The 72,089-nt window shown below is 40.0% G+C and overlaps 1 protein-coding gene across 1 annotated transcript; it reads left to right on the top strand.

The window, feature by feature from the left end:
• Positions 1-13,725: 13,725 nt before the first annotated feature.
• Positions 13,726-54,285, top strand: tox3 (TOX high mobility group box family member 3). The gene is made up of 7 exons (XM_069690403.1): positions 13,726-14,570; positions 37,156-37,221; positions 44,142-44,393; positions 50,728-50,991; positions 51,110-51,340; positions 51,512-51,592; positions 51,822-54,285. Exons 1-7 carry the CDS (start codon positions 14,469-14,471, stop codon positions 52,692-52,694), a joined length of 1,869 nt encoding a protein of 622 aa, XP_069546504.1. The 5' UTR covers positions 13,726-14,468; the 3' UTR covers positions 52,695-54,285.
• Positions 54,286-72,089: the final 17,804 nt, after the last annotated feature.

Here is a 72,089-nt window from a genome sequence, read left to right as displayed (position 1 = left end):
CATGGGTGAAAATTCCTGCAGTGAGAATGCCAATTGCATTATGTTGCATGACAAAACTGCACATTTTAGAGTGGCCTTTTATTGTGACTCAAGAACAATGGGAGCCAAAAACAAAAGTGATGCTTTTATACTTTTGAGTGTGTTGTTGAGTGAATGTTAAACACTAAACTATAAACGTGACTTAAAATATGTAGAAAGAAAAACATCAAAAATTGTACTTAAATTTCCATGAAATTAACTGGTATCTTCAAATTTCAACATACTAGTACATTATTGATAGAAGTGTCCTGCAGGTTCAGGCCTGATAGCGCTATTATTTGTATGCAATGGGCAATATGTAGATTTAGATTTGTGTCTCAGGGCAAACAACCCTCAAGCAGCGCAGTATTTCATTTCATGCTGGGCATTCAGTTGCAGTGGGGCATAAATATTCATGAGGATTCCTCCAAACCCTTGATATAAACATAAGAATATGACCAGTGACAAGCAGTGGAGAATGGTCACACTGGATCAAATAGAATAACCTGTCTTTGATGCTGTGAAGGTATCAGCATTATTACTCTGATTAGAGGACATTTTTGAGACAGAAAAGGACTTGTTAAGACGTTTCTCCCTCTGTGGCTCTTCCTTTAAAATCTGTTTTGCCATAAGCAATGTGGAGTTCAAATGTGCTGGGATGATCAGAGTCTATGGTACCCACACCAAACCGATAATGATCTGAGAATAATATCAATTAGCTTGGCTTTTAGAAGTCTGTACATTTTGTATTTCTAAATAGAAATCCCACAATATCCTTTTTTCCTATTCAAGTTGCCACAATCATGGCCATGAACTAAAGCTAATGGGAAATGGCCTCGCATGCAGCAGACAGACAAGAGTCAATAACCATAGCAGGTCTGTGAGGTTTAACACAAGCACAGCAGAGCTTTGACCTAAATTCTAACGTCATCATGCCAACATATAAACAAAAAGACAATACAATGCTAGCATGCTGATGCTTAGCAGTTGTAATGTTTAGTATTTTTATTTTAGCATGCTTGAATTTTCTACAACATGGATATTTTACTAAATCCTATTGAAAGCCATCCAACATTTTGTCAAGGAATTACACCAGAAGCCAAAATGTCAATGCTCGTAGCACGAGTGGTAACATCAGAGGATCAACAGTAGAACCTGTCAGTGTGGACCAAACTGACAGACCGACATTCACATCCCTCGATCCCTGTTGAAATCTCTTTTTATTTCCAGGGAAGTGTCATTACCAGCTAATTTCATCCATATTGGATGATTGTGGGCCTCACAAACTTAAACACAATGCCAACATTCAATACCAGTGCAGGAAGTGGTATCCCTATATGGGTCATGGTTGTGCATTTTATTTGTTGTCTTTTTTAATTTTGGTAGTCAATCAATCCCTTTGTCTTGGTTTGCTTCACATCCTGACCTTGTGTGTTTTCCGCTTGTGTGATTATTTTCCCCGTCCTGATTAGTTTCAGCTATCCCTCGCAGTCCTCCTCTCCCTGGTGTATTTAATCTGTGGAACTCCCTTTCTCAGTGTCAGTTCATCGCTTTTCTGTTCCTTCGTTTTTGGACCCCCATGCTGACTCCATGACTGTTCCTGTTTGTGTTTTTACGCTCAGCCCCAGCTGACTGTATATTTTTGTTTGTCTGTTTTGCATACTTCTGAAATTGTGAGTTAAACTTGCGTTTGCTTGAACCTCCTGCTTCTGGTGTCGTGAGTTTGGGTCCTCAGCCTTGTGTGAATACCGAACAATATGTAACAAGGTGGAGAGAGTCATGTGAATGAATATCGTGTGGAGCCTGGTACTATTGTTGTATCAGCGTGCAGCTCATGTGAGTGAATATTTTGCTAACCCTTAACAGCGCTCTATGTTGCGCAAAGCGAACACTGGCAGAGGCTGTGAAAAAAACAAAAACATTGCCATTGAACATATTGCAAGGTGTCTGCAAAATCACCCAATGACAAGGCTCTTGTACAGTGATAGGGTTTGTGAGTCATCATTTTGATCTAATCACCTTTGCTGCATGCCATGTCCTTCTCTGTCTCACCACTCATCTGCTTTCACCTTTCTACTGTCTGCTATCAAAAAAGTGGAAAAACAACTTCCTAAAGCCTGTTTAATATGACAAAGTGCCATGCTGCCGCACAGTATAAGACAACCTTTGATATATTTGATCCCCCAAGTCAGGTTTATAATTAGAAATAGCAGCGCAAAGATCACAGATATCAATGTGTTTTATTGTTAGGCTGCTAATGGTGGTACTGTCATGTGAGGGAAAGAAATATATCATGATTTACAAACGGAATGCATTAATAATTATGTGATTATATTTTTATTATGAAAGTATAATTTCACAAACATGTGGCTTTTCTTTTGAATATTTTCTGTTAATGACTTCATCACATGCATGTTTAAACATGATAGTTTTTAGAAAACAAATGCGCATTATGAGAATTCTACCAACTAAAAAGGTCATCTGCGAGCACGTGCACACAAGAGCAGCAGAGATGCAAATACTGCATGTGCCCAGGGTGTGTCCAAAAATGTAATGGATTCATTTTATTGGTACTTAAAACAGGACTTTGTATTTGTACTATTGATACTTTGCAGAAGTTATAGTGCCCCAGAATCAGCGAATGGTGCAATAGCATGTCCATTTCTAGTGCAGCAACTGTGTGCCTCGATTTATTTTGATGAAATGACTTTGGTTCTTTAAAAAAATTCTGGAGCTTGCAATATGATGAGCAAAATTCAGTTCACGAATCTGAGACTATTAAATCACACTGCATGCATTAACATACCTGTAGTTTTTTTTCCCCCCTCTCCCTACCTTCATACTGTTTTGACACTCACACTTTGCTGAGAATAGGTTATAATCTTTGTGACAGTTTGCCTTTTCACTTTATGACAAGGTTACAATTACCCTGTGAACACTGTAATTCACATGTGAAGCAAAACAAAGAACTGCTTCTTCTACTCTAAGCCTAGGAGGCAAACAAAAAGATCTGAGCCCTTGACACGTTACAGAATAACAGATTGCATTCTGCAAATAAGAGCCCAGAACTATTAATCATCATGCAGTGGACGTTCATTACAAAAAAAACTCATTACATTGGACCATTTAGAATACATGCAGCGTTATGGGATACATTTATAACATTTTTCATGAGCAAACCTTTCTGGAGTAACAGATGTTCTGTCAAAACACACAGTAATTAACATTTTTGTGGCGTGTTCTCTGAATTGAAGTAAATATTTCAAAAGACAGCGACAAAATATGGAGGTTTACATCAACATGTTTTTATTGAAGCCATTAAGTTAGAGTTATTATTTTACCACATAAGACAAATAAAACCAAACAATTTGCAATGAGAATCTACATTACAGCCCACATCGGCATATCAGTGACGAACATATATTTAACTGCGAATAACTAAAAGTGCCAGTTCAGTCAAATCATAAAAACTAAAGAATATTTCATCTAATTTTGCAACTTTTTGCCGCTGAGATGTCACCCCAGTTCAACATAAGTACATTTCAAACTACATTTTAAAAACTTACCAGCAATATTTCTTAGAAAAAAAAAATTCAGGAAACTCATCTATGTGCTGTTTTGGCTTAGCCATTTAGGCCCTTGTGCAGCTTTCCATCAGCAAGTACGTAAATTGAAGCACAGACTTTCACGCGAAATATAGACAAAAATATAGGAAAAAGACTTCAAAATTAGAACTAAAACATTATTTTTTCCATCATACAGTAAATAGATGTGTGTAAATGTGGTCACTGTGTAGTTTTGTCTGTATTCTAATTAGGTATTTCTTTTTAAGTCATGTAGTGCAATGTTTTAAAGCCTTTCTCATTAACTGAGTCAGCATGTCAGGATGTCTTGTGTTTATGTCGCTCTTTTTGCTTCTTTTGCAGTACTGATATGGATACATCTAACACATATTAAATATAAAACTCATAAAAACCTGAGGAAATCTGGAATTATTAAAAGAAAACTGAAGCATATAATGTAATTACTCCCCGGGTTTAAGGGAACGTCAATCAAGGGCATATCTTGGAATCGCTTAATGGGATATTGAAATATCCTCTTCCAGCATGTGGCACAGAAGGCAAGTGCTAATTAGTATGAATGACGAGTGCTAAGATGACTAATGCTGCTGAGGACAGGTTTTAATTGAGAATAATATAATGAAGTGTCCTGCAGATTTGTCAGTATGTAGTCCTTGCTCCTTATTGGTCCACACAGGCCTCCGAACTGTAATAAAATAGCTAGCAGCATGTCTAGCAATGAAAAGTGTTTTCTTTTTCTTCTGCAGACATTTCTTCTTCTTATTTTTTTCAGAATGCAGTCCATATCATTTCATTTTGTGTGCAACTGAACACACTGTATTTTCCTATTTCATGTACGAATGTTTCAATATAACTGCATGAATGTTAAGTACGTAGGGAGGAAGTACAATTTTACTGATAATGTTTTCTCTGAATACCTGTCAGGTAACAGCATTACAAATATTCATATACAAATCTAAGAGATATGATTCAGCAGTGAGTAACAGAAAATCCAGCAGGAATAAAATGAAACTAGTTTACCTTTAATACTGTATTTCAACTTTACTGATTGGTTTAATATATGGGCAATGGGCCTTAGTACCAAAGTGTGCAGCGGTTTCCCCACCATTATAAGGCTTAGGTGCAGCACCCAAGCATTTTTTAACACTATATAAGAACAATTTATGTAAAAGTTATTGTGAAAAACCAACTAAATGACTTTTCCCAGATGTAATGGTTGTATTGGTTCCCCAGTTAATGCAAGTTTTGTTTTTAAGCTTTTTGGGTGGTATTTATTAACTGCTCTAGCTTTTACAACTTTTTTGAAAGTTTTTCACAGAAATGGTGACTGATCAAAAATGAAGTTGAAATTACATATTCTAATAAAAATTTTTTTTTAAAAAACAACCTTTGCTTGAGGGAGTTCTTCAAAGTTCACCATCAAATATATGCACCCAAGTTTTCTACAAATTCAGGGGTTGGAAATTTTCAATGCCTGCTGTGTCAATTTGATTGTTTTACTTTTTAAGGCAAAATAATACATTTATGTAATTTCTGTTAAATGCTCCACTATGTTCACCAGCCAGTAGCTACACTTTGTCAGCAGGGCACTTGTGGTAAAATAAAGGTCTAAGATCCAACACAATCCATACGATCTTTATTATAAATCAGCGGCTACCATATAACAGAATAACAAAAGCAACTGATGGGCAAATGTCTGTTTCAACTTCTCAAATTAGTGATCAATGCAGTGATCATATACAGCATTAGTAGGTTATGGGTTGGCAACTGCCCTCTATTGAACCTAAACAATCTGCTGAAGGAAGTTAAAATGCTCTATTAAACTGAGGAGAACTAGAATTGGTGATTTTAAACCTCAGAGGATTTGTCACATTCACTTTACATATTATCATTTTATACATTTTTAGTATAAAGTATTTATAGGTGCAGCTTTCAATACTGGGTTACACATATACAAACTGAATATCCGTGGGATGATTTGGCCAATAGAACTGACCTGAACTAGCTTTGCTTCATTCCTGTGAATTAATACAGAATATTATTCAGCTTTGCACCATCTAAAATTGTTTTGTAAGTGAATGTTGTCAGCCATGAAAAATACAAAATAAAACGTTCTCATAACTAGATGGTGTATTGAAGTCAGACCTTATCTTGGAGAAAAACTCTCTTTCTAAAAAACAGAGCTCCTCTTCATGACCATGTCGTAGCTATTATCATCACTTAAGAACTCTATCTGAGAGGGCAACAGAGGGATAAAGCTGATGTGTAATGACTTCAGGCCGAAAACCCATTTTCTACAAAGAGACATGTTCTCTGACCTACTAAACAGATTATCACTGCTGTAACACCATTGATTAGCTTTTATTGCTTTTTCTCCCTTTCGGACTCACAGCCTTTTAAGATTTTTAATAAAAATGCGGATAGTAACTGAAGAGCATAATTATTATCATATTTTATATGGGACATGTATTCAGAGAAGTAATGAAAGTTGTAAGTGAGTTTTATATTGATTTGCTGTGAGGTTTAGAGTGTGTTATCCCCTCGTGTTCAGTGTCTAGCTGCAGGCCACTGTCTATCTCTGAGAGGGTGTCAGACTTGAATTTGTCTGCAATGAATGTGCGTGTGGTTTTAAGTCTTGGTGGAGTGGCTGCTCAGTAACACCCAACAGAAACGACCGTGCAGTTTTGCAATCATTTTACTCTTCTAACGGCATGCATGATGTTTTGTCTGAATTGAATAAAAACGCCCTCTGCCTTGGCTGTGTCATACTTCTTGTACTCTTGTTAAAAATACTTTTTGATATTCCTCATGACATTAGAAATGTTGTCAAGGAGAGGTTAATTAATTAACCCTGATTGACTGAATAGCAACAGGAAATGAATTTGCACGACCACTCCGTTGCAGAAAAAGCATATGGATTTCACGTGCAAAAACCTGTGGTCACTACCAAAATTTATGCTGCTTCTATCTCTTAATATCTAACACATTAACTGCCTTCAGCCTCAACTGACAAACAAATTCATGCTCTCAAACTAACGGTTCAGCTTCGGTACAATGACCACTTCATACACCACCCGACCCTTTAGTCAACATTTCAACTACTTCCACTGCTTTGATGTTGTATTATTTGACTGACTGCATCTTTTTCTTCATTCAGAGTGCTTGGACTTTAATCTTCAGCTCCTTTCAAATCTTTTACTCAATTGACCCGTCCATTTCACTAACACTTATTGTAAATGAAGACTTCAACTTCAGGCAATGCTTACAATTACATTGATGTTAAATTTTTAGGCATTTCCATTTCTCTGCTAGTTCAATTTGTTTTGCTAATTGTATTCCAACTGTCACTTCCACTTCTTTCAGGATTCTAACAAATTTCTAAACAATAATTTTCAATAATTTTGCTATATTCTAACGATAAAGTAACTATAAAGACAACATGATATAACATAATCTACTGTTTATCTACTAATCTCTCCCTATATGTTTTTTTTTTTTGTGTTATTGCCGCAGTTCATGTCACTGATGACCTTTTTTAGTCGTCATTTGCACATTTTCTCCATGGGTAATGGTGATAGTAATCACAATAACTCACATGAAAAGTACCTCAGCCTGACTTCAAACAGTATTTAAAATGACAAAAGTGAGATAGCAAATGTGTTTTTGTAACACTTAATATAACAGTCCTCAGTGGAACTTCAGTGACAAACATCAGACATCGGTGATTTGTGAAGGTGTCGCACATTGACGGAATCACACACTTAATATGAAGGGGGTTGTGCAATAGACAAAGATCATTAGGTTAATTAATTATTTTGCATTTATTACTCTTTTGTATCTCCATATAATTACTCTGAACCGCTTTAATTGAATCTGAGCAGGAGCCAGCAGAAGATAATTTGTTTTCATGTTACCAAATGGTTCCAGTGTTGCCAGGCTGAGAGGAAATGACATATAGTAGAGAAGCATAATTCATCTGGCTGAGACACTGATACCCAACCATCAGAAAGGAAATTAATTTTGCTCTCTGCCTGCACAGCCACACAACATTAAAAACAGGAATAAATAACAACAACAACCAGGCTGAATTGGGAATGTAGTGGAGCTTGCTTATCTGATATGTGGTGTGTGGGAGACTGCGTGGGTTTTTTTTTTTTTTTTTTTGGCTGTGTGTGCATGAGTGAATGAGATTTGATTGGTGGGCGTATCAGTGTGTGTAGTATGTGAAGGCATTGCTTCGTTATGCATGCAAGAGCCACTATCAAACAGGAACATGACGAAAAATGGTTTGCATATGCATCAATGTGTCCATAATTACAAAGTAGATTTCCTGGCGACTATCATGGATTGTTGACCATCTCTAAGCGAGCACTGGAGAGCGTTCAAATGGGGATTATCTCCTCCAGCACAGCACAGCACAGTTAAGCACTGTATGTCATTGATTAAGCCAATTGCGTATATTACATGCCAGCACACATCCCACTTGCATAGTGTTTCCCTCTGTGTCGTACTAAGTGCTTAAAAGCACCCTATCTTGGAAAGACAAACATGCATGTTATCTAAACATGTAAAGAAATGCAGTAGGATTTATTCTATAGGAAATGAAAATAGCTACTTTATGTTATTGCTATTCTATATTTGATACATACAGTACATTTACAGTACTGCTATAAACACAAATTCATTTGTCAGACATAGTTACAAAACATGTAACCTGTATTGTACTTTATATCTATTGACTTTGAATAATCATTTTCAGAGTTGAAGGGCTGGGATAATTTACAAAACAAGAAGTAGGAGCTAATTTGAACTTTTACAAAGTGTTGTGACAGTGTTATCGCCTAATCGGAATATTAGCAGTTGCTATCACTCCCATAATTATGCTTTAAACTGGGCAAACTGCACCTACCGCGGCCTGTAGTGATTATAGATATTATAATGGCTGCAGAGGAGGAAGTCAGGTAATGTAAAGAGCAACAACGTCTGTGTGGCGAGGAGGTTGGCTGTAATTAGCTGGTTCAAACAAAGGACTTTTACACTGTTTGTGTCCCGTGTGAAAAAAAGGAAATGCCGACTTTATTAAGTTCACTTACATAATGTATTTAACTAAGGTAACGTAACTTATGTAAGGAACACAAATCATAACCTTTTTCTAAACCTAACTAAGTAGTTTGGTGCTGAAACTTAATCAAACTGCAACCTCAACACAACACTGACCACATGTTTACAATTTTTTACCATGACAACAGAGGGCCGATAGAAGCAGCAACCAACTGTGACGTCAGAAACCCGACCAACTAACTGAGAACTCGTAGACACTACGCCCACCTACAGAAGAAACATGATTGCACCCCAGGCATGTCAATCAAACGAGACACACACCAAAAACACCCTTGTTCCAGAACATGGATCAGAGAGAGGGACTTTAGCTAATGATACCATCATAACTTCTGGAAAACAATTATCAACTTAGTATTTTATGAGAGAAGTTGAATGGGAGTCTGTGGAGCCAGAGGCTTTTTGCAGCCAACCCCAAATGGCCATTGGTGGTATTGCACTTTAATGCACTTCTGCATTGGCTTCATGGTTCAGAGCTGGAAGCTACGATGTCTTTTATACACATTCTATGCTTCACTATGCCTCTCGCTAATATTCCCCAATGGTCATATACGTATGCTATTGGTAACAGCGTACTGAATTGACTTAGCCATATCTATGGTCCTGATGATGACTAAGAATAGCAACTGAATGGGCTGATAATATTCAAAGCAGGTGGTGTTATAGATCATACAGTAACACTGTGTTCTGTAACATCACAGATTAGATTATTAGATGGGAGAACGGTTAAGATTTAACAGTTGTGAATGTTTGCTTAAAAAAAAGTCCCACTTCAAAGCAGAGATTTCATGGTAAATAAAGAAATTCTGACATTTGCAGACAAATATGACATAACAGCAGAACGTGGCTGATGTATTCTCATGGCCAGTGGCATTGATTTTCATGTTTATTCTGACCTCTTCTCTCCACTCTGGAGATCTGAAAGTGACAGGTGAATGAAAATACTTTTTTATGTGCTTACTGCACAGCTCGGGGTATAGTCCACAGCAAATCCCATATTCTCCATGTTTTCCTGTCTTTATTTGTGAAATTCAAGTTACTGATGATATTAAATTGGTGACAGTTTGTGTACATGTTCCTTTTTAATTACAGACATTTTGACAGGCCATAGCAAGAAAATCACAGGTGTAATTGATAACATGAATTATGCCTGTGGTCCGTCCATGTAAGCTTTTTCTTAGTATTGTGCGTGATGTCTCACAAACTTTTCTTTTCTGTTATTATGAAAAGGATACAAAAATCAATCATTAAAACACATCTGCACAGGATTTGGAAAGGTACAGTGGAAATATTATACAGTGCTCAGCATAAATGCAATAACATTCTATACTTGTCTCAAAGAAAATACACAAAAACCCCAAATAGAAGCACAAAAAAAGAGCAAGAAGCCTTCACACATAAAAGAATTAAAGTTACTTTAAAGGCAACATAAGAAGGACCAAGGCCTTATGGAACACAAAAAAACATGACTTACCGGGATAATTTAACGTAACACAACCATCATTAATGCTATCAATACCTGTGATTTTCCTGCTACAACAAGTCAAACTGTCTGCAATGAAAATGGAATGCTATAAAAAAAAAAAAAAAAATGAACTATTCATCTTGTCTGATAATCACAAAATGAATCAAATACCTCGTATCCTATTTAATTTTAGTACCATATTTCCTCCAACGCCATCTCAGTATTGTTTACTGCACCCAGCTTTACTTCCAGTGCTCTGCTTTCTAATTCTTTCTGACTGTCTTTTACGCAACCCTTTCAACTGTTTCACTAGTAAACAGTCAACTATTTTTACCTGTTTTCACTCTTCCACTACAGCTACCTATAAACCTGATCACACAATCTTCCAGTCGGTGGGCTTCTGTGGCTCCCCGGTGTAAACATATGCTGTGGGGCACTTCCACTCAAAAATAATGTCTCTGATCTGGTTGTCTGGAAATAACGGCAGCAGCCTAAAAGTAACACTTGCAAAGTCTTGTTTTGTCTCTGACTTTGAAAACAGAGAGGTGTGTTGGGAGAATTGTGCACATGCTTCAAGTACAGTGAGCATTTACAGTGGTGAAGTGCACAGGGTTGTGTCAGGTGGCCAGGGATACATAAGCATTTTCAGCAGGAAGGGCGGGGACGAAAACTGCCAGGGTGAATCACCACTGCAATTATCAACTGCAATAAAAAGATCCCTTTCTTTGATAAAGAGTCAAAGGTATATGCCTGTGTACGATGAATTTCAGGAGGGTACAATTATTTTTGGCAACATAATAGATTTTTATTGTTGCTCTGTAATCCAATAACTGTAATCAGTGATCTGTTGTTGGTTGCTGCATATACAATATACTGTATGTGACATTGAAAGAATGACATTCCCATTGAAATTGGCTGTGTTGGCTGTTCTTGGTGATCAGGCTCAGCTACTGGTCAGTCTTCATCCATATCAATGTTTTTTTTTTTTTAAATTAATTTAGCAATACAGTCGTATTAATTCGTTTTAAGTTATATGTGGATTAATTAGTGCTGTTAAGCAAACCTTTAATGAAAGTCAGCACCAATGAAATATGTCATGTCTTGTTCAAGCTGTGCAAATCAAAGGTGCAAAATGAAAACTTGATTTTGGCACCATATGTTGCCCATATGGCCGTGTTTGCCTGACATTAATAATACATGAATAATAGGCAGGTCAAAAAGAGTCATTTTGAAACATCACATAGGTTGTTTTGTAAGACACTGACAAACTGACTGTCATTTTGGTATGAGGACACATTTAAAACACATGTATTGATATCATGAAAGTAAAAAAAAATAGTTTCAAATTCCACATTTAGCATAACAAGAGCAGTGTATTATTTCCTCAGCAGCCTCCTGCACCACCACCTTCATCCTGTGCTATTTTCTTACACTTTTCTCTTTTATTTATTATAATTACTAAATAAACCATTGTTTTTGCATTGAAGTAGTATTTTTATATGTTGTCTGAAACACAGCCGTAGCCATGGTCAATTTATAACATTAAGTCTGGTTTGTGGAGAGGCTGTTATTTACTTACTCAATAATTAACTTATGATTTTGATCAACTGTATTTGACATATGAGGAGGTGATGAAGAGTATCTAAAATATCACAGTATAGTGCAACTGAATGTGTGTGCATACAAACTGGTAAAAGAGAAGACACTGTAAATGATAAAAACATACACAGTTTAAAGTCAAATGGAAGACAGGACACCTCACTAGGTTTAACATTCATCTTTGAATGAAATAATAACAGAAAGCAATTACCAAACAACCTCAGCTAGCCAAATGATAAAAACACAGATGCCAGGTACATTTCCATCCTCCTGAGTTATCCACAAGGACAAGCCACAGCATGGTGTGACTGCCTGTTTTTCAGTTTTCAAGAAAGCAATTCATCAACCCAACAAATAAATTGTAGTGAACTTCAATGGAAAGATCTTTTTCACAAACACAATGAGGAAAGCACAAGTGGATTTTCCTCACTGTGACAAGTAAAAATGTGTAACCTGAAAAAGGGTTTGTAAAACAGATCCAAACACATAGCACTGTGGAAGGATTAGTTACTTGAGCTAGCAAACATATTCTAATGCTTATAATAGAAAGCGTCATGCTTTTTGCTCACAGCAGGATCACAGGATAAAAGTCGTCACATTGAGCATCAGTTTAAGTGTTGTATCTCTGGAATAATATTAGTAACCCTACAAAGGAGTAGCTCCAACCCTGCATTGTTTCCCTCACACATTGCAAATTGGTAACTTTTGTTTGCAGTTAGTCACCATGAAATTACTGCTCCTGTTTATTTGTGCAGACAGAGACATCAAAAATACAAACTGTGGAAAAAGTTACAGATGTGGAGAAACATGCAAGTGGTATGACAATAAAGGTGTGATCAGAAAACAGGAATAATACAACTAAAGGCTGGTAAGTTAGTGGTAAATTCTGAGTCTGAGTTTAATTAGTCACATAAACACACACTCAGACCTCAGACTGCACAGAAAAATGGACGTAGTCTCCGGATCTGAAAAGATAAGCCATAAAGTGCAATATCACTGACGGCCAGTAGGGGCTAGCTTTAAAATACCTCTGTCTCAAACAGACTCCCATTCCCAAGTGTCAATTTCTTTCAGAAAATAAAGTCATAAATATTTTTCAACAAGTCATTATAGTGTTATTTCTTGATTTCAGTCTTTCTGGTCAGTGTTCTGGTTGTCCGTCTGAAAATAGTTCCATAATTAATTAGATATTAGTATTCAATGAGAGGTAAGTTTGGGGGGGTGTCTGGTTTGATTGACAGGCCTGGAGTGCAGGCATATTTATGCTATAGGTAGGCAGGTATAGCATCCTCAGGTTTTCAGTCAGATCCACAGCTTGCTCCTCTCCAGCTCGTCCAAACATGGTCACTTCTGGCTCCCAAAAAACAAGATGGTGACGCCATTATCTTCTGTGACAAGTCAAAATGTCTGTCATGAAAGGTGTATATCAAAAGCGAAATGTGGCCAAACTGAGCTGAAAAGTAACCGTGCACCCAGCTTGTTTCCTGAGCCTTGAGTTGGGGTGCCTTTTATTCTACACAAAAAAATTGCAGAAGACATGCAAAAACAAGCAGAACAATAAACAAATTAAAAAGCTGCTGGATTTAAAAAAAAAAAAGAAGAAAAAGGCAGCTGCTACCTGTCAGCATTAGCTTTAGTGATGTAGGTTAAAACATGATAAAAAGTTATGTTTGGCTGTGACAATTAACTAAATAAATCAGTCACAGTTTGAAAGGACATAAAAATTGAATGTGGGTTAAAACAATAAACTTCACATAGACATGCAAAAAAAAAAAAAAAAAAAAAAAGACCCCTAATTGTGATTAATTATCTTATGCCAAGATGTCACATGGATTTAAATGCAGTGTTTTCATGGGAGTGGCTTAGTGTGTTTGGGGAGTGGCTGGCTTGTTCACACATTTTGCCTTGTTCATCACTAAGGACAGGCAGAGCCGAGAGCTGAGCGGGGCTACTCAGTGTACTACATCACGCACACTAATGCACCATCTGTGGAGTTGGTGTTCTGCTTGTTTTTACAAACGTTGCGTTTAGCAGATGGGCTCGGGCGGCCGGCTAAGCTACCGCTTCCTCAAAAACTGCTTCACCAACTAGTTTTCTAAGTTGGAGAAATACACTTCAGAGAGACAACGAGCGGAGGATACGCGTCCTGTTTTGACGTGCGGACTTTTTTTTTTCTTTTTTTTTTTACTTTGCGGTTATATTCGCCACTTTATTCCAGTTTTTTTTTGTTTGTTTGTTTTTGTTTTTGTTGTCCCTGCGCGTGCAGCGGGAGGACGAGAAGGTGGACCCCACGCTCAGTCGCCGATCTCGTGGCTTCTTTGTATACTACAGCAGCAGCTGTGTGTAAATGCATGGGCACACCGCGTCTGCTCCTCTTGAGGGACAGCTTCCTGGGCTCAGTCCAACCTTCATGTGGGCTTCCTCAGAAATGAAGCTGCTGAACCAGGTGTAGAGGAGGAATATCACAAACTTTTACCTGCCCCCCCCCCACCCACCCCCACCCTCTCTCTCTCTCTCTCTCTCTCTCTCTCTCTACCGTGTTATCTCGTCTAGCCCGACAAAGCTCCGGGTCACTTTCGCTGCCCGTCTTTTCTCCGTCTCCGTGCGCTTGGATTGTAAACGGCAGAAACCCATTGAGCTCCGTGCAGAAGCAGGCTACAGCTACAGCTGCGCGGCTCCCTCTCACCATGGATGTAAGATTTTATCCGACTGCTGGTGGGAATTCTATTCCGGGAGATCCACCAAACCTGGATTTTGCCCACTGTTTGGGCTACTACAACTTCAATAAGGTGAGAACACCCTCCTCGCCTTTTGTTTTGTGCTCTACGCTATTCTTGTTTTGTCTTGTGGTGACCACGTTGTTGCTGCAACCATGAATGCACCGGGGCTGATTTAACCTCCGATGAGTGAAACTCTGCCCTAAATTAAGTTCATGTAATTTGAACTGCCTTCCTTCTCTCCATCCTCCCTCCTTCAATCTTAGCTCTCCTGTAAGAGATTGCTTAATTAATACCCCCCCCCCCTTTTTTTTTTTTTTTTTTTTTTTTACCGCAAACTTTGTTGTTGTGCATTAGTACTGGAAATGGGAGTACAGGACAAGTGTAGTGGCACAGTGTTACTTTTTTGTCCAGCTAAGACCTGCCTCGTTGCACTGCCAAACTCTCGCCAGAGTGATGTGATCCACAGTCCTGGGCGCTGTTGCCTTTACGGTTTCATGTTCCTCAACATCAGCGGTGGATCATTGCATCAGCACCCAGTTAGAATGTGATGAACATAAGATCCTGTGTATCAAGTGTCAAACGAACTGCTCCTCTTAATGATGCACTTTAAGTAGCATGTTGGAGAAATGGATGTCAGCCCTTTGGTTAATTACAGGCTATTCAACTTTATTTAACGAGCTTAAACACATGCTGTTGATAGCTTTTGCAGACAGTGCTTAAAATGAACTCTCTGATTTATCAATTCTCAACATCTCTTAATTGGAAAAACATGCACACACAAAGAGACACAGCTTTACTATTTATCTGATCAGTATGAATGCAATCATTGTCAGCGCTGTGCTGTGAACTCATCTTACACATGGCATCAGTTATAACACAGTTTTACCCACTCGATGCCTGGTTACATAGCTGCTTTTTCTACCTTGTTTACAAGTTGTTAAAGTCCCTTCCATACATCTGTATGCAAGCACCGCTGTGTCTGAGTTGAGAATGGGAACATATCTGAGGTGTGACAAGTTTATTTGCTCTTCAATGGAAGGCAGGGCTTATGTAAAACAGTTTGTGTTGTGTGTGTGTGTGATGTAACACTTGAACTGCTGGGCCTGTGATCCATCAGCAGCTTGACTCGCATGTACCCCAGCAAGAGGGAGCATCATTGTGACAGACAGAAATCACATAACTGCTGCCTTTTATCAAGTCTAATCAATGGTACCTCCTACGTCCCCCACCCCTATTCACACAAACACACACGTGTGCACGCACACACACGTGTGCACGCACACACACACACACACACACACACACACACACACACACACACTCCTCCCCTCCCCCCAAATTATTCAGCCCTATAGTGCAGCTCCGTTTGCAATCTGATGCTGCTCAAAACAGTTACCAGGTTTGTCTCACTGTTTCATCAGCTCTTTGTCATTTGGCCAAGTTGTCATATGTGCCCAATTTCATCATGTCTTCATCAGCCTTAAGAAACTTTAACTACATTGCTTTGAATTGGTGTAAGAGTTAAAACGCGATTTTATTCCTGCTCATAAATTCCCCAGGTCAAGTGAAATTTTCCATCTGTAACAGTAATTGGCCACAATGCAAAAGGAGGCAGGGAGCGAGAGGGAGGGTGGTGAGAAGGTGCTTATCCAGTATCTCTACCAGTTATGTTGGGGAGAGAGATGGAGGGAGAGAGAGAGAAAGAGCGAGTACAAAGCATGTATTTCATGCTAATTACAATGCCCTTCCACGGTGAACAAATAGGCCTTTTTGCATACATCTTTCAAATAAGCCTCCAATTTATTTGAATCAGATCGCTGAAAGGTAGCACAATGCAGGGCGGTTAGTCATCCAAAAGATGTGGCATGCTTACAAGTCACCCAGAACTGAAGCATTGCTTCTTTAATCTATTTATAAGCTGTCACAGCACCTTTTGCAAACAGCAAAACGTTCACTAGATTCTCCGTTTTGATTTGAAATCCCCTCTCAAAACGCTGGCGCAGGAAATGTTCAATTTTAATGACAACAGAGACAGAGGGGCCCAGCGGCACTTTGAAACATCACAGATTGTTTTAAATTTACAGAAAAATCCCAACGAGTGGCACAAACTTAATTAGGTGCTGCCGTCATTACTAATGAAGCTGCCTGTTTTTTTGGCAAAGCGATGAAGGAGAAAGAGGTGCTGAAGAGAAACACGCCACAACTTCACACAGCGGAATAATGCCCATAAAATCTTGTTTAGGAAGAAAAACCCTTCCTTGTAATCTGGTAGAATGAAACGCAGTTTGTCAAAACTCGAAATGCAGTGAAGGTTTATTTCTGAGTTTGAAGCATTAACGGCAGAGCGTGTGGGTGGGTGATATGGCTGTCACAGCAGGGTCCATTTCTCTTAAACTACCTAGACTTGAGGTTGAACACGGATCAGCTATGCTCAAGGGCATACCCACCAAGGCTCCTACTTTTACTGATTGGTTGTTACTTCAGGTTGCGTTGTTTTCAATTTATCTGATAATGACTCTTAGTTTCCCCGGCTCTTCGGCTTCTGCTGAGAACACCTGGTTGTAATCAGTAAAATATATAAAAACTGCCTCTTAAAGTTTGGAAAACTTTAAATGGATGAACGAGCTTACAAGTATATTTTTAAGCATGGTTCTGTTTTGTCTTAATTTCTTATTTTTAGAGATGCCAGTGATGCAAGACATTTGACGCTAACATGTTTTTTTTTTCTGGGCAGGCCTCTCAGTCAATGCACGCCTCAACCAAAGACAAGAAGCTGGTGGGCTTTGACTGGTTTTGGTATTTGTAAAAGTCAAATGTGATCGACTTTAATGGCTTCATGAAAGAAACCCAGTGTTATTCCCATATTTATGGCCATCTGGTCTTTTTTTTCCCCCTCAAGGTTTAATAATGTTTCAGATACAGTATCCATTTAGTGTGGGCTTTCATTACCTCCAGGCGCCAAGAAATCACCAACAGATGTTAATACAAACTCTTCACCTGCACTGGTGCTAACACTGAAGGTTTATTTGCAAAAGTAATTCCAGCACCACTGAGACGTCATAGCTCTTTGTAGTTCGGAATTAATCATACATTAGACTACCATACATACAATTTCGTCTTAGATTTCTTTATCTAATGTGTTGATATGGCATAGTTGAGGCTCCATTACAGTGAAGTGATGTCCTTTTCTGAACATACGACTGTTCTAACTTTTCTATCATTTGCCTTTACCAACATTTATTATATTCACCTTACCGATGTTTATTTATAAAAACATGTCCATTGCTTAAATATTTAGTTAAAGTACTTATAGTCATCCCTACAATATCATCATGATATTGATATGATAGGTCCAAAAATACTGTGATGTTTGACTTTGTCCATATCAGCCAGTCCTACATTACAGTATTTCAATGCCAGCATTGCAGGAGTTTATAGATAAACATATCGATTAATTTAGGATTTATATTATAATTGTAGATGTAATGGTCCTGCAGGACTGTTATTGTTGATGTGTGGTGTTATATAGAAACATACAAGTCAGTATTTTGCCTGCAGTCAGTAATTCCCTTTCTATGTTGTAGTCTTATTAGCTGTATTGGAGTTCCCCGCTAGATTAAAAACATACATCAACAAAGTGTCTACAAGATAAAACGATGGACATTTGAGCATGTTTTTCATTACAGGATTACGTTAACGAGTTAACCAACGTCGGTGTGTAATTGTTATTGACTAACTTTTTCTTTGAAACATGTTCACTAGTTTGGTTGGCTACACCGTAAACGGATGGAGCAGTTGCTCATTTGATAGAGTAGCTTCTCAATCTGCATTTGCTGGAGTTTTAAACCACACCAATTACCACAAGCATCACCAAATCAACCAGGGCTGACAACTTTAGGTGCTACATAATAATAGTCTTTTCTGAGAAATGATTTTGATGACACACCCTCTTTTACTGCACATGTTCTACTTGTTTTGCCTTTCAACTAAATGTAGGGAGAGTTTGTTTACCAGTTCCTTTCTATTTAGTGATCAACTCATCTCTGTTATAAAAGACTGACTGTGCTGTAAAAGCAAAACGTTACACAAGACTTCACATGATGAAGTAGCTGCAATTGTCAGAGGATTTTATTGAGTCTGTAAAATGTGCTAACATTAAGACAGAAGCCTTCTTCTGGTTCACTGGCGTCCTACTAACATATACATATGTAAGCAAAGCAAAAGCAGCAAAGATTGAAGGGTTGAAGTGAATTACTGTACTTTCACAGCAGCCAACCCTCAGGCAATAAGTTCGTATTGTGTCCAAACCATAATGTGCCAGGCTTCTTTTGTCTCTGTTGTTTTTTTTCTGCTTCATCGGGAGGGAAGGGGTTAACACTCCTTTCAACCAGGGGGCCTTGTGCATCTCTCCAGTGTACACAGCTGGTGCCATTTCATCACACACATTCTAAACATATCCAAACACAACTTTAAATGTGCGTGTGTGCGGTAGTGCAGTGTGCGGGGGTGTAACCTTACAGGCTGTCTGCTTTGTCAAACTCAACAGTTGATGGATATGACTCCAAGGTGTATGTTAAATGTGTAAATGTCCTCGAAGTGAATAGCTGATGTGTATGGCTGAGTCTTTTAATTGTAGCTTGTCAGGAGATGTAGTTCAGCAGATTTATTAAACACCTAATTTTCCCACTGAGACTACAGTGTTATTTTTAGTCCGCCCGCTCGGAGACACACTGTACTTGGAGTTCCTGCCTCTAAGAATGAGTGCTCTGTGTGACAGACCACACTACACGTATGTCTACATAGAGCAGATGTTCACATTTTGTGAACACACAGCGCTGTGCTTCCTGCTCGGTGTTTCTTCTGAACAATATCGATGATGGTTGCCATGATCCTACAAAGATGCAGCAGTAACAGAGACATATGTAAGAGAGGAGGAGGCCTAAACAAGAGGTCTAACAGCCTCTTATCAAACCATGAGGCTGATGGTTTCTGATTTGTGTAGCAGCACATTATCACAGCTGTCACTCTCTGTACTTTGTTGATCATGTTGAGATGTTGACATATGGCACACACGTACGCACACACACACACACACACACACACACACACACACACACACACACACACACACACACACACACACACACACACACACACACACACACACACACACACACACACACACACACACACACACACACCTAGCAGGTCCCCCTGAATTTGTTTCAGTTCATTTCAACTTGTTATACCACAATAATCTGTTGATCTGAACCAACAGTGTGAAGCTGTGGGAAACACAAGACCAGGTTGTCTGCTTTGTTTACGAGGTGGATGTGACAAAGGCCCTGAAATCTTAGACAGACATACACCATTACCCAGATCAGCACTCGTAAAGACCCTCTGTAATCCTGCCATCACTGCTCATAAATCCACTTCATTACATCTCCCCATGCATTGCTCAGCGCGGTTCATTTAGGCAGACCTCACACTCTGAAGTTGTTTCCCAACTGGTGGGTTGAGGACCCAGAGGGCCCCACGTGTCCCTCTGACATGGCAGTAGAAAAAGACTATCTCAGTGGACTGATGTGGTCTGAGCATGTGATCTCATGGCCAGTGACAAATAAGGGCCCCAGGGTAAACCAGTACAAGAATCCATGCTTACATGTTATGTGAACCATATGCACATAATGTTATGTTTTAACCCTGGCACTGTTCCTCCCTACTGAACTAAAACAACTTTCTCTTTCTGGACTATGTGTAGCTGCATGAGTGTTTCAAAAACATCTTGCAGCCGTGCGAAGAGGATGGATGTACAATGGAGTCACATTTAGACACATTTTATCACTGCTTCACCCTTCAAACTAATTTAAGTGCTCCAAAAGTTATTTGGTTATTTCATTGTCCCATGAATCATAAGACTCAAACTGGAGAGTTCAGATGTGTAGTATGGAACAATATGTTGCTCAGATAAAAATTGCTTTCCTTTTTTTTTTTTTCCCCCTCCAAAATATGTAAATAGTTGATGCATCATTAATTAGTCGAATCACACATGATACAACTGAATTTAATAAAACATGCAGAGCTATCCACGTGCCCTTTAATTTTAAAAGTTGTGTGATAAAACACTAACATATTTAAAGAAAAGTGATTTTTGTGAGGAGATTCACAAAAAAACTGATCCCACTCCAAAAACATCCACGGGTCATAGATGCACCCAGACACTGAACTCAACTACCAGACAGCTGTTAACCTTATCTGCAGCTCCCTATAAAGGAAGAAAAGATGACATCGTCCATGTCAGCGAGGCGGCTGAGGTTTAGTTTTAGGAGTTGATGATGTGAAGATAAGACTGAGATTCTACTTAACTCAAGGACCAGCAGCACTTGGTTTACCAGAGTTTTGCTAACACTGACATGAGAAATAGTAAAACTGCCGTCTCGGTTAATTTATCTTGTGAGGTCCGAAGTAAACATTAACGTCCAGAGGCCATTTTGAATGTCTATTTTTGCGAGTACTGTGCCCATTTGAATCAAAGCAGAGACTCCACAGGAGATATTTTTCCTCCATGATCAAGTGTTTTATTCTGGTTTTGGCTCACTACATCTTTGACAGCATGAACCTTGCTGACTTATTAAAAGGAGAGGGGAGAACTCCCCCTGTGCCCCAGAAAACAGCTTTTACTGTGAATTAAGCAGTTTTCAAAAGGACCAGTCAATCACTTCTGGTTGGCTGATTCAATAAGTGTTGTGTCTCTTTAGTGGTTAGCCTCACTGTTAAGACACATTCATTTTTTTAAAGCTTTCCAGAGAGGCAGCCATTCCATGTTTCATAGATCTAATGTCCAATTCTCTTAATGGGCTCACAGACTGCATCAAAACATTCTGCTGGATTCCTTTTAACTTGACTTGCTTGACTTAAACTCTTGGCTCTTTCCAAGGAGCACAAGCTACTGACGGATGTCCTCCATCACACACAGTTTTGGTTCATATTTTCTATCCAGAACCAGTCGAATTCATTGCTTCTGTCTTTATATTGGGCTTCTTTCCTCCAGCTGTTTTTGATATGTACTTCTAAGTAAACGTCCGGTTGGGATAACTGCAGAATACCACATTTTTAAAATGGAGATATTATTCCCAAAATGCATAAGAGTTTTGTCAACCAGAAAATAATTACGGCGTGGGTGCAGGATTTCTCTCTGTACTCCAATTTAGCTGTGACCATTCAAACTAAAGCAGCCTACTCGGATAAATATTACTCACTGTACTGACACTTATTTGTGTATCAGGTTCAGTGTGAATCTCTTTCTCATTAGAGGAGTTTGGGCTGCAGGTGTGCAGTATGACATGTTCCACAGTGTGATTAAAGCTCCTGCCCCCCCTCCTTCATCACACATTCCCATAATGCAGCATGTTACCAGGTTGCACTAAAAGCACTGACAATAGTAGCAGGTGTGCAAATATTCCTCCAACCCGTTGGACAAAGAGCTTAAATAATGCGGGTAAATAAAACCTTTATTTGAACGGTCAAATAGATGGCATGTTGGCACAAACTGCCGCAGGGTTCAAGTAAGACTTAACTGAAGCAGCAAAACATGCAAGCGCCACCTTTGAAACATCTTTTCAGAAAAAAAAAAAAAAAAACATGTATTTGCAGCTTACAAGTAAAACAAACAGCCTTGATCACTGATTTGCCTCCTGTTTCTGTGATTATTTGTCAGTGATTGCCAACGGCTCCTTCTCAAACATAAAGTCAGTGGCAGTTGGATAATGTTACTGTAACAACCATAGCAAGAATACTGCAGCCTATAAACCTACTTCACCCCCTAAACAGGCTTTTATAGTCTCCCACAATCAGAGAACTACCATCTCACCCTGCAACTGTTTGAATGGGTCTTTTATATATGTGCTGCAGACTGATAAGGATTCTCTGACATGAGTGCTCTGTTTTTTTGACATAATTGTTCAGTTGAATGATGTCAAGATCAGAATATAGAGCACTGTTGCAGGATTGTCTTATTTGACTGTTGAGTCCCAGAGGGCAACAGAACAGCTGTTCTCAGAAGGATATGTTTGCACTTGAATGTCTCTTCCATATTAATTCACTTCCACTCTCTCTTTTTTTTTGCTCATTTTTTACAACAATCTTTAGATTTTCTCACTGTGAACTTTTGTGTTTGCTCAGCCTGAGCAAACCTGACCTGAACCATAAGACTCGATACGCTGAACTTTTTCAATATTGATCTAAGATCATAATCTTTTCTTAACCCTCAACCAAGAGCTTTTTATGGTTGCCTAGCACAACCATAAAGATGTTAATCATGCTTTAGTTGTCAGGACTGGAAGACAAAGAAAGATGTTATACTTTTTTTCAAATACTCTTGTTGACTCATCTCTCTTACATTATGTTTTTAACTATAATTGCCTATCAACTGTCTTCATTTGAAGGAGCTCAGCTCTGACCATGTTACTGAAATATCATTGTTTTGAGAAGTCTTGAGAGAGATTTTCCATCTGATGTAAATCATGCAATATTCATGAATCCATCTAGTTTTTATTCAGTTACACAATCAAAAGGAACAATGGACCCGGCCTCAGTAAAGAGCTTCTGCCACAAACTAGAGGTCCAGTCCCTGAAACCTCGACCGGGATTATGAATGGGGTGCGTGAAATTCTTGAGCCGACTTCTGATATTTTCCAGAGTTGAAGTCGAGACTCATTCTCAGCATGTCCTTGTTTACTGAACTCTTGCATGTGGTCATAGTGTGGGATGGCAGAAGTAGAAACAAGATCAAGGTCTGAGGCCTCCACATTGGCAGGGTTTCCCTCCCTGCACAGCCTTTTCTTTCAAAATGACCATTCCTTCCAAGGAAACTGATCTAGTTTCTCATCTTTGGAGCTTCTGAGTCGTAGTGTAACTTTTCAAATACCTGCAAAAGCTTGGGAAAAGGTTTTTTTTTTTTTTTTTTTTCCAAAAATAAGCTTCACTACATTTTTGTTCTCTCCTGCTGATAAACAAGAAGAGAAACTGAATGATTACACTGTTTCAAAGGCATTACAGGCAGCTGATTAAAGTGTTAGGTTGGAGTTAGCCAAGGTTAACCATCCATAATGAAACACTTTGAAAATAATGATACGCTGCATGGTTTTATGAAGGCTTGTAGCTGCTCAGCTCAGCAGTGGTGACCTTCAACAGTTCCACAAGCTAATCGTAGTGATCCCACAGCACCCCTGTAGTTTTGAGACTCCATTAGCTTGTGATATTCATCCAAGAGAGCGGAGCTCACACAAGGTCTTCCTCTTCTTGTGTCACCGAGGTGGCTCACCATCTACACTTTCAAATCTCTTCATCAGACGTGTCTTCAGCTTTGATTTGTGAATGTGGATATGTGGCCTAGAGAGCGATTGTACATCACCTTTTACATTGCAATCAGCTGACACACTTAAATGACTAAAAAAGTGAAACTTCAGCTGCTGGATCCACACAATCTATGAATATAATATGTTGTATAAACTGACTAAAGTAACAGTAATTGTCTTAACAATATTACACCACTTGTGTGTACTTGTCATCTATTATTGCAGGGCCAGTTATGAAAACAGCTGCATATTGTACACCTGGGTAGTCTGGATTGTACTCTTGCCAGTACGTATCGAAAACTGGCTGCGATCCACGCAATACCATTACTAATAACTACAATATTTTTGCATTAACTGACAAGTATATACATTTGGGATGCTATAGAACATATGGAGGCTGCCTGGAATCATCTGAAATGTGATGGCCTTCTTCTAACTACAGGGAATTATTGTTCTGTTTTTTTTTTCTTATGAATCACTGCACAGTACCAATATTTTTCTGTACATTAATACAAATAACCATATCAAATCATATCTATCTTATATACTTAAACATGTCTTAACGTCATACTCAGAAGTTTGAGAGGCATATTAATAAATTATATGTACACTTCTGCTTGAAATAATGAAATTCTCTGAAGCTGCTACGGTGTTTGCTGTTAATTACTGATTTAACAGCCAGTAAATTATGTTTGAATACTGCTGCTATTGAGATAGCATTTCCATGGTGTCGTACAAATAAGTATTTTTGCTGATCTGTGCTATTTTTGTGCTGCGTGGGTGGGGTGGGCAGAGGGGGACGCATGTAAATTGCTGCATTATCCTGCTGGCATGCTTGACACACAGAGGCAAATTCCTATCAGCTTTAGGTGATTTAGCTGTGAATTTCCACCAAATTTAGCTGAACATGGATGAACACGCAGCCTGTTTATATTCGGATACCCAGTGTACCCACTCCTGACATAGTTGTTGACATTGTTGACATGTAACGGGACAGCTTCATGTTCAGCTTCACTTTTGGAGGGTGTTAATTTTTTTTTCTTCCCTGAAAACATCCCCAACAGGAACTAATTAACGAATAAGAATAATTGCCCAGCTCTTTCATTCATCACCACAGTCTCTCATAACGGGCAAGCTTCAAGGAGGAACAACAAAGTAGTACATAAATCAAAGTAGTTTCCTTTGCCAAGCCAGAACCCCCTGGGAGGTACCTTGGTGCTTAATTAAAATCCAGAAGGATCATGTTTTAAGTGTAGGTGAGCGAGCACTGAATAACAATGACAAATCATACCCCAGAGCATTAGTGGTGTGTTTTGGAAAAGAATAACAGCTTTTTTTTTTTTTCTTCCCCCATACAGAATAAATGAGATTTAAAGTGAAAGAAGAAAGCTGTTTTCAGTGCATTGTGGCACAAAGATTGTTGTAAATATAGCCTGGCTGCAGAACCTGCCAAAACCAGGATTGACATATTAATCTCATAATTACCCATACAGGATTAGAATGAAACAGCTCATTATTAGACATTATTTGATGGCTTACCCTTTCAGTGCACTGTTTATCATCCATTTTATAAGCTTTGCAATCCCCCAAGGCAGCTGCAGTATACAACCTTACATCTGTCAAACTGTCACAGGTCATCATCACCTGCTGTATCAATGCATACCTGAGTAAGTACATACGTGAGTGTGAAAGGAAAGTAGTATTTAGTTTCATCAGAGATGCTAGCTTCTCTTACCTTTAGCTACAGTGGCAACTCTGACAATTACAACATGATGGTAAAATGCACTATAAAGTCAGAGAATTTAGAAATGCAAATTAAACAATAGTATCTATCTTAAATGTTGCTAATATTAGCTAACATTAACATCCACAACATCTGGTCATACCAGACAAAGCAAAGCTGTTTCAGCAGAAAAACCCTGAGTGGATTAAATTGTGCAATGATGCATTTAATTACTTGTGAGTTCAGTGGTAAGAAGGAGAATGTGTTATTTCTTATTCCAGTTATTACATAGGCTCTCTCTAAATTAAGACCCCATATGGCTGCAAGTGCAAAAATAAAGGAGCTTTTAGGATAATTAGTTGTTTTGGTTGGCAAACTATCTCTTTTTAAAGACAGAATCCTCCCCAGCAAATCATCTAAAAGGTGCCAAATGATGACATTCATGAAGTAGTAGTGCAAAGTGCTGGTAAAGCATTTTCTAAGACTTCATATCCTGTAATACAAAATTTGTAGTGGCGCATAGACATTTGCATCAACCTTCTCTATGTTGTGTGTATTGTGGGATGACCACAGTGGCAGTCCTGAGGGCTATTGGTGTCCCTGATCTTTGAGTTTCCAGATCTGACATCTCTGCACTGACTGGTCTCTGGGCTACAGCCACTGATACAGTGGGCAATGATCAGATGAAACACGATGTGGAATCACATTTTCTAGGGGCTCCAATTAGAATATAAACTGTCCTACATACTGCTGTTTCTGCAAGCATCATAATTGTGATGTGCACTGGCTCTTAGGAGAGGCTAAAAAAAGGCAAAGAACATTAAAAAGGGAACGTGTGTAGCTATCAGCAGAAAAGAAAACTCTCCAAAGTCAAATCCGCTCAATTACAGAGCTCTGGAGAGCTATCCCCAAGCAACCCTTCCATTGGCTAATCAGTCACAGCAAATTGCAGTGGTGAATATTTCAGACTCGACAGATTTGAATAAAGACATCTTGATTATTTCACTGTTGTACTGTACTCTCAAATAATTTTAGAGGCCTTCAGTTGGAGCCTGCATAAATTCTTGATTTAAGGAGCAGGGGGAAAGTCGAGGGAGAAAAGCAAACACAAGGGCTGTCAGTCAATGTGGCGAGCTAATTGGGTCGATCTCTTTAGCGAAGATGAATGAAGAGATTAACTCTCCCTATGTGTCCAGTGAATCTCCCCCTCTGGCTCCAGGTAAATTAGCCGATGACAAGTTGACAGTGGGAATTTTGTTCCTCACGCCGACTTAAAGCTGCAGCCAGTGTTTTACAGTATGGCGCCCCCTGTTGAAATCACTCCTTTTTCTCATTACTCTTGTTTAATATATTGATTGGATATATACTAATTGGATCAGTGACCTTTATCTTTCAGGGTTTGTTGACTGAATACACCTGTCAGAAACCCTTTTCCATGTATTTTGGCCTGTAAAAGCTTTGGTTGTTGAATTATACATTTAGTTGCTCACCACCTCTTCCTATAAAGAACAAGATGCCTCAAGATATCTCACACACTGAGACACACTCAGTATACACTCTTTGTATACTATATACTGTATATACTTGCAGAGAACTGCAGCAGAGGGTCAAACAAGCCTAATGAAGACAAATGAAGAGTGATGGGAGAACATGTGCACAGGAAGGTGCGAGTGCAGAGCCGACTGTGCCCTGCTCTGCTTTATTTTAGTGGAGAAACTCGCAGCATGGTTCTAAAATAGAGGTTAAGGCTCAAATACAGAAAATGTCAGTGACCCCCTTTTTTTTTTTTAGCCGCCTGCACTGGAGAAATGGGATAAAAGTGCTCCAAGGGAGCTGTGGTCAAAGGAGCAAATCAATAGAGCTGTAAATAGGGTTTGTATAAATTCAATGTGTACGGTTACTTTACATGATCAAAAAGAACAGATTCAGGGCTATTTGCTTGTACACTCCTGTGTGTGTTTTCTTTAACTGCAGTGTGTATATATTGTGCATGCAAGTATAAGATTTGTGTGACAAATGGATGTTCACTTGTTTGCCTCATACTATCATTAGGGAAAATCGGTCTGGATTGTCCAATTTGATTGGCCACACACTGACAAGTGTCATCAAACAAAAAAAGATCTTTGCATAGAGGTTTTTACCTTGTGTGAACACTTTGCTAACTTACCCTGTTCTCTTGTAAAAGTGCTGCTTCCACACACAGCAGACCTCCAGGTTTTGCAGCTGCTCTGATCTCCAACCTGTTGTTTTCCCACAGAGGAAAGGAATCATTTTTGCATTATGACTAAAAGATGTGTAATGTCTCTTTGTTCCGAAGCTCTTTAAATGTCAGCGCAATGATATGGAATCAAAATGGAAGCTTAGTGTTTGTAATTATTCAAAGCTGGTATCTTAATCTCACACTGCTTTTGAAGTAGGAAATGTTAAAGTGACATTTTGAGTTTAAATACTGTTAAAAACACTAGTGAAGCACTTAGCCTGATGGTGGCTGTCACCAGAAAAACAATGTCTGCGTCTCAACAGCTGTCAGGTTTGCTAATGATGTCCTGGTGTGCTGTCAATCTAGCAGATGAACGGACAATAGTATGCCAAGGAGAAAATGCTTGAAACAGCTAATTGCTACTAAGAGCTCACTCAACCATACTGTAACTACTATGTGTTCGCAGATGTCTTTTCCAGCTGCTATTTCATTATGGAACTCAAAGACATTACAGAATCACTGCACTGGTTTTCTTTATGAGCCTGTGTTGATGCACATCAAGTCTTAATAATTATAGATACATTATTGCAACACAAGCAGAAGAAAAAAAAAAAACACACACACACACACACACAAAAGTGCACAAACAGCACAAAGCAAAAACATCTATATCTGCGCATTTTCATTATTTCACCTAATTTGCCCCCGTCATTCCGTTAATCTCTGCCAACTTGTTGATTGTCAGTTTGGAGACACATTTCTGGAGACAAGCCCAAGAGTATTTGCAGCCGGACCTCTGTCAGTAGCGCCAAGCAACACAGCCACAAATTGGAATGTGGTACAGTTCTGGGAAAGCAGCCAAGATTTAAATTAGACAATAACCTCTGCTCTCTCTATATTGCCTCTCTTTTCCAGCTGCAGGCCGAGCCATTTGTTTAATACAGTCAGCCCTGTAGTATATAATAGACTGATATATGAGTCACCGCTCAGCAGTTTGTGCTTTTCAGATTTATAGAGATTGAACAACTGCCTGGTTTGTGCTTACTGTGGTATTCCGGTAAGAATAACAGAAATGACACAGGTTGCACACTAACTTGGAAAGTATTGTCACAATACACGCAGGAGGATTTCAAAAAAATCTGTTACTGTGCTCAAGAATTTTGATGAGAAAGTAACTGGAACAGATGAAGAAACTAAGACTAAACAACCAGCTGGCTGCACACATAGCTGCAAATGAGATTCAATTGGTTATATACTTTAAAGGGCTTTTTGTAAACATTTTTTTTCAAAGAAACATTTTTAATGTTTATGAGCATCCCATACAGTTAAACCAAGTGGATATCTTGGCAACATTATTCACAAAAAATATGCAGTATGGCCTTTTACAGGATTGAGTATCTTAATGCTCTCAATGCTTCGGGCTTGTACAGGAGAACAACAGCTCTTTTAAGGCTTCTTTTATCTGCACTATAAATGTATAATTTATTGTTTTTATTCACACAATTAAATATGTTCTTTTTCAGACATTACTAGATAGGACATAGAGGTTTGTTTGGAGTCCATCACTAAAAGCTCTTGTCTGCGCACATTCCCAAAGCTACTTATAATGAGTGTATTAGACAATAACGGCACACAGGGAATAGAAAAATGCATCTGTCCCACTTAAGCAATAAGAGAAGACTCCACTCCAAGCAGCTTTCAATAGAGCTTTATGTGAATCCAAGTCCCACGGCTCATAGCCATCTGACAAACCGAGAGAAGTAGCACAACCATCATCATTAGTGCCACCAAAAACAAACCTGTTTCCAGTGGCAGAGAGCCGTTCTTCTCCTGTGTGACATTTAATCATGTGATTTCTAGCTGTTAGCTGCCTTAACCCAACAGTAGCCTTCTGCTCTGCAGAAGAATGGCAAGCAGAGCAGAGGAAGCGTTGGTTAAAATCCACACCTCTGATACCATCTTGAATTGGAGTTGCATCAAAGCTGCTGAGAGTAAACAGCCTTGAGACATGGCTTCACAGTAAAAGCAAAACAGTGCCAGCAAGCCAAGCCTTTCTCATGTTGCTTCCTCAAGAGCTGCATGTCCATGCAACAGCAGCCATTGTGAGAAAGCTACACCATGTTTCTGAGGCCCTCTCCATCGACTAAGCTCCTTTGTGGCTGCGGGCCAATGGCTTCACACCCCGACAGATCAAAGATGGAACCCCATTTAGCTTGCGCTTTCTTTTAGGATTTGCTCTTGAGAGTACAGAGCAGACTCAACAGCTAGGGAAAGAAACGGGATGTTGGATGTTGACCTGCAGAGTATTGAGACTGCTGGGCTCAGGCTATTGGTCCATTATGACAAATGCCGAGACCATCTTTGTTTTGGCAGCATTTGCAACTCTTTGGCCTCAGAGAAAAACAGTAGCTATGGTGAGCCTCAGTGTCTTTTAGCTCCATTGTGTAACATGATGCCATTGGCTGTGGCTGTGCTACAAAATTAGGGTGATAATGTGCAACTGCAGTCACTGTGTTTACTCTTAAAACCAACATTAACACATAGAACTGAATACTATAGGAGACTTCATTCTTTTATGTCTTGATGTTTAAACTAAGGACAATTCCAAATAAGAGTTGGATTATTGTGTTGGCAATGTCCGTCTGTTGGTTAGTCAGTCATCCCTTTTGGTCCCGACTTAAATAGCTGAACAGCTGTTGAATGAATTGCTGTTGAACTTTATACCTAACATTCATGGTGCCCTATGGATGCATCCCAATTTGGTTTATGACAAAATGCCAGCAAAACTAATAGAATTTCTGAGGTTCAGCTTCATCAGCTTCTCTCTGTTAAGTGCGCATTACTGGTAGCATGCTAACACACGAGGTGTGAATGTTAACTGACCTCGAGATTTGATTTGCTTTCGATTCATCTGCTTGTCAATGATTCAATTTCACGATGAATCTCAGTGTAACCCAGGTTATTTTCTGTGGCGAGACACTCCAATTCACAGATGTCTCCTTAACTCCTCATGTGCATGCTTTTGGCAAACGGTACAATTTACAGATTTCCCCTAAACGCCTCGTGCAAACGATTGGTAGATACTACAATGTACAGATGATCCCCAAACTCACTGTGTGCAGACTACAGGTAGAGGCTGCAATTTACTGATGTTCCCTAAACACTCACATGTAGGCTATCATTAGATGCTAGCTCAGTGGCTCCACAGAGAACACTGAGCACCCCCGCTCAGTTACTGCAGTGCTAACAACTCGTGTGCGTGCGTGCGTGACCAAAAATGAGTTAGTCCGAAATTCCACACATTTTATCTACTTGCAGGCTTCACAAGTAAAGACTACTGTGTGAATGGGAAACACTGCGCTACAATTTTGAATATATGATTATTATTGATCACTGCATCAATGAAGAATGTTACATGTCTGCATTAGTATCAAGACATGTCCCCACCTCTATGAAACACTAAACTGAGATGGCAAATAGTACATTTCCTTTTAGTATGGTACATTATTACCTGCTAAATGTCAGCATGTGGTTTTATCATAAGCATTTTAGGATACTGACATTCGCACTTAGTTCAAAGCAGCTCTGTGCCTGAATACACCCTCACAGAACCATTAGTATGGCCATAGACTCTTAGTCCTGTTATATGGTGCTTTCAAATTGGGAGAACTGTCATTAAATTTCAACATAAGAGCCCTGAAATCACTGGTATTGTGCCTTTCAGTCATCGTAACAAGCTCAGTGGTTTAGCACTGATGTGGTTAAATGTGTTGATATAAGAAAAAAAAGAAGTGTGTGCCAGAAGTTTACCTTTCCATGATTGACAGCTCTTCTCTTTCCAAACTAATGTACAAACTGATGCAGTCAACACAACTAATCTCATTCGCACATACTTTAAAAGCAACATAAAGATCTTACAAATGCTGTTTCACCCTGGTCTGTTTGTGTCTCCATGTTATCACTCTTGAACACCGTGTCTGTGCTGAATATAAATTTAGCCCCGAGGAATATGCTGAACGCACAAACTATACTTTGCCTTTTACTGTCTTTCAACACCGCCATAATGACTGGGAAGTTTGAAAAAACATAATACATATTTGCTGAGCTGTGAAATCGTTGGTAAGTTTTTCCTTTATTTTGATAGTTAAGCTTGTCATTTTGGTTGGATATGCAAACTTACTTTCATGTGCCTTGATGGAATTATAATGTTCCTGTACCATGTAGAGTAATTTGAAGAATAGAGGCTCTGCTTTTGGGCTTGCTCATGACAACCCCGTCTGTCATGTTTTGCTCTATTTTAGAGGCTTATGTGATGACATTTAAAAAGTTAAAGGTGTCGATTCGCATGTTTAACAATCTCCAGTCAAACCTTAAATAAAGGTAGAGCACTGTTAAAATGATTCCCTGTGACCAGTGGTTTTGTGGGAGTCGTGGTATCTCTGCAAGGGTTTAAAGTATTCCTTCAGGTCCATGTTTACTATAGTAAAGCAAGCTGTGATGACACTGGTCGAGGGCTGAGTGGTCTGTGTGGTTTGAGACGGGAGATAATCACCACACAGCCTGAACAACACTGTCATCAGCTTGATTCAGATCCCACACAAGACTTTTTCTCACGCTGCCGCTGAGAGGCGAAGGAAGAGTGAGATGCTTACAATGAACTTCCCCTCAGTGCTACCTTGTGTAGTTGAGGACTAGCAGCCTTAATGGTGGAAAACAGTGCTGGGCTGGGGGAGTAATGATTTTAGCTTTAAACTGAATTACTGATCGATTGTGCTCGCAGATCAGAACAGAGCTTGCCAGCCGACTGTGTGGACATGCTGTGTTGTGGAGTTGCTTTACAAATTGACTTCTGCACACATAGGAGGAAATATATCTATATATGTCAGCCTCACGCTGCATGTGCAGCAGGCTGCTGGGCGTGAATAAGCCCTGTGATCACCAGAAAGGCAGCTGCAGAGTGTTTATGCTGAATTGGGTTATAAATGAGCATGTATTTGGTGAGGAGGGAACGGGAAGATAACTTTCCCAGAGGCAACGGCACAGCCCGACTGAGACGGCAAGAAAAGGAAACGGTGCTGCTCTTTTGAGTCCCCTGTCCCCTTCACTCAATGAGAGGCTCAAACCTGGCGCTCGGCCGAGCTCTAAAGGAAATTACATAAAATAATACAGAGCAAATTACAGCGGCTTTCTCAGGATTGGAGGTTGAGTTTTAACTGTGGTGTTTTCGCAGTCTTTTATGGAGACCACTGGAGAACATATTAGCGCAAGTGTCATGTTCCAGAGAACACATGCTAGGCTGTGATTACCGAGCTCAAGCTGAACTGTAAAATCGCTTGTCAGCAGTTGATTTGTTTCTGGAAAAGCCTGGGCTCTTGATTGAATTAGTTTGGTGGTTTTCAGTGGGGAGCAAGAATGTGTCCAATTTGGTTACCTGCTGACAGACAGCACAGATATTGTGACTTTTTGATTGTAATGCAAAACCTTTCAACTGAAGTCGATTTGAAAATGCAGATTGAAAGAAAGCATTTATTCTTTTTATTTTTTTCAATGGTTAAGAAAGAAAAAAAAACATGTCATCCTGTATTTTCCCAGTCATGTTTTATCATTTATTCTCCATTGACAAAGCAGTATTTGATGTTCAGATAATGGGCCAGTGCATGTTTTTCCATTTGTATGCATGCAGGGATGGCAGCTGTGCTATCAGAGGCTCTTCAGGCGTGTATTCTGTGGATCTCGGTCTGTCCAGTTCATGTTTACTGATAGGATCTGTGTGGTTACTCCATCATATTGGGGGTGAGATGGGGTCATGTTGGTGCGATATTGTGTTCGCCCTGAGGTTGAAATAATTTTGTTTGCTGTAAGAGCTGTAAAACACCTTATTTCCCACTGGACATTCTTTCGTACAAATATTCCTGCGCTGGGATTTAAAAGGTGAAGGCAAAAAAAACACGCATCAAAATTACACCGGCTTTACTCAGAAAAATACAAAATATGTGCCGTTTAAATTGTGATTAGAACTGTCCGGTCTGATAATGAACATCTCTAAAGTATTATTGTGATTAAAAAGAAAACGCCATTTACATAAAAACCCTAGACATTCATATTCATCCCATTCACTGCGAGGCTGCTTGGTTTTTCTGTCTGCCTGCGATCATGCAGACAGTGGAGTCTTTTCACGTCAGGATCAGGGTGCATGTAAGCTCTTAATTCTCTGCTGTTAAACAGTTATTGAAGAAATGTGCTGCTGGTGCAGAAGGAGAAATAAAAACACAGAGTGCCCAGCGTTTGCTCTGCCGTGTAGCCATGTCTGGCTCTTGGTGCGGCTCATATTACAGAGCACCTTTAACCGAGAATTCACTCTGTTAATAAAAGCCTCACAGCTATTTTAGAGCACCACTTTCTATGGCTTCCCCATGGTTCCCCTCTGCCGGAAGAGGCAAAGCACGCGAAGTACATTTTATCTGGAAATAGGAAGAAGTGAGATGCAGCTCTTTTTTGAATGCATGAAACATCAGTGCCTGGACCTTGACTGTAGTGGCGTACTAGACATTAAAGGCCAGTATTTTGTATTCCAGGAACATTTAACTTGCAAAAATCAAGTTCTTTAACTTTTCATTCATGTCTATTTCTAAAATGCCCCCGCATGTGGACATGCACACAGTTGTTTGGCCCCTCACATGGCAGCTCTCGTCTACCTCGTCACATCATTTTAATTACAGAGCCTTCATTGTCTGCGCTGACCCATTTTAGCGCCGTCCCTTACCGTCAGCTGTGTGGTCCCTCCAATCACACTTAATTTCATCTGGCATTTGACTCAATCGGCACTGCCGCAAACATGAGCACCGGATGCAACCCCCCCCCCCCCTCTACACCCCTCACCCCCCTACTTCCCCCTTTAAGAAATAACAAGGGAATAACAATAACAATCTCCACTCTCTGCACTGGTCGTCCACCGAGGCCTACGGCCCGACGTGGTACAGCTTTTAATGGTAAAGATTGATACCAGTGGCTAGGGACATTTCTTGGGATGTTAGTCACAGTTCTCTGAGGAGCCGCAGCGACTCAGAACTGCTCTTAAAGGGCCCTGGAAACACAATAAAACATGACTCACAGAGACAGCTTTTCACACCACTAATTGGCACTTGGACTTAAGTTGATTCTGTTTTCTCTAATGTAGCAAATGTGCTTTGGATCAATGTCCGTACTTGCAGAATGCAATTCAGCCATACCTCTCAGTGTGATGTTTGTTTTAATAAGACATCACTTTCTGATTTGCAAACACTTGTATGCTTGTGAAGTTGTCATCTGCATTACCCAGTGATGTGTAACATGGCAAGTAATTCAGTTTAAAATGTGTGACTGTTAATGCCAGGAATAAGTTTGCAAAGAGTCAAAGGCGTCTCCACTTACAGGAAGCTTTCACAGCTTGTTTTCTTTCGAGGCAACAGGCATGAATTTATCCAAATATCTATATTAAAAGTCACGGATAGATTTCAGATGTATGTTATTTGTGTGGGATTTCCTGAAATTCTGCGACCGTCACTAGAGAGACGCAGGGACAGAAGAAACGGAGACAGCCCTGCACCAAGCCCTATCTCGCCCCACAATCAGAGCAATGTTCCTAGTGCTTGAATAGAGAGGGATATCTCTGAGACTTCAATTTATTATCTAAAAGAAGAAGGGGGGACGGAGTAACACTTCCAAGATAAGCTCAGCATAAGGTTAATTACCAGCCGAGTGGCTGACGTAACCCAGCCGTGTCATGTCTTGAAGTTACACACAGCTGGGAAAACAAAGGAGCGCTCGCAATTGACAGTTGTTTCTCACTCTGAGGCCCGCGAGTCTGTGTGTCTTTCTACATTTGTCTGCGCATTGGTGCAAACATGTAAAACCCCCAGCGCTCCAGTCAGATATAGTTTAGTGGGGCAGCTCCAGGTAAGACGGCACTGGAGGCCTCGACAGCTCAAACCACCTGCTTCAGCAACTGCTAGCAGAGCTTGTGGCTCCCCATTCTCATTGGTGCGTAACACTGTTAACATTGCTGCTGACTCCCCACTCTCTCTCCAGGGCATAGACTAATTAATGGATACCATTCGCAGTTGATTAGCAGCAGTTCTTTCGGTAATTACATTCGCATACTAACCACTCAGAAGAAAAGGAGAATAGAAAAAGACACAAAGGGCAAGAAAATATATTAATGCACTTCTCAGTTCACTCTGATCTTAATTTGTTTCCACTATTGTTTAGTTTCTGCTCTGATAAGAAGCCTTTTTCCCCCCCCTCCCTCTGTCTCTCTCTTCCCCCGTCTATTGGAGTTTTTAGTCACTCATGGTGTTTTAAGAGAGTGACTTTGTAATAAACACACAAAAGAGATTACTGCAGAGCTTTGTTGAAAATAGGTAGAGTGTTCTCAGAGGAACCTCATGAAGACGCAAACGCGCAGTGATTCTTTCCCCTCTGAGCTGTGTAGGCTGGGTTTTTGCTCTCCTCACTCACACAGAGGTGCATTGTGCTCCTGGGCCCAGCTGCTAGCCCATAATTCTTCATTCTATGTCCCATTGTTCCTACCTGTCAGTGTGGTTGTGTCTCCAAAGAAAGGAAGTGGCTGCCATTTTGCCAGCAGGCTGTGTGTGGGTTGGGAGGGGCGGGGCGATGTTGTGAAAACATGTTATTTCTTACCAAAGTACAGGGTTTTAATAGCTTATCAGCTGCCTTAAACACTGATGTGTCTTTACAGTGTGGCACACAAATCCACCACTGTTGACTTGGTTTCACACAGTTATTTATCTGATATTAACATGTAAATATCAGAGCAGAATACTCAGTGAAACAGGCTAAATCCAAAACTCTTTAATGCTCAAATCAGATCCCCCATAAGCTTGGTTAAATGCAAAAAAAACATGTCAGCCAAATAAATTGTTGAACCCAGCTCCCACTGACCCAAAATGTACTCCACCCATATTAAAAACACCCGCCACCTCCTTATTTCCCCTCCGTATCACTTCTCTCCCATAGGTTATTTGAAGTTAATAACCTGCCACTGCTTGGTGATACTTGGCTTTGTGATGCAAACGTATCCTTAATTGCCATCCCATAAGAGCTGAATAGCCCGACCAGATTTTCATTACCCTGGTTTGAATTGGCCTGGGCCCCTCGCGTGCCTCTCGTCATGTCACAATAATGGCAGAGTGGCAGAATGCGCTTGTGCGCGCCGAAGAAGGGGTTAACTCGGTGTGCAAACTTTCAGAGTCGAAGTGTGACAATCTGTTTGAGTGACAGGTGTCTGTTATGAGGGGGGGGGGGGCATCTTGGGTTACACTGCATGTTTTCTGGACACTGGTGGGCTTATTGTTGTTTTGTTGTCTTCATTTGCAGTTCCAGAACAACAACAACTACATGAACATGGCCGAGGCGAATGGTGCCCTGCTGGCTGCTGGAGATGTGAGTACACTTTACTTTTTCCATATGCAAATTAGCATCTTTATTTAAAGATGTGCAGATGGGTAAAATTAGTGACAATAAAAAACAATGTCAAAAACAATAAGATATTTTCATGATGATGAATTTTAATTTTGATCACAAGCAGCATTTTTTATTGTCTGAAAGGTTCCTCTTTGTTCTAAAACCCATACAAGAGTTTACAGTTCTAGAAGGATGAGGATGACCAGGCTCTCCCTATGTTGTCACGCAGGAACTTCTGAGAGCTGAAGCTAATGTGATCTGACTGTGCACTCTGTAAGATGAAGTGATATCTTTGGAAGCTCAGGATACAAACACCTGTTTTCCCCCTCTTTTGAAAGACATAATGAAGAAGGATAAGAGTTGTGTCACTATAAATAGCCACTCTATTTGCTGGTGCTAACAAAAGTTAAATGTTACTAACAATCTTTGCCTGTGGAGCTGCTGGAATAACTTTGCACTGTACTGTTTCATTTATAGAAAAAAGGAAGTAGTTGTTTCTCAGGAGGTATATAGGCCTAACCGCCTCTGTGAGCCATAGTAGTCCTAACAGTGTGCTAAATTTACCCATTTTATTCCCCCTCCACCCACTCCACTGCCCTGTCATTAAAGACAAGTGCACCAAAAATACCCGTCATCCTCTGTGGTTCAAATGGTCCAATCTCTTCCACAGATTGATCTGGCTACAAAACACACAGCAGAGCATCATTACACAGTCTGGAAATACAGAGCTAGATATCATTGTTAACCTTATTGTTTTCATTCATGTCAGCTGGGCAGCAGGGATGCAACTGTGACATTCAAGCTCGGGCAGGCACACATAAGTGTTGGGGAGCGCGCGACCTCATGTTCACAAAGTGGCCGCTTCACAAAGCCGGCAGAGTATTATGGAAGAAGTCTAATTTCCCCCCACATTTACGCTGAGTGGGCGAATCTTCTGTATCCAAGGGGCTACCGTGGCCCAGTGCAGCAAGGACCACGCCGACACAGGCTGCTCGACAGCGTTCAGCCCCCAGCTGTGAGGGCCCACTGTGGCAGTAAGGGAAAAGGGGGGGATTGGCTGGAAGGGGGTACTCGTTGATAAAAAAAAAAAAAAAAAAAAAAAAAAAAAAACCAGCCCAGCTCATTTGCATTTTATCAAAAGGAACAACTGTTTCCAGTGTTAGGGCACAGATGGCATTGTGCTTTGAAGGAAACGAAGAGAGAGACAAAGTCTTAAGTATAGATTTTTCTTTTCAAGCGGAGTGTCCAATGTATTGTTTTGTTGCAACCTGAGCTAAAGTGACTTCCTCTTTGAGTTGTGAGGTTTCATACCATATCCACTCTAATGCCATATTAATCTACTTAATGTGTCTGGCTTGTGTTGTGATTACAGTAATAGAGGAAGTCTCGTTGATAATGAACAGCTAACTTTGACAGCAAAGTTAAATTTATGACGCCACATTTGGTTAACTATTGTTTTCAAATCAAACAGTGTGGATGTTGTATATAAAGACATAGCCTTCATGGTTTCTATGAAGATATTTCCATTGGTGGGTGTGACCTAACTTTCTCAAGTCTAGAAATAATATCCTTTTATTTGTAGGAGTGAGCATGGGTAAATTCTCTCTTCAGAACTTACCATATAAACAGATTGGTTTGCTTCACTGCAAACGCTTTAAAGCTAAATTGCAACCTGTTTACATCCAGCCCAATTCATGCTGTGTATTTAAATTGCATACAGTACGTATTGTTCAAAAGGCAGAATGCTTCTCAGATCAGCAGACCCCTATTTGCTGTTTGGATGGCCAGTGTATCATTTACCTTATGCACTTAGAGGATGAGATAAGATGACCTTGGTGTGCCTGGTAAAGCATACATCCTAGCAGGGAAAGCTTGACTGCTTCCCTCAGGGAAAAGGATACTGTACACTGAGATTGTGTTCCACTCAGATGTATCACTTTACTCTCTCAATCAAATTACATTCATGTAATGAACTATAAATATGTAGAAATGGACTACAAATGATCCAAATTTGAAATAATGCTGATTAGGAGTGCCATGGTTGATGTTGTCAGTTGAGTAGCTGCACTCTGCCTGTCTAGATATTTGAAACTGGATCCTCAATCCAGCCTCTATTGATTCTGAGGCCTATTAAATGCAGTAATTGCATGCTGCTGCCTTTAACAAGTCTTGGTTATTGCATCTGTGAATTGCATTACTATGTTTATTGAAGGACTGGGACTATTGCCTGAAAAGCTTTTTCTTGCTCTTTGTCCCGATATTGAAAAAGCACCGTGGCATCACAGGGATAAAACACTGGAAGGGAGAATTCACTGATTCCCACCCTATTCACCTCCCTCTATATTTCTGTTGTTGTAAACATTGTTGAAAGGTTCCATTTATAACAAAAATAGTTCAAAGAAGGTTCATATATTTTTTATAAACCTGCATTATACCGGTTACCACACAGTTTTGTGAAGATTGCCTGCACTAAACTAGCAGCAAAATTGTAAGGATGTGTCCGTGTTGGTCCAGCAGTTAGTCCATCACTCAGCAATTGCTGGATAGGATGATCATCCATGAAATTCATGTACAGGTATTCATAATTTCCAGAGGATGAATCCTAATAACTGGTCCCCTAAATTTTAGCACCACCATGAGGTTGACATTTCTTTATTTTTAGTGAGAGGTCTTGGCAATTAAAGGATGGATTACCATGATAGTTGTAACATATTCTTGGTGCCCAGAAGAGGAATACTAAGACTTTTTGTCAAGATGGTCATTGTTTCTAGACGTGTATGACTTTGGTGATCCCCAGACTTATTTCTTCTCCCACCACCAGGAGGTTGACATTGGTGATTTTAAATTAAACACAGTGACACTACAAAAATAATGAGTTAAGGTTCATCAAAATGTTTTAAGCTTAGTCTTGCAAATAGAAAGTGTGTCTTTATCCCAAACCCAAACTGGAGCTGGTTCCACAGAGCAGCTCTGCCTCCCATTCTACTCCTGGAAAATATCAGAACCACAGAAAGCCTGCACTCTTTTAAGGGAAGCACTCCGTTAGGATGACACTACATCTTTAATGCAAGATGGAGCTTGATTATTAAGAGCCTGGTATGTCAGAAGCAGAATGTAAAATGCTATTCTTGATTAATAAAAAAGCTAATATATGGGAAATGCACTCATTCATGCCAACTCCCAGACCAAATACAATCATTTCAGATATGTCCTATTTTAGAAATAAAAAAACAACTGTCATCCAGGCTTTTAAACATGCTTGAAATTTGACAAATTATTTTATTTGCTCTGGTTTCATAGATAAATATAACAGGGTTCCATCTGCATACAATGTGAAAAGTATCAGACCTAGCACAGAACCTTGCGGAACTCCAAAACTAACTTTTGTGTGCATAAAAGAGTCATTGCTGTCATGAACAAATGGAATCTGTATAGCTTCTGAAACCCAGTAAACCCCACATTTAGGTTTTACTTGGTAGAATGTAACACCTGTTAAGAATAATTTGGAGTACATTATATCGGCTGGTCCAGTTTTACCACCTCCAATAGGCCCTAAGAAATGGGGATTTCCCACACACCTGCTCATGCTGGGCACATCAGGCCTCTCTGTTCCAAGCCCTGCTCTCCCTACATACCACTGAACCCTGTGGCTGCCAATGAAAAGACACACACACACACACACACACACACACACACACACACACACACACACACACACACACACACACACACACACACACACACACACACACACACACACACACACACACACACACACACACTGCCTTTTCTTTCACTCTGTTGTGTTCTCCTTTGCGCACCCCTTAACATATACATGCCTGCACATCCCAAGCCAGCATCTGGCTTGGCACATGGCTATGCTGAGCCTTTCAGAACAATTTAAATGGATAATCGGGCTGGTGATGCGAAGAAAGTGGATTGTGCATCTCTTAATCTCCGATCAGAGCCCCCTAAGCTGCTCCTAGTGCAGAATTAAACTGGCTTTATGTGAAATGACACCAGACGTTGTGCAACACTGTAACACTCTGTGGGTTCCAGTAAAATCTGGCACCTCTTCTCTGGGGAGAGGGCCCTTTCTACACACACTGACATCCTCCATGCCCCCACCACCACTACCACCATATGAGACACAAACTCCATGCCTCCATTATCAGCGCCTATGTTGTTGATGTTAATTTGTATAATCAAATATGAATATTAACAAAGGGAGAAGATGCACAAAAGCACAGTCTTTGATACTGATCTTGCTCCATCTTCCCCAAACTTTTTTTTCTATCCTCCACTTCCTGGCTGTTTAGCAAATACTAAACACCATCATCTCTCTCCTTCAACTACATGTCTGTGTTTCACTTAAAGGTCACAGTCATGCTTGTGCTGTTCTCCTACAAAGGTAGAGCTGACCTCAGCCAACCTTCCACTTTGACATTTCTCTCAAATCTCTAGGTTAGCTCTGTAATTCAGGCCACGGTGCACCAGAATATAGGATCCAGTGGCCTATATAGTTCTGCCCTGATTTACCTTACACAATGTAACACCCCAGGAAACCTACTTACATCAGCAAATAGTATCCAAAGTCGAGCAAGAGCAAAAAATGTAAGTGATGTTTCCCTCCTCAGAAGCAGCCCTGCAAGGGCTTATGTTGATGAATGCAGCCAAAGTATCACAGCCTGAGCAGTATATCTGACAATAGTCGACAAGGCAAGACCAAGACAGGGTGATACTTTCCTGTTGGAAAAATTATAATAGTGTGCAGTGTCTTCAGATTGCTACATGATACGATCCAGATGAGTCTGGGACCAGAGATCTGAAGGCTGGTATGGAGACTGACCCTGCACCACAGGGCAAGTTGAAGAACATGAATGAAGACTGTGATGATGGATGACCTCTGATCCTTTCCATGTGCTACTGAAACTTTTTGTTAATGACTCATGACAGCTTTGTTTTATTAACTTTATAAACACACTGTTTTTTGGGTTGTTTTTTTTATCCACATGCTGCTGAACAGACATTGTGGACTAAATTCCAGAGATTCTTTTTTTTTTTTTTTGGAGTGGACTGAAGCACAATATGACAGCAGAGGACTGATAGTAAATGGTTCCTAGAGAAGGTGCGCGTGATTTATTTTGCACTCAGCGAGCCAGAGGCCCGGGCTGTGATGAATATGACCTTAACTCCTTTTGGAAGAAGAACTGATTCTCTGGCTGTGAAACAAGCGCTGAAAAGTGAAACGATGGTAGGGAGCAGCAGGAGGAGAGTAAGAAAATGGGAGAATAAAAACTCTATTAGCTTCCCCTGCCACTGGAATTCATCAGTGCTTGTCAAGACAGCTGCCCTGAGTAGGCAATGAATTAGTTTCAAGTGTCTGTGTGCTAAAGCAAGCAAGAGGAACATTAATACTCCCTAATCAAGGTCTGTGTTGGCATATTCCCTCTGTTGTCTCCCTTCTGTTATTCCATCCCTGACCGGAGACAGAGTGACAGAACCGAGGAAGACAAGATTGTTAGCTCCGTTGCTGACTGTAGTTAACTGTCAATATCAGTTTGTAGTCGTTTTAGGTACAGTACAACCTCACGTCTGCTGGGGTTAGGAACTTTATTCCTATTTACACAACATGCTAAAACTGAAAGGCCTGGCGGGATGCTTTACATGTGATAAATGCTCTAAGGTTGTCAAATTTTGGTAAGAGTGAGTGAAAAGAGAGCTTGATAAAAGCCAGCACCCTTCTCAAAGACGCTGGGTTTATCTCAAAAAGCAATTCATGATCAACTCCAGAACTCGTAGTCCCTTTGAGAATTAAATGCGTGTGTGTGAAAAGGTGAATCAGCATACGAGAGGCTCATTCGTGCTTGTTCGCATTGGCATAGACGCCCGTTTACGCCTGTTTTTTGGCCAATTATTTCCATGCCAGGATTGTCTGAGAAATTTCAAAGAGTAAAAGTGACCCAGGGCCAAGCAAGTAGCGTTCGAGATCAACCCGAAGCATCTTCCGATGCAGATACTGGCTTCTTTTTGTTACATTCCTCTTGCTGTTCAACATTTTCAATAATGCCGGGAGTTTAAAGTGATTTAGCACTCTGCCACTATGTGTTCAAAAAAGTGTTAGCAGTTAAAAGCATGTCACTTTTACTAAGAGAGCCTTGCTTTGAAGAGGCTTTCGGTAACTTAACAACAGAAGCTGAGCCCAGCACCTCCGACAGCATGCTGCTTGGCCCTGCATTTATGTGGACCTGCAGAGTGGTCATTGTGAGGGTATGAATATTTTGGCTTTTCGGAGAGCAGCTTAATGCAATGTGCAGATGAAAACAAGACCCAAGTAGGTGAACAGTCCCATCTCCAAGAAGGCACATAAGCAAATTAAGTGTGACCAAAAGCTTTAATTTGAAAGGCAGAAGGATTAGGTTGTTTGATGAGCAGATTTAAGGGTGCAGGCAAGGGGAACAAAAAGAAACACTTCTGGCCAAGCGTAATAATCTTTGAAAATGTTCTTTAAACCCATCTCCCTGTGACGTGTATTTTCACTGCACTTCAACCCAACATCTTCCATCCCCAAGATTAAGGGCTTTTATCATGTATCCCCTCTCTCCCATGATTGCTGCTTGATATTTTTACTTTTGACGTCTTCCTCCACACACAAGTGGACTTTAATAGGTTTAGGAAATGTTACATCTTAGTGCACTTACAGACAAGTGTATTACCACTCTACTAAAACACTCCATCTCTTAAACAAAGTCGTCTGATTTAATCCCTCAAGGTTTCCTTCCGGCATGTTAGATAAGGCCCACCTCAGCAAATGCTTCTTGGCTGTTTTTGTGTTGCCGGATTTCACAGTTTTCCTCTTCGCCTCTCTCTCTCTCTCTCTCTCTCTCTCTCTCTCTCAGACTTTTCACACGCCCAGCTTGGGAGACGAGGAGTTTGAGATTCCTCCCATTACACCTCCACCTGAGACGGAGTCCGGTCTGGGTCTTTCGGACGTCGAGTCACCGTTCCCAGCAATGCCAGAGCCGCCAGCTCCGCACAGGGGTCCCTTAATCCCTCAGTTCCCCCCACAGAGCCTGGATCTGCCCTCGATTACCATCTCCCGCAACATGATGGACCAAGAAGGGATGTCTGTCAACAATGGCCATCCTGTGGTGAGCACTGCCATGCATACATACCACTATTAAACCACTATTTTATCGTCATTGGTCCTACAGAAGTCCTACACTAGTGCTGCTCCGGATGTGTTTTTTGATGGTGCATCCAAACTGAAAGATATGATTTAGAAGCACATACTACTGGAGACCCCTGATTTCAATCTTTAAATGAGGCCTTTTTACTGAACCATAATGTCACCTTCACAGTTTTTCTACACCTCCTGTTGTCAGCGCATCTGGCACAGCATCTGGCCTTGTTTACAACACAGGAGGTATATGATCACATTGAGTAAATGTCATGATATTGTGTTACTTACTGGGAGGATTTTTTTTTTTTTTTTAAAAGCACCCAGAGCATGGATGATCCCCCCCCTCTGTAAGGTGAACAGATGTGAATAGATCACAGGTGTTAGAGTACAAAGCGCATTCATCCCCAGAAGGACAGTGAAAACGGGACCCAAAAGTGCCACAGTTTCACATGCTCATATTTAATTCATGTTACCTTCAGAAGCTTTTTTTTTTTTTTCTCTCTCTCTCTCTGCTGTAAATGCTGATCCATGCTTTCAGCCCAATGTCACACGAGGTCTTCAAAACCGACACACGGTATGTTTTTGGAGTTTAGGATCAGCTTGGTCTTAGAGGTGTCAAAAATTACCCTCCTAGTAAGGTCCTGATGAACATATTTGTAGCTCAATCCTCCTCTCAAATGATAACGGATGGTCAAACATGGAACTGCCGAGTGGAATAATCACTGTTATGTATTACAGATTGTGAGATTGTTGTCTCAGGGTTGGAAAGGCATTTTTGAAATGCCACAATCATAGGAGCACTGAGGAGGGAAAAATGGAAATGTCACTCGCTGACTAGTCGTCTTCCAGACCTATTACAGAAATGGAAGATTCATTTAGGAGAGAAGAAATGAAAGGACAAAAGGCATGAGCGAAGAAATGATGATATAGATGCGGAATTTGCTTTGTGAGTCACAAATCAGATTGCATTTAGAAGAGGTGCTATTATCATTATAACTGTGTGAATAAATGAAATGTATTTTACACCCCTTGCTCCCCTCCTCCTCCTCCTCCTCTCCCTTCTCGATAGCACATTTGTTAAATCACACTGATATCACATATTTATTTACCTTCCATATGAGAAGGGGCTATAAAATGTACAGCTCCTTTTCCTGCTTCCCTGCTTCTGCCATGTAAAATAATTGCGGCTTTTAAAATATCTCTGCTCGTACAGTAAGTGAGCCCCAGCAGGCTTTTCGCCTAAAGAATTTTCATTTCATGGTCAGTTAAGCTTTCTGCATCTGGAAGAAACGGAACCTTGACACAATTACATTCCTGACTGTTCTCACGACTTGCTGGAGGATTAGATTTGATTCTCAAACATTATTCCTCTTTAACACCATTTGCATGGCTCATGTCTCTGATTGTGCAGAGACTCTATTAAAAAGTGAGGGGAGAATGTGGATTTCTGCTCCTTGCCTCGTGGCTTTGTCGCTGGCACACCACTCGCTCGTTATCAGTCATCGCACATTGTACCGCAGGATGGCTTGCGGTGGCCCTTCATTTTTCCTGTAAATGGGATTGATCCCCAAAAGTCCTGTGACAATGCCTATAGAAATTCTATTCATCTCTGGTTTTATCTTTGCTTTGAAAAGAGCACGCAACTTTTTAAACGAGATAAGTAACAGCGCTGTTTGCAGTGCATTCTATATACAGAGACAATGATTTACGAAGGCCCTAAGAGGGGTGTTTTGTCATTTTGTCAGCACACTGATAAAGGAATGACAACCTTATATACATGATTACATTCTGTGTTATTTGTTATGGCTGCAGGGGCAAACAAATAAACCGTGCACTATTGCAATTACATTTTTCATCAAGCCACCACGCTCATATTTCCCAAACACTTGTCTTGGTTTTCTTCCTCTGTGCTAGCTTACTGGTGGAGAATACTTAGCGTGTGTGAAAGCCTGTCTCTTATCAGAACTTAATGAGAAACCCAACCAGCGAATATACCTGGGCTATTTTCTAAAGCTTCTTCCATGTCATCACATTGCCAAGTGTTCTGCTAATTCCTCTCCCCTTAATGTTCAGCGTATGTCTTGCAAATTGGCCACAGATGCCGGGCTTCTACAAAGAGAAATACATTTTCTCAGCTGCAATGTGCCTGGCAAGCCCTGAATCTGAAGTCATTATTTATTTAATCTGCTCTCCTAACAAGCTTCTGACTCTCATTTTTGTCTCCCAGCATGTGTCCTCCTGATTTGTGATTGAGTCTCAATAGTGCCAAATAGTACTGGAGCTCGAGCTGCCAGTGTTGCTTTATTCACAATTTCTCCTCGATTTTCTCCCTGCTGCACAGCGAGGATCTCTGGGTTCCATTTCAAAAACACCTGGTGCCTTCACCACATTTTAGGGTTTTCTTGACACATGTAGGCATGTACTGAAATGGGCTCCGTGTCCTCCGTGATTGGATTTGAAACCTACAGCAGTCAGTTGGTTGTATTAGATGTTAAAATCAATATTTAGGAGATATGAGCCCTGCCGTCTTATTACATTTACCACCATGTGGTGACGCATTATATATTTTTCATTACCAATGAGCTGTTTCACATGTCATTAGCTTTACAGCAGCAAAGATATGCTAATATCTAATAGTAGTCTATTCAGGCTGCATCATGCGAGATGGAAGTGAGGCTGAAAAAGCCATTTGTAGTTTGTTGTTCACATGATTTGATATGCCTTGATACTGTGTAGATTGGCAATGAGTATAATACCCTCAGTTCTGACTGGTCAAAAACCACTATATCCTGAATCAAATGGAAAATGTGAGCACTGTTGCAGAAAGCATGTTTTTCTACACTTCCCTCTTATCTCCCTTCCAAGTCAAGAAGCACTGACATGAGTTGTACATCAATTTAAGAGAGTGGATTTTTTTTTTTTTCTTTTCGCTCTGTTTCTTTTTTTTTCTCTCTCTCTCTCTCTCTCTCTCTCTCTCTCTCTCTCTCTCTCTCTCTCTCTCTCTCTCTCTCTCTCTCTCTCTCTCTCTCTCTCGACAGACAGCTATTGTGACATATTGGGTCAGTCAGAAATGAAAGATATTCATGCAGGCATGCAATACTTGTAATGAAGTCTCAGCTTGACCTTCTGCATGATTGATTCTGTAATTTACTTTTCTCAGGCAGCTCTCAAACTGAAATGATGTCATGTTGGACAAGTTTTAAATACCCATAATGCACCGGGAGGAATGGTGGAGAGGGGTATGGGTCAGTGGCTGTAGCAGACCAAGGGGGAGGGAACCTACTGGCCTCAGTCTGAGGGGGGAGGAGAACGGGGGAGGGGGGGATTTGTTTTTAAGTGGGGGTTAGAGGTTGCTGAGATAGATGGACTGAGTTTGCACAGCACAGAGAGAGAAAGAGAGCGAAGTGTGTTTGACTGAGACAGGGCAGGGGAAAGAAAAACAATTTATCTCTGTGCTATTATAGCCTTTACTGGCATTCAAAATTCCATTTTTCTCATTTGGCTTAAGCACAGACTTCAGCAGGTTGCTGAAAACGGAGGAAAAATAAAATGATGTACCCGTTTAGAAGGCGAGTAAAGGAATATGTGCAGAGCGCTGATAAACTATCTTTAATAGGACTGACCTTTCATGCTGGCGAAAGTTACTGGGGGATTCATCCTTATAATTACCATATAGATGATTTTACCCCTCTCCTGCCATGGAACATTTCCAAGAGCTCTGGCATTGATTGAATGGAAATTGAACTTGTTAACATTCTTTTCAGCCTGTTACAGCTTGGTGCCACTGTTCATAAATTCTCCCCAAATTCTGATTTCCAATATCTGTAAGAACAGACCGGAGCCTGTTTTCATTGACATCAGTGTTGAGATTTTTATCACTTGGTGAATGCATAATGTTCTATTTTGAGCCCTGCCGTTGTGTTTATTGGCCTGTGCTTATTGTGGAAAGGGTTTCACACATTGTCAATAGTCTGCATTTTTTTTTTTTTTTTTTTTTTTCCTCATCTGCTAGTTTTCAGAATGCTTTATGTGGCTCTGCGTGGAGTGTTTGCTGTGTTAAGAGTGATTGAGGCCAATAATAATGTACAAAAAATCCATTTCTTCCTTTTTTTTTTTTTTTTTTTTTTTTGCAACATATTGTTGGAAGCATTTTGTTTTCGCTAGCTGTTTTCAGCTTTCACATTAAAAGCAACACAAAGGAAAATGTTACAAACAGAATTTACATTTAAAAAAAAAAAAAAAGAGAGACCAAAAAAAAGAAGAAGCCCTTTATTGATCAGAGAGTGCATTTCTGCTTGTTAGTGTTTCAGATGCAGAACACACCTCGACACACTCGCAAATCTGACTCGGGAGGGCACATCTGGCCACTGTGTACTCAAGATAAAGAGTTTATTTGCGGCGTTACGATGACTATCAAATATCTAGTTGGATATCTGCTGCGACTGCTTACAATACTGCAATCAAAATGCAAATGAGAAGGCAGAGGGACATAAATAAACATCCTAGTATTAGATTGAGATTCACAATCAAGACAACTATTACTGAAGATGATTTCTTTGACTAGCTTGTTATTAGCTGTTATGTTTTCATTCAGATCAGACGTGCTAATGCTGACGCCTCATTGCTGTAACTGTCAATTCTCCTTTGTAACGTGAGGTGCTAACAGCTCCGCGACTGCTCCTCCAGTTATTGTGATAATATGTGGCAGAATACGATATTCAGCAGGCTGTTGAATGTGATATAATTGAGTGCCTAACTGTGGCCATTAGCGCATGTGTTTTTGAAATGCACAGCTTTCAGTTTGAAGCCATTTCGAAGATTTCACCGTATTCCAAGCAAATGGCAGAATGGGCCATTGCTCCAAGTCAGAACTGCACCATAAGGATTGGGCAAAAGTGTTATTATACAGATGGCCACGACTAATGAGCTCAGTGTGTGGATCTTTGATGTTCGCAGCGAGCAAAGAGCAAACGGCGGGCCATCGTGTTCTCAGTAATGAAGATGACAATAGCACTTGGAACATGGCGGGTTTCAGATATGTAAATCACATTCATTTGGACGCAGGCTTGTTTATTGCAGCTTTTATGTGTGATATTTCCATATTTGAAGAATCACGACAATATGTCTTCAATTTCTCTCCCCAACTTGGCCTCGCCTTTCACAGAAACCTGCTTGCACATGTAAATATAAATCTGCTCTCACTTCATAGATTGTATTTATGATAAGCAGTAGACATGGCATATGAGAAAGAAATGGATTGTAGATCCAATATGTTTCCGTCTGAAACGGTGTCACAATATTGTTTTTGAAGACGGGCATTCATAAGGTTGTTTCAATAAAGCCAGGTGCGTGGGTTTTATGATGTGTTGATGTTGGGAGAGATTGAGTTTGCGCTGCTGAATACCAGATGGATGTACCCAGGGAGAACAAATCACCTTTTCTGTTGTGATCACGTCGCCTTCTCTGCTCCATGTCAGCTCTGCTGGCTCTCTGATCAGTCTTCCCTCTAGAGAGCTGGCAGGCCTCGTAATTTCATCCGCACCACAATCACTGCAAACATGTTGCCTCCACCTTCTTTAAGACTCTTTTAGGAACTGAATGTTTTACCTGGAAAAAGTTAAATAGATGTTGAAAATGTTATTACATTATACTGCGGATGGCAGAAAGGAGGTCTGGTGCTCTGAAGCTTCATGCTTTCGGCTGGTTGATTTATGAGGTTGATGGCATGGAAGTATTTTCTTTCCACTCTTTGACAGTCAAACATGATATATGAAAGGTGCCTCTTCCACAGAGCTTTACCTTAAATAAAGTATATAGCTGTGTGGCTACGTCAAGCTGAACTGACATGTTGGTGCATGCATACAAATGCACTCTTTATTGTGGCTTTTGAAGTTCCGTACCACAGCACGAGTTCAGTGTTCCCCTTCAGGGACAGGGCAGTCTAAAGCTGGATCACTGATCTCCATACAATAGAGTTTTGAAATGAATCAACCGAGCTGTGTAGCCATCTATCACTGGCTTGTAAAGTTGGCTCCTTGGGTGTCAAGACAATTTATCATGGCTTGTAATAGAGACATTTAACACCCAGGATATTATGACATGTGATCTGCCACATAACAATCCACAGAATCCTATGACCCGGTTTCTACTCTGGTAAAGAGATACAGGTTCATGGGCTTGGACAGCAGGGTGTCACAGCGAGTAGAGAGAGGAAAGGGCATCAATCAAATGAATAGTAAAAAGAAAGAACATTACATAATATTATTGTTTTCTTAACAAGCCCTCTTTGTTTTTCCGTTCAGAACGTTGGACCAGGCCATCTGCGTCAGTACACACCCAACCCAGCCATGGTGATGAAGTCCATCATCAGCATGAACAGCCCCAATGGCATGATATCAAGGAATCAGCTGACTACCATTAACCAGTCCCAACTCAACGCACAGCTGAGCTTAAACATGGGAGGACCCAACATCACCCACACGTCCCCATCACCGCCTGCCAGCAAGTCCGCCACACCCTCTCCCTCCAGCTCCATCAACGAAGACGACCAGGACGACGGTAACAGGGTGAGTGAAGAGTTACAAATCATTTGGACAGCTGTGCTAAAGGATAATTGTAGGAAATAGACGTGGTGATGTTAAAGGACATTTTTCTTAATTTCTTTAACTATTGCTGTCAATTTAGGTCATTGGGGAGAAGCGACCCGCCCCCATAGATCCCACGAAGAAGCCCAAGACCCCGAAAAAGAAAAAGAAGAAAGATCCCAATGAGCCCCAGAAGCCGGTGTCTGCTTATGCCCTGTTCTTTAGAGACACCCAGGCTGCCATCAAGGGTCAGAATCCCAATGCCACCTTTGGAGAGGTGTCCAAGATTGTGGCGTCCATGTGGGACGGTCTGGGAGAGGAACAGAAGCAGGTACTACAAAATGTAGTTAGCAAAAGTTTAGATTAGATGGGAAACAAATGTATATGTATATATGTATACAATCTGTCTAATGTCCTCCATATTGCCTGAAGTCATTGTAATTATCTCTAATTTAAAAGTTGTACTTGTCCATTCACACGTTTTTTGTGTGTGTCATAACAGGTTTACAAAAGCAAAACAGAAGCTGCCAAGAAAGAATATTTAAAAGCCCTCGCTGCATACCGCGCTAGTCTGGTTTCCAAGGTGAGAAACTGTTTCTTCTGTTCACCTGAAAAATTTGTGAATTTAACAGAAAAGTTAATTAAATTATTTAAGATTCTTTGCATTATATTTTGCACTGAAGTTGTAGAGGCCTATTAACGATTGAAACAACAGAAGCTGGTGTAGAAACTGTACCGTGCACCTATAGATGGAGGAAGTAGTGAAAACTGTGGCTTTATAAATAATGTTTTATATTTTTCCCTCCATCCAGGCTGCAGCAGAATCGGCCGAGGCTCAGACTATCCGCTCGGTGCAGCAGACCCTGGCCTCCACCAGCCTGTCCCCTGGCCTGGTGCTGCCTTCACCCCTCAACCAGCACCCCTCCATGCCATCAGCTGCCCAGGCCCTTCAACAAGCCCTGCCACGGGCCATTGCCCCAAAACCTCTGCAGATGAGACTAGGGGGCAGCCAGATCGTGACCTCGGTTACAGTTTCCCACCAGAACCTGCCCTCCGGGATGCCTCCGCAGCTGCTCGGCCAGATGGGCGCCGGAGGGGCCATGGCGGGTGCCCAGTCCACAGCGGTATCTCAGATGAGCCCTCCCATGCAACCGGTGCAACAGCATGCGATGCAGCACATGCAACAGCAGCAGCAACAGCAGCAGCAGATGCAGCAGCACCTCCAGCACCATCAGATGCAGCAGCAGCAGATGCATCACCAGCAGATCCAGCAGCAGATGCAGCATCAGCATTTCCAGCACCACCTCCAGCAGCAGCTGCAGCAGCACCACATGCAGCAGCAGCAGCAGCAGCAGCAGCAGCAGCAGCAGCAACAACAACAACAACAACAACAACAGCAACAGCAGCAGCAGCAACAGCAACATCAGCAGATGCAAATGCAGCACATGCAGATGCATCAGCATCAGCTGCATCAGCAGCAGATACAACATCTCCAGCAGCAGCAGCAGCAGCAACAACAGCAGCATCAATCCCAGTGTTCCCCACCCCAGCACTCTCCTGGTACTCCCCATTCAGTGGGAGGCTCTGCATCGCTCGGCAGCCCCCAACCAGCCCCGCAGCAGCAACCACACCCCTCCCAAATCCAGGCCCACGCCCAGGTCCTGTCCCAGGTCAGCATTTACTGAGCCAAATGGAAATCCTATCTCTCAAAGAACAGGAATAGAATAAAAGCATCATCCCACGTTGCTTTTCTAAGTTGCACTTAAGAAGTGTGTCAGATTTAGAATGTTATACCAAGAAGTTGTCCATTGTTATAGACAGATATGCACATGCGTGTACAGGGGGGTAAACATGTTAGCTGGGTTTTTGTCTATGAAATAGGCTGAGCTATGGCAGAAGCCTGTTAGGGTGAGCACCCAGTGATTGTTTATTTGTTTGTTTGTGAGGTCTTTCAGTTGTCAATTTGAACTGACTGGACACACGATATGTTGAAAGACGTGTATCTTTCACTGTTTTATTTAACAATAAAGCTTTATTTATGAGGCCAGAGTTGTCCGTTAAGCGCAGTAAAAGGACGTTTTGAATGCGTTTCAACAAAAGGATTTTTATCAGCTCTTGCCTGGACTGAATGACTCACAGGTTCCTCGCTGGAAACCAGTAACCCACACATCAGTCTTTGTTCCCACACTGGCCAGTATATAGCAGACTTTCTTTACTCCAACCTTTTCGCTTTCACCGTCATTCTCGCAGGTGTTACTGTTCAAATCATCACGCGTCAGAGGCCCGGTGATATTTGAACACACATTTAAACCATGTCACAAACCCAGACAATGTCTTTTGAAGAATGAGGGGGGGAACTGAAAATACAAGGTCTTGGGACGCAGGTCTGTGGACGAACGACGGAACAGACTGAGACAGAAACTGCCATAAATCATTTATGTCATTACATCCTCAAACTGTAGCTGTAATCTGCTGTACATGTTTTGTAGAGTGGGGAGAGACGAGACCTCCGTTATCCAGTAATCTACCCTCCAAACAATTTGCCCAAAAGCGTGTAACAGGCAACCCCACCTCCCCCCCCAAAAAAAATTCTTCTTTAATCTATTTGTTTTTACTTCAGATGTTTAACAATTAAATTATGTTTTTATTTTGTGTAACAAAGGGGATATTTTATGGTAAATACAAATTTGCGGATCAAGGCAGATGGTTTGGAGAATGAAGTATTTTTACTCTGCTCCTTGATACTGTCACTGTTTTAAGAAAAAGAAAACTAGCAGAGCCAGTTTGTTGCACTGCCAAAGCCAACTAAAAAGGCATCGGAGGTATTTTTGCCGGCTGTACAGAAGTCCCTGAAAAAAAAAAAAAGAAGAAAATGTTGTACATTTTTCATATCACCTGTTGTAAAGTTTTAATATGTGAGGCTTTAATTAAAACATTGTTAAACGACCTGTGGATTGCTATATCACATAGTGCATTTCTGCTCTTTTATACTTTTTTATGAGTTACAATTGCAGCGATTAATTTTGTTTGTATTTTGCTTACAAACCAACTGAATTGGAAGCTGTCCATAGAATAAATGCATATCGGTATGGAGTTCTTGAAAAGTTGTTTTCAGCTCTCGATAGGAAACGTAAATTTTAATGTTGGAGGTTTCGCTCAGCCATGAAGACGAATCCAGAGACATTCCATCACTAATATGATAGCAGCCATAATTTTGTATGAAGTATTATATATTTCTTTGTGTCTCTGTTCAAAATTAAAACTATCAATCACAAATATTTATTTGAAGGAATCGGTTTCTTTCAGAAGTTATATTAGCCATCATTTCTATGAGGTATTGCTTCATGTCTCCTTGTTGAAAATAAATACACTGATAAACATTCACAGACACAAATCAGTTCTTTGCAAGATATTTATGGAGTAATTCGGAGGGAAAACAAATACTTTGCAGGGATATATGAGCATCCATGTTGGCATTATTATAGTGTGTGCTGTTTCTCTGGTTTAAATGGAAGTCCATTGTAACTGTGTGTAAGAACAGGGGACAAGGTCAGAATGTAACTGGTACTTGTCTCAATAACAGTCCCCTTCTCACACACGAGTGCATTGGATTCTGCCTCTTTCTTACTCCCTTCAAAATCGCTTCATTTCCAAGACATCCCCGGGGGTTTGCTGAGCTCCCTTGAATAATATGCTGAGTGGGGGAGGGAAGGCAGGCAAACAATAATTATCATATCTTCACAATAGGCTGTGAATCCACTGGCCCCGAGAAGGGCCCTTTTTTTTTCTCTCTCTCTCTCTCTCTCTTTCTCTCGCTCTTTCTGTAACAGCAGCTGAGACATTTTAAACACGGGTTAATATTAGTTACAAATTATCCGAGAGAATTTGCTCCTGAGCTTCTGTGATAGTGGTTTGATACAATTTTCAAATTTTGCTTTCTTTTCAATTAGTTAGTTTTGGGGAAAGCGTTTATAATTTGGCCTGCCTCCGCTGCTGCTGCGGCTGCGGTGATTGGCTCCTCAGCTCGGCATGGAAACGATGCCCATTTCTCTGCCGTGATTAATTGCAGCATCTGTCCTGTCAGAAGCCCGAGTGAAGAGGTCTGCAGGAAAACTGCAAATAAGTGCTGGCAACAGTCTTAAAGTGCTTATGATGAAATGAAAATTAAAAACAGCAAGTGCCGTGCATGACCTGAATCTCAATACAGCGGGAGAAGAGGAGAATGTGAGAGCGGGTGTCCATGGATACCAAACCCATGCTTTAAAAACACACAGTAATGAGGCTCTGGGAAATGGCTGTTATTATTCTGAACAGATTCACAGCAGAGCCCATTAATAATGCATGGAGCTCCTTGTTATTCCATAACCCCTCAGTACTGCGGTCACTGTGTGTACAAATATCTCACAGCCAGGGTTGGAGTTATGGGACTGTGCAATAAAAAGGTTACAGATATTTTCAAAACACTGTTATACACACACATAATTTACAAGAATAACACAGCGCTCCTCCTATAATGGAGCCTGGCTAAATTTGAATAGGTGAATAAATAAATTGCACCTTCTTTATGCAGCAGACTGTCTGTTGTATGTGTGAGATAAATATTGTTTTGTTTTTTTTCCACAGTGCAATATGATATGATCGTAGAAGCGTGAAGCAATCAATATCTTATGGGCCTCTTTCTTCCTGTCCTCATCATTAACTAACGCTGATGAAACGCATGAAGGGCACTATGACATTAATATGTCATTTGAGTAATGAAATCATGAGGTGACCTAATTGTCCCCCTCTTCCCTGCTGAGGTCAGTTGCTCGGCACTGTGCCGATGATGACTAAGGAGTCAGATGTGGAAGCTCAGGGATTCTGTATTTTAATGATTTATTTGGCTCTTTTGTTGTCTTCCCGTTCACTGCACAGATACAATGTGAGTGTAACAAAAGCCCCGCTGACACTGACCATCTGACCATCAGACCCACGCTGCAGCCACTCTCACAGTCTGCTCGCAGATGCAGAACCTGCCACTCTGATCTGACAACCTAAACTTAGCCTCCTTAAGAAGAACAAAACAAAAACCAGGCCTCTTTTTCTTTTCTTCTTTTTTTTTTTGTCTGATAAGTCCTGGTCCAGGCGAGCGCAGAGACAGCTGACCCTACAAGTCCAATGCCAGGCCTTGTTTACAAGGAGGAACTAGACCTCCAGTCAAATGGCTGACTACATTTAAGGAATTCTTGACCTCGTGTTGATGAGGCTCACGGAGAGAACTATTGACCTCTGAGATGAATAGTGAACTTTGTTTGGGGTGGCCTGTTGGCTGCTCTGTAAGCAGGCTCGACTGTTGACGTCCCTGACCAATGGTAACGTTTGTTTAGAGAACTTTTGACCTGCCAGACTAAAGGAGCTTCGCAGACGATGCCTCCGAGCAAAGTTAATAACACATTCAGCAGGGCTGGTATAAATATTATGATAGCCTTGTACAACCTTTCTGATAAACTCGGGCATGTTAATTCTCATACTCACCGGTTAATTTGGGAGTTTAATTTAATAAAAAATAAGACGCCGCTCATTTTTATGAATTATCTTGAAAACAAAATACAATAAATACAAATTGGCTCAGCTGCAGAAAATAGGAGCCCAAGCATAAATAATCAGAGATGCACTCTCGCCGTTCCCTCTCCATCTTTTTCGCCACATGTTTGCACAAGCAACATGCATGTGTACACACATTTTCCCTCCTTGGATTTCTGCACAATGATGTTGCCGTGGAGACGGAGTGATTCAGCCATTAGGCTTATCCCCCTCTTTTGTTGAATTCTGTTAAGGTACGTCTGATCTGCCGGTCTTGTGACCTCTGCCAGCCTCCGTGCACCACTCCAGCGTCACAGCTCTGATACACATTTGCTAAATTACAGAAATCGGGCAACATACTTCACTCTGGTAACTAACTGGTGGTGTTACGCAGTGCATGATCAACAGTATATAATCATAATCAACAGAAGATTTAAACACATCCTGATCTGCAGGAACAGTAATAGATACATTTTCAGCCAGAATTTGCAAATATATTTGAGTATAAATTATGCCAGTGAGCACAAACTACAGTGACAGCAGATAAGCAAATTGCTATTATCCTGCTGTCAGCATCAGAAAGGTCATGGAACAAACATCTAAAGCCCAAAGAGAAACTGTTTATTGGAAGTAGTTGTCGCCATAACAATAACACCAGTGGACATATGAGTGAGGAGCTGGTTTGTTTCAGATTATTATGGTTGGCCCAGTATGGTACTGTGTATTGTCAGTATTTTGCAGACCAAATGCATCTGGAGCATTTATTCTCAGTCGAGCTATACAGTCGCTCTAAAATGAAGAAAAAAAAAAAATGCTCAGCAAGCTGTCAGTGATTTGAAAAAGCTTTCTTTATTGTGACAGATCATCATGCCCCAGAGGTTGACAGATGTCCCTGCGTTGCATGGAAACGATAGCAGTTTCTTTTTATTTGGACTTTGTTTGGTTTAAGAATGTAAAATCCAGCTCGCTCTCCCCCCGCTGCCACTTTCCGATTTATTTCATCAGTATTTTATAGGCTTTGTGTTCAACAGAGGATCCCAACTCTGAAATTGCCTTTTATTGCAACTTACTTAGCCTGTTAATATTGGCTATTACAGAGCCAACATGTTTCTATGGCAACAAAACTGATAAAGTGTACCAGGAGACTGGAGTGATAGATTACACGTGCACGCTGTGTCACATCCAATTAACTCAAACTGACTGTACACCACATTATGCCACGACTTTGCAGGAAAATCAATAAATATGGACGGTACCCAACAAGGTTCCCCCTCTGTTTCTTTCTTTCATCCTTTACGATGGCAGCGAAGCCAAGACAGATCATGCCACTAGGATGTCCCTGCTGCTACAAGAGGCAGGTGCTGTGTAGACACCATTCAAAACTTGGCCTATTCAGTCCAACTCCTCTAACGCTCCATTCATGCATAGCAAAACACCATCTGCTCCTGTTTTGCCCGGAGCAATCACAGCTGACCAAAAAAAAAGAAAAAGAAAGAAATCCATGATAACAGCTGTTGCCAAACAAAAGACAAACAAAAGGGGGTAGGAAAAGGTTAGAGACAAGTTCGACAGCAAAAATTACTCATTGGAGAGGGTGAAGGAAAACATTTACTCTTGGTAATAGTCAGCGAAATGGGATGCTATCCAGCAGAGAAGATGGGGAAAGGGTTAAACGTGAGGCGTTCCATCTGTGGGCCTGGCATACTTGCAACAGTACAGGATCAGGTGATAATAGATTCAAGCTGAGGATGATTCTTTTACACAGTCAATTCTCAGGGTGCAGGAGCTGAGGCAAATGAGCCATAGAGTCTCCTCACAGTGTATGAATCTATCTGAAGCAGCAGCAGATGCAGCCAGAGATACACACAGGACATCTAGGAAGTGAGAACTGCTACTGTTCTTTATACTGTATACACCTGCTGGCATTTAAAGCTTACTATTTCATCATTGTGACTAACAATTATTATTTTCTCAATTAATGTATTATTGGATCCTAAAATTAGAGGAAAAAAGTGTAAAATGATTTCAACTGTTCCGTAAGTCTTATTTAATACACAGTACGTATAAAAAAATAAAAATAAATAAAAAAAAAAAAAATGTTTTTTTTACTACTAAGTAGAGAAAAATTATCAGGGAAATGTAAAGTACTCACCCTTCCTATTACATTAAGCAATTTGTTTGTTACTATTCTTTGATTACCATATGGACCATGTTTTGTTGTAATACATGTAAGAATAAGATTGCACCACAAGTAAATGTTAAAGCAATAAGATCTTACCTTGCCTTACTATTAGTAGATTTGCAATAAATCACTCAGGGCAGATAATACAGGAAATCTCATAACAATTTACAAACGTGAACATTTTAATGACAATAATTCAGGATTACTTCTTTATTTGGGGACAAATACATTCATTAATAAGGGATAAAGGTATGAAAAACACATGCTTCAACGAGGTGTATAGTTTCCTTCCACTCCTGCCTCACTGCTGCATTGTGTGTGTGTGTGTGTGTGTGTGTGTGTGTGTGTGTGTGTGTGTGTGTGTGTGTGTGTGTGTGTGTGTGTGTGTGTGTGTGTGTGTGTGTGTGTGTGTGTGTGTGTGTGTGTGTGATTGGCACCGGCTCCTCGACCCTTTGAGGCAGAGCTTGATCTAATGTATGGCCGCTGACCTGGGGGAGGGGCCGCGAGCGAAGGTGAAAGACCAAACAGCTTGCATGCCTCCAGACCTCAGCTGCCCATGCAGTCGGGGAGTCGTAAAAAAACACACCACTTAAGCCACATGGAAGTGTCACGGCAGCCGTATACAAATCTGACAGGAGCTCAAATGCACTTGATACACAACACAGCCGATAAACAGCGGTCTGAGAGGGAGCAGAGTGAAAGTGGAAGAAGAAGAAGAAGAAGAAGAAGAAGAAGAAGAAGAAGAAGAAGAAGAAGAAGAAGAAGAAGAAGAAGAAGAAGAAGAAGAAGAAGAAGAAGAAGAAGAAGAAGAAGAAGAAGAAGAAGAAGAAGAAGAAGAGGGAAGCATCAGTAAATTATGACGATCTTACCCATGGTCCCCATGGGGATAATTAAGTTTCATCTTATTGTACCTTATGCTGACTATGAACAGACCTGGATCTAATTGCATTCGCACATAATTCAAAACATTAAAATAATTCCTGAACCTCACAGGACCAGATGTTTGGGTGTGTTTTTGCACCCATAAAACAGGCAAATATGTACAGAAAGGCTCAGACATGCACAGAAAATAAATTACTTCATTATTGTGTGATGTGATTTACAAGCTGCCAGATATGAATCTCCAGGAAGAAGGAGCACAATAAATTCAGGAGATAATTTGCAAACGTTTTTTGAATTTGACTATGAAACATGCAAATGTCTGGTTTAAACCCTGCTGCTGAGAGGCGCCATAGGTGGAGCTTTTATTTACAAACAGACTCTTCTGTGGCAGTTGATCAGTCAATTTGCCTAACAAATATCTCCCCAACACGTCTCCAGTGGACTGCGCACAATGGCCTCGTCGGTCGCTCGTAACACCATTTCAAGCAACCTTGAATGAAAACTCAGAACGAGATCAAAATGAGAAAGAGCGGACAGCTGCTCTTAAAGGTCATGTCCTGAGCTATGAACTCTGCCGAGCAGCTCAACATGGCTGCGTGGATGCCTGGACAGTGTACAGTAGACTTGTAATGAAGAGGGGGAGAGACAGGACAGAAGACAGGCTCCAGCCTCTCGCCATTAGAGGTGATTTGTCTGCCAAACTGATTTCAGTCCCAGTAGTTTTATCAGTTTAATGTCGCGGCAGCGTTCATTATTTCTTTGCCGGGAGGGTCAGCCTCTCTTCAGCAGAACAAGTGTGGGTTGTGTTTCTGTCAAAGAGGGAGGGAGGGTGGAGGGGGTGGAGGTGTGGGGGGGTAGTGCTTGACCCGCAAAGCCATTCAGCTCTCAGAGTGATCCATTGTTTGGGTCCTCTCTTTGTTTGGTGCCTGCAGAGAGGGAAGGGGCCAGCTAAAGGGGAGGGAAGGAGCAGAGCTGGGGTGCCAGGGGTCTGCACTTACCCTCAACACATTATCACCTACAGTCCTAAAAGGCCACGTTGCCTAATGTTTATTATGGGTACTGGTGTTGTGGCACACATACATACTGAAGACACCTGCACATAGCCTTACACTACAGGTGATCATTTTCTACATGCATCTGACATATTAAAATACAGACTCTTCCTGAGCTTCCAGGATAAATGTTGCTTTTCTTATTATGATGCTACTTAGAGAACATAAAAGCAGATAAACGTCACAGATTTTTATGTTATTGGTACTAATGTTAGTATCTGCTTGCAAGCAAATTACACTGAAATTAACATAGAAGAGGGGTGAAAGGAAAAGAAGGTCATCATTCAGATTCAAACCAACTGCAGTCAGGTTTGGTAATCAAAGCAATCAAATCAGTTAGAATCAATATTTTATTACCATTTCTGCCACATTTATTAAAGAGTGGATGGAAATTTGCCTTATAACAAAGACTAATACCTAAAATATGCTAACCGGGTGTGGAGCTGGGTATATTTGTAGGAAGCATTTAGGCCATACTTGCATGCCTCAAAACAAACCAAGCAAATTCTTAGATGGCAAAACATGTTGAGGACCTCATTGGTGTGAAAACTGATGAAATCTTTAGCAGGTATAGCTTACTGTTAGCATGCTAAGATTTACTAATTGGCACAAAACACTGAGTCTGATGGGATGTTTTTTTTGTCTGTTTAGCTTTATGACATATTTAGTCATAAACCAAAGTGATGTAAAAAAAAAGGGACATTTTGACCTGACACCAAGTTGTTCATCCTGACAGGGACATGAAGGAACTTAGCAAATTTCATGGCAATGCATCTGGTAGTTGTTGAGTTTTTCCACCAAACAAAAACTAACAAAAATGTTTACGAAAGGATCACCAGAGTCATTCCGATATAACCTCTGGGAACAATGAATGTCTGAACAAAATTATGAGCCAAACATTGAGAAGGTGTTAAGATATGTCTTCAGATAAGTGATTTGGCTTACTGGTGATCCTGGAAGCAAACTAAGTAAATCATTCGGGTCTGTAGGATCTATCCTCTGGGCACCATGATAGGTATTGAAAGTTTCAGCCTTTTGGCAACACATTAAGGAAATGCCATCGCATTATCAAAATAACCATTATGACTAATTCTCTGAGTACCATGAATGTCATGGCAAGCAATCCAAAATGGTGGACTGTCTGTCAGGCTGGTAGCGCTATCTAGGAGTGGAAAAGTTGATTGGCAGAAATTCTATTTGAAAATGTAAATTTTTCTATGAGAAATGGTGAAATGTTTTATAGCTTTTGGAAGTTCTCAGTTACCATAATATTTGTTGGCTTCCTAGTCTATATGTGTGTACTGTTCTCTCTGTGTTTTACTTCCAAAGTGTTAACGTAGATAAACAGCCAGCCAAACTCCTTTTCAAGAGCCAGGAATGCGAGCGTGCTTGGTCCTTTAATGACTTCATACAAATTAAACCAGCTTGACAATGTTGAATCGGAATGAAACTAGAAAAGAAAATACAAAACACCTTAATTGACTGCAATATGAGTAACAGATAAATATAAACAGCCTTATGTTCACATTTACCTCGAAATCCTAACAAAAGTCACCATTGTCAATCATTCAACACATGAAGAACATAAAACACGTACAGCCATTGCTTTCTGAGGAATACAGACGAAGGATTACTGTGGATTAAATATGGGATGCCCCACAGCTGCGACCATGCTCCCTGCAGTTTACAGCTCTCCGGTTACTACTACCTACTTCCTGCCTCTCACTTCCTGCTTCATTACAGGTGTCAAAATAAAAGCACCACACCCATTTATGCATGAAACAATGAAAACAATTTTCAACAGTTAACTTGAACACTTCTTCAAAATATAAACATACTCAGGGCAGAACAATATAGAAGCACTGAGTTGTTGCATGTTGGCTCAGTGGTGTTTATATGGCTTCCACACACAAGTTTATCTACTGTATCTGGATTATCCTTGCAGTAAATAGTTCATCTCTCCAGTCTTTCACCTCCTGTATGTCATGTTAGAATCCAGCTCCATTATGAAGCTGAAAGAAAATGCAAGTTAATGTTGTAAAAAGTTTACTGGTCCTTGTAATCACTTTTGTGCTCCTTTTATTATTTTGGGAGTATATTAAGATGTGGTCTTTCTGTTGTTACAACAATGAATCAATTACCAACAAATGGAAAAATTAATTGATAAAAGCAACCAACAAATAAATTGTAATAAAAATCTATCAGTTGGTTTAATATGCTGTTGTGGAAAAATCCAGTCAGATGAGAGAAGTGGACCAGGCATGAGTATTAATTTCAGTTTAGTTTGACAAGTTAGGCTTCGATTTAAAAGAATATGTATTCACACACTATTAGTAGGAGATTAATATATAGATATAGATATAGCTATATATCTATCTATATCTATATATAGACATAGATATATCTATGTATATGTGTAGTTGTATCAATAATGGTTGTAGTGTAAAATCAACTGTTTATATTTCCAAATCAATTCACATCTCCACTTTATCACTGCTTGAAAGAAACAGGTCATGAATGGCTCATTTGCGCTGTGAAAAGTTTCCTATTTCCACCCTTATCTCTGCAGTGTCTGTCAGGTGTGAATCTGCAGCCAATTATGCTCACTGAAGTGGCTCTGCTCCTCTCATAAAGCATGTTCAGTGTTTGCTCTGTGCGTCACAGGTACGTTCACTGCAGCCATATTCAAGACAGATCGGACAGGTGACTGAAGTTCATTCTATCGTGTCAGACAAACTTCTGTTCAGGCTGGAATCTACACCACAAGAAATGACACAGAACATTCTGTTAACTTGTAAAATCATTTACAACTTTAGAATAACCTACAAACAAGAGCATTAGGTGCTTGGAAAAATTGTCTTTGATAAGGAAAAATAAGATGTAATCCCCCTGTCATAAGGGATTATGACTTTCTCAAATGTCCTTTGCTGTGATATATTTACTTGATGAGGTCAATGTCAGTAGCAACACTGTGTTGCTTTTTAGGACCCAAACAAACCTTGAATTTTTGATCTGGATGTGTGGGACAGTAATGAGCTAAAGTTATGACTCCATCCATCTTTTGCATTGCGTATCTAACTTTAAAGAAAAGGAAATAATTTTGTTGAAAATATGGTATTTTCCCTCCATGCTTCAGTAATCTAATACTGTGTTCAAATGGGGTCGTATTTACCGTGTACACAGGAGTCCATATGAACGTTATGAACTCCTGGTCATGACGTTGGAAATATACATTTTTTATAAGCCTCGAGTTCACGAGTTGTGACGTGTTTGCTGACGTGTACTGAAATGGCAGAGGCCATGAAAGTTATTTTTTCATTCGTCTTCATAACTTAGATAATACACTGTCTGAGAAAAATGTTGATCTTCCAAACGGCCTCATCTTTTCCTTTGTGCCTTTGCATTTCTTGCATTACGTTACCCCCCCAGTTGGCTTACTAAAACTTAAGCCTCTATGGCTAGACGCTCTCCACGTTGCTGTTGCTTAGTAATGGTGTTTTTACAACGTTACCACTTCAACACCAAGCAACGGGGAAAGACATTTCACGGCTGAGAAGTTATCTTACAATATTTTCCTGTTTCGAAGTAAGTAAGTGATCCTTCTCTTAAACTAACATAGATCGATGTGATCGTCAATACTATGCTAATCTAAGCCAAGCTAATGAAACTATCAATTGATGAAAAATTCCTTATATATTATGTGTTTATTATTTAGTGCTTAATTTTTAGCTGTATAAAACTGTAACACTGGTTTAATATTAGTAATATGTTTAATATTGTATATCATTTTGTAAATAAAGCAACTTAAAAAGTAAATCAGGAAAATATTTGATCAAAAATCTCATTAAAAACAGAATTAATAAATCTGCCAAAATGCATTAGAATTACAAAATGAAAAACAAATACATTTTGCAATGCAGTCAATAAGAATATACTTTAAAAAAATGAATTATTAAGTAAGCACATTACACCTTAAATACTATAGTAAAACATTGTGTTGTGTATACAGCATGTGTTGACACTGTGACAACTGTGTTGAACAGGTGTGGCCAATAACTCATATAGCTTCAGGTATACAGTATTAATGAGCAAACACATTTTTTTTCTGGTTGCGAACAGGACCGTTAGCAGTTTACAAAGTTCATTCAAAAGATCTATTTCGGAAATTGTGTCCTGACACATAACTATGATAACCATTTCGCTTTTGTGAAGATGTGTTTAGTCTGACAGGACAATTAAATGAAAGTGTGTGATGCAACTTAGCTAATAAGTTCTAATAAATTCCTTCATTTTGGATTCTCTGCCTCTCCATTTCCTAAAAGGTCAGAGTTAAACTAGTTCTGAAAAGTTTGCATTTACCTGTGTACGGCCCTTCTAGTTAATCCACTATTTGCAATGACTTCATCTAAATTGAATCAATTTGTCTCAACATTTTGCCTTTTTAAATGTTGGTGTGAGCAGATCTAAAGAGTTTTGTCATCACCTTTAGGCTCCATTGTTGCCTAACGTGACACGACCGGTTGGATAACCAAAGCAAGCTGAGTAAGAGGTTCTATACAGGCACGCACTGACCACTGAAATCAGCTTAAGCTGAGAGTGCAGTCAGTTTGTCTAGCAGCTCTTTGAGGTGATTCAGGGGCTGGCTGGTGGTTGGTCTATTTATCATACAAGTCCTAATGTGCTAATTCTGTGTTCATAATCTGAGGCAGCATCATCGATCAACATCGCTTTGACAGCCTCTCCTCCCCCCTCCCATCCCGCCTCCCCTCTCAGAGGCGGTTCACATGTGTAAGGGGGTCATTTCTTCACAATGTCCTAAATTCAAAATTGCACTCTGTAACAATACAAATGAGCTTGCTCTGCCATTGTTGATTAATGGAAAATCACATCCCCTCATTCTTTTTTTTTTTTTTTTAGTTATTAAAGGGAAGTCTGTTGGATGAATGGGGTTGGTTTGAGAGATGCACCGCTCTGCAGTTCTTTTATGTCTTATTTTACTGTTTTTGGTACCCTCACCGCAAAGCTGCGTAACTACATGTATTTATAGTTAAGTGCTTTTATTTGTTTGTTGAATCACGATTACAGCTTTTAATTTTTTTTCAAAGCTGAAAATCAGTTAAATTTGTAGGTGAATCTGCTCTTCTATGGAACAGCTGGATTCAGCCAACAGGAAAAACCTGTTTGTAACCTTGTAGTTACTAAATTAAGATATTTCTGTTTATTACTGCCCACATCCTTCCATATTCACACACAGCATGCAGCACATTCACTATGCTTAATGCAGCATGAATACTTAACATACACTATCAAGTGAGGCTTGGCAGAAATTCGAGAAGAATTAAAGGTGACACAGCTAATTCAGCAGGCAGACATCAGACATGAGTGCTTGCTTTGACCTTTTCTATGACTATAGAACAGAGTAACTCACAAGAGAGAACTATATTAGAAAATAAATGAAAGGTCTCGGTGGAAAGGTCAGGACACATGTTTCTGTGATGTGGAATAAAGTCTGTTTATAGGAAGGTACGGCTGGCTGCACCTTGATACAAAGAATCCTCAAAAAAAAAAATCAAGTCCTATTGAGTCTTAGAGAAAAACTCTGCATATACAGTGCTGTGTGATCAGGTCTTTGGAATTTGGTAAACATGTGGTTTGAGGAGTGAAGGCTGAAACTACTAACTTACATAAACAAAATGCTCTAAGCATTTGTTCTTGAGTTTATTTTACATTTTATCAGTTATAACCAAAATCGGTGGACTCATAATAATCAAAGCTGGCAGAACGACTGTGATCCCACGCTTGTTTATACCTATACTATTTACATTTCTATTAGGATTTGTTGCCTGGTTGTTCTGACTTGGAAGTATCCCCACAGACAACAATTAGAGCACACCAGCTAAGACCAGATGTTAGCCTAATGTGAGCACAGCTTTAGCACTGTACAGAGAAAACATCACAAAGCAACACAGACTAGTCAGCATGCCTCTGCAGCGAGGGCTTCGGAAATACATACCATGTTAGAATTCGATGACACGATTCAACTTGGTATCACACCAAAGCATGTAATACACCCGTCAGTCCACAAGTGGATACCGTGTTAGTGTTCCATTTTGCCTCCCAGAGGCATGAAAATGAGTGAGGATGAGGTTGCAGTTAGTTAGTTGGAACAAACACAGGACAATTTCAAGTACGTAAGAGAGCAACAGTCAATGCAGATTTCTTTGAAGTAACATATGTAACGTCCATACATTATATTTTCTTAAACCTAACCGCATTGATTTTGGTGTCCAAACCTACCTTAGACACCTTACTTTTCATGCAGCAAAACTTGAAACTGACACGTAATCATCTGGTGGACTGACAGGTGTATTACACACTTTGCCGTAATACTAGGTTGCATGATTTGAGTACAGAATCTGTACAGTCCAGCACAATAATCAGTGTAATAGACAAACTTTAAAGGACAAATTTCCTGTGTAATCTAGTTTATGGCTATGAAACTATATTACAAATTGTGCTCATATATACAGTAGTTATTAAACATAAAAAGGTTGGCATGTTAAGTTCAATGATTTGTAGAATATATATACCATTTAAAGTTGAAGTTTATACTTTGCAATAAGTGCACTTTTACCTCAACCACTGCTCAACTTACAACAGAAATGATACTGAAAATTAGTGCCTAGGGTGTGATAATAATAATCATAATAGAGGCAGTAATAGACAGCAATGTGCATGACTACCTGAGTTTGCATAAGGAAAGGAGAAGCCTGATTCTTTTCCCTCAGACAGAACTTAATCAATTCAGATTTATTTGATTCATCTTTGTATAAATGAGAATTTTGCAGACAAGCAGCACTTTGGGCTAAAATATTGATGCATCCTGATATTTGAAATATAGATAATAAAATAGTAATGAAAATGCTGAAAAATAAACTTAAAATCAATGTGTTGACATGTGTGAGATCAGGTAAACCTTGCTAAGAATAAAAAATACTATGTATAATTAACCCTATGGCGAGAACGCCTTGATCTTTATTTAATCATATCAAAATGATTTCATGCTTAAAGGGATTTGGGAGACTTAATGTGTCTGGAGTGAAACCTGACACTGACATTAGCTGTACCCAGAAAAAAAAAATCACCCTGAAATCCAGAAAAGAAGACACTGTCAAATGTGGGTCCATGTTGTAACTGTTGCAGTAGTTTACACCACTGTGGCAGACTGCTGGGCACAAATGAAAATTGGAGCCTGTCTTATGTACTCCCCAAGGGGAGAGGATCAAAATCCCAGCCAAGGTTAGGAGGTCTGAATCTGTGGAGAACACTTCTAAAAGTATTCATATAGCATCTTTAGAAGGGTCACTATTTTTACACAGTGCTTAACCTCCTTCTAAATAACAATTTTAAACTGCATAATTGAGAGAAATATGTGACTTTGTAGCAGCTAAATACTCCACCAGCTTGTCACTAACTTTATGTGTCTGGCATTTGTTGTTTGGCAAATATACAGTATCCATTATACAGTGGGTTTACAAGCTTTTTCCCTGAAATGTCTGCCTGCAGCATCAGAATCTGATAAGAGCTGTGGGAGTGAACCAAAACGGTGAGCTAAAAGATTATAAAACGCTCCACAGAGCTACTGTATGTGTTGGTCAAAATAATGAACCTTTTTCACATGACACGTAGTCATTTAATCTATTGTAAATATATAAATATCAACTTGAGCAGCGTTCAGTACATCTCTGACAAACGAATTGAATTATCTATGATTATATTTGCATTTTTCTGCACAATTATTAAAATGGATCTACAAGAAAGGGCGGATTGAAAAGTACTCAGTTATCATTTCAGCTCTAAAACCAATTAATTAACCTGCAAAAAAAAAAAAAAATCTACTCACTAGCTAATGCAAACTAGTTACTAACCTTCTGTACCTAGAAACATGTTGGCTGACTGCAGAGCAACAAATCTGTGGAGAAGTAAAGGTCATGTTGACCTTGCCTCAGTAAAATGGGATCCTGCCTCAACTGTTGTCCAGTCTTAAATATTTTTTCCTCGCTCTCACTCTCTCTCTTTCTCTTCCTAAGTCATAAATAGTGATTCACAGCTCTGGTTCTGACCAAGCTTATGATTTTAATTTTCTGTTTTCAGAGTAATAAACATTGACATGAGAATGAGCCTCAGGCAGAGACTTCTAATGAGAAAATGAAATTAGTTTTTCAGCTGACTGATCAGAAACATTTCAGACATTATAATCAAGCATTTATTTGACGTGATTTGTTTTGTGTGCACGCACGTGTGGACTGCAGCATGTGTGTTTGTGTGTGTGTGTGTGTGTGTGTGTGTGTGTGTGTATGCGTGTGTCTATGTGTGTTGAGCATATGTAAATACATTATTCATGCTTCTGTTTGTGCTATGCTGCTGCTTGTTATTGCTACACCAAGACACAGTTTATGACATTTTCCAACCTTTTGTACCAGAACTAGCTGGCTGGCTGTCTCAGTATATGTAATTTTATGACTCATCCTTCATTGTTGCATCCATCGCAGTCCATCTCAGATAAAGTACGCTGGTCAAATAACCAATTACACCTGGCTCTCCTGTTACAGGGACTCGGGTGAGAGGCAGGAATGATCAATTCACTTTAATAATGAACAAAACGCTGACACTTTACATCATATAAGGAAAATAAGGAGAATCAATAAGACATGGGCTGATTAAAAGATTCCTTTTTCACAACTGACATGAAGATGCAAAACAATGTGTAGCTTTGAGATCAATTTAAATCACATGACACCACTAATTCTATGTGCTTGATAGAATTTCACTGGAAAAAAGTCATCAACAAAGTGCTTGAAAGTCAGAGACCTCATGCTTAAACCTTCATTTTCATTCAGTCTGTATTCACTGATGAACCTCAACAACATAAGTGCTTGCAGGAATAAAATGTCATACTTAATGTAATTCATATAATGGAAGGAATTCTAACATTTGAATCGGATCACTGTAATATTAAAAAAGCTCAAATCATGATGAGAACAGTAAATAAGGGAAATCATTTTCTTGGTAATACTAACCAGGCCAAGTATGAATCATCATCAGTGTAGTATTTTCATGTTCATCCATGCTTGTGTGGATATCTTCTGTTCCTTACTTCCCTTCAAATTGTTTTAATCCTGTTGCCAGAGGCCCGTACTAGAACATCATGTTCATTAGCATCTGTTTGCTGCTCCTGCAGAGTTCAAAGAGTTTCCTTTTCCTCTCCTTATATGCGGATAAAAGCTTGAATTACTGCAACAGTACTTCAACTCTCCCTCGGTACCATTTGACAAAAGTAGGGCAGCAAGAAAAATAAAGGGTGGGCAATGTCTTTAATGACATGTTACATCACCCATTTGATCATTTGCAAGAATTTTCTGTTGTGATCTGGTTAGTTTGATGAAAGCTGAGCTCAACTCTGCAGTCTTTGAGAGAGGCATTCAATTAACAAAGACAAACAAAATTCCAATTTACACATAGACAGCAGTGTACTCCAATTAAACATCAATTAGATAACAGCTTCAAGCGTTTTCATTTGATTTTTGCCTAATTTTTTTTATATTTTCACGAAATAAATCCCCTTCTGTGATACTATTTATGATTAGTATTTACATTCTATGATTACTTCTGAATATAATAGTTTCACTGTTAGCAGCAGGGTCCACCATCCCTGTGTTGGTTTCAAATTATCTCCCGATTTATAAGGAATTTATAGGAAATGACCCACATATGTAATCAACTGTTTGTGTTTTATGTTTTATCACATTAATCTCAGCGTCACTGTTTAGTTTTACTCTCTTTACTGCAAAGTCAAACCAAATATTTGTCACTGCTACATTAGCAACATTCAACTGGTAAAACATGGGGACTTTTTGTTCAAAGCTGCATCTGGTTCAGGCAATGTTTTCCATCAGTTTTCTTTATTTCCTGTTTTATTCTGGTTTCACACCCTCTCTCGTTTCTGGTGTCTTGACTTCCTGCCCTTGTGTGTGATTATTTACCTGCGCCCTGATTGTTTTCCCCTGTGTCCAATTGTCTTCCCGCACACCTGTGCATGTAGTCTACATGTTTTTGTCAGTCTGTGACAGTTTGTTGTTGGTCATCGTGCTAATCGAATTATTCCCAGCCCTTCCCATTGTCCACTTGTGAGTTTTCCTGGTCTTTTGATTGTGCTGTGTGTAATTTTAACTCAGCTTTTGCCGAGCCCTTTTTGTACCTCGGCCTGATTATTTGACTTTCTGGTTTTGATCACAGCTTGTTTTTTGGACTCTGACTTTTGCCTCATTCCTGTAACTTACTGCCTTGTTGTTTTGACATGAATGTTATTCAAGTAAAGAGCATGGGCTGACTTTTCTGTGTCCTGAGTCGGCATTTAGGTCCCCTTCCTGTTTTTGTGAAGCAGTAACTGGAAACACAATGTATTGCTGTGCTGACAGCGATTGTAGTTCTTCAAAAATGTGTTGGTTAAATAACAAAACCCCCTTTTTAATTATTTTATTTTTTGACAGGGATCAGTTTAAAATATTGCAAGGAGTAATAAAATACGAAGTTGCAGCTCCAGTGAGCCGCAGGCGACAGGCTGCACACCTCCAACCTCTCAGCAAGGTAACCAGATTCTTTTTCCCCCTGTGCTGTGGTGCCCTGTGCAGCAATTGATTGCTTTATGGTGGGATGGAAAACACTCAATTATTGACTGACTTATTTATTATTACGATATGAGTTTGTTTACTGTAAACATACACACATTGCTCTTCTGCTGTGTTTCTGGCTGAGTTGATGCACTATTTAATGGAGTACTCTGGGGTTTAGCATTGATCTACTATATAACATTGTTGGACTAAGGTTGTTTAAAAAAACAAAAAGATATTTTCTTTTTTATTCCACACAGTCTCTTCTCTGTCAAAACCTGGCACCTATCTTACCCAGAATGCAGCTTGACCTGAGAGTTTTGGCTGATATTTGAGTGTGTTGTTATACCAGCCCCTAATATGGTATTAAGCTCTTCTTAAGCGTATCAGTATTGTTTTTATGTATTTGACCTTGTGTTTCCTGACAGTGTCATTCTTACCAGACCTTTGTAGCCCGCTTCCCATCTTCACTTAAGAAGAGCTTAATACCATATTGTGTGTGTATATATATATATACTCAATTTGCTGGCCATCTTAAATAGAAAGTGCATACATTTACCAAATATATCATATGACTAAATATTTTTTGGAAATGAATTTATGTTTAAGAGGGCCTTTCACATGTACACTTAATAACTCATATCTCATCTTTTGTCATTCAGTCATATTTAATCTCTTCAGGTCATGTAATTTCATCCCATCGAAGGCTATTTCATGCCTTTCAATCTGATT

This window comes from Brachyistius frenatus, unplaced genomic scaffold (assembly GCF_029030835.1).
Source record: "Brachyistius frenatus isolate BFR_SWC_R1_liver_20210118 unplaced genomic scaffold, ASM2903083v1 Contig_9, whole genome shotgun sequence".
Classification (NCBI taxonomy): Eukaryota; Metazoa; Chordata; class Actinopteri; family Embiotocidae; genus Brachyistius; species Brachyistius frenatus.
The sequence above is the reverse complement of the archived record's forward strand: the minus strand, read 5'-3'. Positions and strand labels throughout refer to the sequence as shown.

Coding starts and splice junctions, on each gene's coding strand:
- tox3 (XM_069690403.1), top strand. CDS start 14,469: ATGGATGTAAGATTTTATCCGACTGCTGGTGGGAATTCTATTCCGGGA. Junction 37,222..44,141: donor CCCTGCTGGCTGCTGGAGAT/GTGAGTACACTT, acceptor TCTCTCTCTCAG/ACTTTTCACACGCCCAGCTT. Junction 51,341..51,511: donor TGGGAGAGGAACAGAAGCAG/GTACTACAAAAT, acceptor GTGTCATAACAG/GTTTACAAAAGCAAAACAGA.